The sequence below is a fragment of the Lissotriton vulgaris genome, chromosome 11, assembly GCF_964263255.1.
Source record: "Lissotriton vulgaris chromosome 11, aLisVul1.2, whole genome shotgun sequence".
Classification (NCBI taxonomy): Eukaryota; Metazoa; Chordata; class Amphibia; order Caudata; family Salamandridae; genus Lissotriton; species Lissotriton vulgaris.
The window spans coordinates 329,747,944-329,820,032 of NC_141699.1; positions in this window are offsets into that span (position 1 = coordinate 329,747,944).

The window sequence follows — 72,089 nt, forward strand, 5'->3', positions numbered from 1 at the left end:
TCTCCAGGCCCTGAGCACCCGAGTCTCCGAGGAACAGGAACTCCTGGGCCCTCTGCTCCATTTCCTTTCCCAGCCAACCATCAGTCAATCTTTGGAATACAGATGCTCCATTATGTTTTATAGTGCTGGACAAGCAATGCTGCAGCAGTCGTGCTCAATGACACTTTTCCTGAAAGTGAAAATATGGTGAATACATCTACAACTACTAGAAAGTACTGACCAAAGTCAAGAGGACCATGGAAATCTGTTGATAAAAATGATCATACGCACAGACGTCCAATGTCAGAAGTTTTTCTGGGCGTGATGGTTAGCATGTGTCCTGCACATAATGATCGTTCTATAGATGTTGAGTGTCATTGCATTAAGTGTTGAAAATCGATATTTTCTTGCAACTGTCTCTTAGATATTACGACTCCACAGTAGCTTTTGAGTGTAATGTTAATCATTCTTTCTGAATGATTCCTCTGGCCTCCAACAACTGTAATATTTCTTACCTGACATGTGTAGATAAGATTCTACAACTGTATACATCAAATGTATTTTGACCCAAAGGTTTATGATTTCTGCCATAAATTGAAGCATTTGCCATAAACATAAAATGTATTCCTAAAGTGCATGTTCACCCTTGGAATTTTTGACTCAGTATAGCAAATGTTAATTGTTACCTAACTCATTGATACCCAGGACCCTCTGGTATTCAAAACTGTGATGATGGGCTCAAACACCAGTTCATGTATTCGCCCACTGAGCCATTAGATATAGCTCTGATGAGGTTCATATACCTAGGACCACAGCCAAGCTTTCTTTTTCCGGTTGGCATATGAAATAATTTTACTTACTGTGCCTTGACCCAGGCTTGTGCTGTGCCAGCATGATTCACATGCCTACAGGCATGACATCTAATGTGAACACTGTGCCTGATTTTTATGAAATGCAACCAAGCATTCCGGGGTCCAGATAAATGGCTGACCCTACTTGGTAAGTACACGTACGGGCGAACACCTGATGAAAATGTCTTTAATGTTGCTGAAACAGTGACGTGCCATTCCTGGAAAGACCTCAGACTATCATATCTGCTGATCTGAGGCTACTGTTCCCGGGTGAACCCTAACCAACTTTACATAATTCCATGTGGTGGTGTGAGTAAAGAATCCCACAGTGTCTCTCTCTGCCCAAACCTAAGATGTTGGGACTCTTCTTCCCTGGACAGAACCATGGGCACACTCCTGAGGTGTGTCCAGTATCGTTAGCCACCCCTCCTGGAAAACCGGTCCTGTAACAAGTTATTTTCCTCTGGAAGAGCTGCCAGCCTGTGTACCTGCACAAATTTAAGGGCAGGCTGCAGTGTGCTTCACATTTGCCTATGAGAGGCGGTAGCCCCTTTGAAGATGGGTCATCTGTGGCCACAACCCTCTGGCCATCTGTGGCCACAACCCTCTAGCCATCTTGCTGGAGAAAGTCACACATCCTCCCATCAACAGTCCTTTTGTTCCCAATTCCTAAGAGTGCTTCACACCTCTTGGCATGAGGGCAGTAGGCTGTCTCGGGGTACAACTGTTATAGTTAATCCGAAATAGCTACTAGAAATTTAGGGCAAGAAAATGATGACTTTCTGCAGTCGCCTTTGCATTAAAGGTTACTTCAAATCCAACACCAACAATACGTTAAGTTTAATTTAATAGTTAATTTGATACCTTGAGGTACTGTTCCAGGCAGGTCGCTCCCCATGCCACACAGCACCACCTGTGTGTCCGTGCCCTCGAACCCGCTTCTGCTGGAAGTTCGAGGTCCTCCTCTACCCGCAGGCTACGACCTGCGCCTCATCCCAAATCAAGGAAATCAAGTGGGACGCCAACATGAAACTTATAACTCTTGACATCGAATCGTTATATACATGCATTGACCATGAGGTGGAGCTCAAGGCAATCACATTGTTTTTAGAATGCAAACCAGAAGAATGTTATGAGCACAACAAGGTCATACTAAAATGCATTGAATGGTGTCTAAATAACAATTTTTTCATGTTTGGCTCACAGATGTATAAACAACTGCGTGGAGTGGCAATGGGGTCCTGCTTCTCCCCCAGTTATGCCTGTTTAAAGGTAGGCTGGTGGGAGGAGCAGATCCTCAAACAGGTACACTATGAGCAATACAAAACACATGTCAGGCATTGGCTCAGGTTCATCGATGATGTTTTTATTGTATGGTATGGTAATGAAGAAAGTGCTAATGTTTTTATCAACAATCTCAATGATAATATGGCCAATTTGAAATTTACTGAACACATTAGTGACAAGGAGGTGGATTTCTTAGATGTGAAAGATGTGTAGAGGCAGGGAAAATGAACACCATGTTACACAGAAAAGCCACAGCAGGCACTTCAACGCTTCATGCGTCAAGTGCCCACCTCCAACACCTAATCAAAAGCATACCAGATGGTGAACTACTGAGAATAAAGCGAATATGTAGCACCACAGACCAACAGGAGGTATGCACACGGGAGGCACTTGAAAGATTCCGAGAGAGAGGTTACAGCACATCTACCCTCAACCAAGCCCTGACCAAAGTCACTATGATGCCAAGAGAAACACTTTTAGAACCCACCTATACCACTGCAGATGACATCGATGAAACCAACACACCTAGGCTCATCCTTACTTTTAACAATCAGCATCGCCAAATTCGATCTATTATCAATCGCAATAGGCCGATAGTGCTGACGGATGTAGTCACGGCCCCTGACCTACCCAGCATCCCAACCATCAAATTCCGTAGAGGGATGTCAATGAGATCTCAAATTGTGCGCAGCAACCCAGAAACCTTAAAACGTAAAAAAACTACCTGGCTACAACCCAGACAAGGTTTCTATAAATGCTCATCTTGCAGGGCTTGTAAATTTGGCATTTCCACCACCAAATACAAAACCCCCTTCAGCCGTAAAGAGATCAAAATCACTGAGTACGCTGTATATGTTCTGACATGCACCTGTGGCCTCAGATATGTGGGCAGTACCAAACTACAGGTGCATGTCAGAATCCTGCAACATCTCAGGGCAATAGTTAACAACGATACAGCGTACCCGGTTGCCAGACACTTTAAAGCAGTGATGGCAATGATCTCAAATATCTCCAGTATTTTGTGATTGCAGCCATCCCAGAAAGCCCTAGAGGAGGCAATAGGGAAAAGGCTTTACGACAACTAGAGTCCAAAATCATTCTGGAAATGGACAGCAAGCAGCCAAAAGGGCTGAATAACACAGAGGACCTCCACAACTTCTTATAAAGCCATTATCAAGTACAACACATGAATTTAAATTCTGCAGACTTGATTCCACAGTCATTGTAACAAATATCTTCTTCCCTGCCCCCTTTTTCTGTATTTTATTATATACATATTGACTTTTTAATATATATATCTTGTAACCAAAAAATATAAAAGCCTTCACGTTTATAGAATATTTGCACATTTGCACAATCACTCCTTTTTTGCACTACTTAGGCACTTTTTTGAACGGGCTTTACTTGATGCGCATTTGATCAACCAATTATTTGCACACAGCGATATTTTGGACATATTGAATTTTTTCAGCATCACAAAACAACTGCATAAAAAAAGTATGCGGACTGCGTTTTCGCCAGTGATAAAGGATACCTTGTTATCTGAAATGCGTCTGACGAGGCTTTAATAAATCAAGACCTGCCAAACCACGCAATTTGGTGTCCGTTTCCCTTCCTCTAAAGCATCGCCGGCTGGTGTGCGAGAGACGATTAGGGGAACACTATTTGGAGATATATACATAAATATATATTTATATATATATATGATTATCTGCAGAAATTGGCCCGTGGTTAGGGGTGACCCCGTGATTAGTAGAACGCTGGCAAACTATCCGGCTATAACGTACAGCCGAGCCAGGTCAATGAGTGACATGCTTGTGAAAAGTAGCCCAGAGGTGGTAAGCAGGGACAATTGGTTACAGCAAAGCAAGGGATTCATCAAGTGCGCAATATGCAAAGCATGCACCATGAGGAAGGACAGGACAACGTACATGACCCCATTTAGTGATGTGCCAACCCGCATCACTAAAAAGATAACATGCAAATCTGATTTCGTCGTGTATGTGCTGGAGTGTGCGTTTGGCCTGCGGTACGTGGGCAGCACAAAGCTGCAGGTCCACAAACGCATACTCCAGCACATGCAGGGGGTCAGTAATAGGGATGAGTCACACCCAGTGGTGAGACACATCAATTCATGCCACAATGGTGATTTGGGTTGTCTCAGCTACCATGCCATTGACATGGTACCGCCGCTCCGCAAAGGAGGTGACAGAGAGGCTTGCTTGAGGCTGCTGGAAACCGAATACATCCTCGAGCTTAACACCAAGACGCCGAATGGGCTTAACGCCACAGAGGACCTGCACACATGCTTGTGAAAAAGAGATACTAGACGTAGCATATCTGCAAGATCAATGCCAAATGGCAATAATATGATAAAATATGAGGGAGTTATCATAACATGAGATTGATTTTTAAGTTAGTTATGAATTTTAATCGTAACTTATTCACAGGGTGAAGTCACAAATATAAGGGTACTTTTCACTTTGTGGTAAAGTTTAAACTCCTAGAAATTTGCACAAGGGGCTGACCAGACTATGAGGACAGTATAGACGCAGTTATCCCATTATAACCAGCCCACTTGGGCAATAGTCAGAAAATTGCTTATTTTGCACAAATTACATTCTCAATTTTGCACATACTTAGCATATTTGTACAAATAAATAAAAAATGTATATTTATATTCATTTTTAAAAAATAATATCGAACCAGGATTTTACATTTAATGTATTATAAATCTGTATTGGTTTTATTAGATATTTATTTATTTATTGAAATTGCGAAATTTGCACATGACTGAAGCAAAGTGCTGAGGACTTCAATCACAGCACATGAAAAAGATGTTTGTAATCTTGGGGTTACAAGGGGGTGTAGTAATAAAGTGAGAAGGATGTAATGTATATATTACAGTAATATTGCTGGTAATAATCATGAAGAAAACATCACCTTGCCGAATTGTTCAAATATTGGGGATTAGGCAGAAGTCTGTTGTTTATCTCTATATGCCAGTGGTCATATGTTCCTTGTTTTGCACTTTAAAATCACGGGGATTGGTTGACCATGTCATGTGATCAAGGGCTCCAGGGCCCAAATGCGTCATGGCGGTCAGAGGGATGCACGAAATAAAATTCAGCAAATTTACCTGCATGGGTCCGGTTCGTTCTTTGTATCCTGTGGCAGCGGATATCGTTACGAAGTTCTTGGAATATATATATACAACAAAGAGGTCGGCACGAAGCATCAATGGCCGCTTGCAGCGGCGGGCCCGGACAAGATCGCCACTCCCAAAGTATTCCACCACACTCGTTCACCTTTTCGTAAAGAACGATGTCCAGGCCAGCAATTTAGTTAAAAAACTGGTGTTTATTCACAGCCCACTCAACGCGTTTCGGGAACAACTTCCCTTGCTCACGAGTAAATGTGTCTGTTTACAATCCAGTATTTAAAGGTATGTCTTGTGATCGTGGTTACAACAAACATAATAAACAGACTACCAGTTCATTGCTCATCTGGAGCTGTGAAGACAGATTCATCATTCTTGTCAGCAATATGTGGCATATTATAGCGTGTCTCTACTTTGATACACCTATATCAACAATTCATTTAAATAACTTAATAAATCATATAACCTTAATGCGGTATTATTAACAAAATCCAGTTCTCTACGCAAAAAGCGGGACTATGGTTGTATGATAGATAATCATTGTATTTTTTATCTTTTATCACAGGTACCGATATCATTAATTTTGGGAGATTGTGAGACACAGCACAGTCAAGACAGAAAGTATGTGGCACGGTGTATCAAGTGGCATTTTATTAAATGAGCGGTGATTCTATAATCGAAGTATGATTTGGGGCTAAATCACAAACAACAAAGTGACTGGCAAGAGACATTTTGCGAGAACTAAGTTACATGATGCATGACTGAAAAGGACACACCGGAGGGAATTAGCCCACTTGGGCTCAATTGGACGAAACATATTTAGCACTGTATATGCAGAATGGTTATATGTATAATTCTGTGAAGGAACCTGTGCATGCGATCCAATGTACTATCCTAATTTTAAAAGAACTATGGAGTGTCTCAAACATGCCGGTATGAGATATAATAGCGGCACAACTGTCAAGAAAACCAGGCGCCTTGAACTTACTAGAACAGCCAACTGGCTGAGTACCATGGTAGCGCAAGCACAGAAACTGGACGCAAGGTCATAGCTTTACCGTAAGGATGAGAGTTCGAGGCTCTAGTCCCGCTTTTTGCATAGAGAACTGGATTTTGTTAATAATACCGCATTAAGGTTATATGATTTATTAAGTATATTAAATGAATTGTTGATATAAGAGTATCAAAGTAGAGACACGCTATAATATTCCACATATTGCTGACAAGAATTGCTGGCCTGGACATCGTTCTTTACGAAAAGGTGAACGAGCGTGGTGGAATATATATATATATATATTACCTACTGGCGGTCGCCAGTAGGTAGTTATAGTTAGGATCTACTTTCCATAGGAAATCCGCAACATTCTATTGGGAATAACTTTGGCGCCGGTGGAGCAATCTTTGCGAATTTCTCAAAGTTCGTGGCCCGCTCCGCTCCGCTCCTTCCCTGAAAATGTGGGGGGGATTCGTCAAGCGGGGGCCAAGATAAAAGGGGGGTCCCAAAACTTGTTTTACCCATGTTAATTTCTATAGGGCGGTTGGCCTCACTTTTAGCCCGAACGGCTGAATGGATTTTCACAAAACTTGGCAAAATTGTAGGGACTGGTAGCCCGATGTGCCTTTGCTATGTCTCAAGATATGTGCTCCAGTGGTTTTTACGAAAATTAACTTTGAAAAAATATATATTGGGCTACATTGGGCTATATATATGTTAGAGCCCAAATGTAGCCCAATGTAGCCCAAAGATGGCCACCAGAGACAAAAAAAAACAAATGTAGCCCAAATATCAGCCAGATGTAGCCCAACTATAGCCCAATGACAGAATGTCCCAGAGTGTTCTAAAGAACAACTAGAGCACTAACAGTCTTACTTATGACAACAGTATGGCACACCTGAAGTCATCTTGATTGGAATAAAGTGTTAACACTTAAACCATTTAATTTGCAAAGGAATAAAATGAGGGGGTTCATTTTGCCATAGAAATAATGATTAGTGCTGAAGAAAGAAAAATGAGGGCACATTTTGAGTGACTTCTCAAATCCTCTTATATTTCATTAAAAGAATTCTGATATGCAGTCTCCCAAGATGGCCACCAGAGACAAAAGAGCCCAAATGTAGCCCAAATATCAGCCAGATGTAGCCCAACTATAGCCCAATGACAGAATGTCCCAGAGTGTTCTAACGAACAACTAGAACGCTAACAGTCTTACATATGACAAAAGTATGGCACACCTAAAGTCATCTTGATTGGAATAAAGTGGTAACACTTAATACATTTAATTTGAAAAGGAACAAAAGGAGGGGTTTCATTTTGCCATAGAATTTCCTATGTAAAGTAGATCCTAACTATAACTACCTACTGGCGACCGCCAGTAGGTAATATACACATAGATATATATATATGCGTATTATATATGCATACTTATATATATATATTGAAATAAAACAATTTTTTTCCACATATTTATATATATATATATATATATATATATATATATATATATATATATATATATTCACTGAAAAAAACATAGGTTTCACACCAGTTATAGTTATCTGGAAATTTTACTCGCATAAAACCATTGAAATTCCCAATGTTATAGTTAGTTGGACTCACTATAACTTGCGCGTGCAATGCACTGCTGATGACGTCACATATTACATCACTCATGACATGGTCAGTGACATCACTCATGACATCACTGATGACACCATCCAGTGAATGTGTGTGTTTCTGAAAAATAAATATTAGTGAGTAATGTTTAAATATTTAAATATATGTATTAGTGTTTCACTTTGTGTATAAGTGGCTGCATGGGTTGGTGAGTAACTACATGTGTATGTATATGAGTTATTAGATTTTTTTAGTATCAGTATGAGTGTCTGTATTGTTTAGTGTGGGCATTACTTACAACATTGATGCATGAGTGACTGACTCTCTTTTTGTATGTATTTTGAAGACTGCATATGTGCAGGACTGTATGGTTGAATAGTGTGTATATGTGTATGTTAGTGAGTGAATGCCTGCCTCACTAGTGTCTGTATGAGTAACTACATATGTTTTAATCTAGTATATGTGAGTATTGATGTATATAAGTGAGTATATGTGAGAGTGAGAGATTGAAAGAGTTCCTGTTTAAATAAGTATGTGTTTCTATAAGTGATTGTTTAAGAGAGTAAGTATGTGTAAGTTTCCTTCGAAGTAATGTGCTAGTGTGTGTATAGCTGTATATGCAGATAAATGGATGTTCAATAGATTATTTGCATGTGTGAGTATGTGTGTGAGTAACTTATGGATGACTGTCGGTGTGTAACAGGATGTATAGGTGTATCACTACATATGATGAGTGAGTATATGTATGAGAGATTCTATAGAACTGTTGGTGAATGAGTGAATGTGTATATAGATGGTGGAACTACTGAATTGGTTGTTGTAACTGGTATGGGTATCTCAATTGTTTTGAAAATGTTAGTTTCTATTTTTGAATATGTGTTTCAAGAGTCACATTACAGTGAAAGGAGGTCTGTCACTCTGTCACAAAGATGGTGTCATCAGTGATGTCATGAGTGATGTCACTGACCATGTCATGAGTGATGTAATATGTGACGTCATCAGCAGTTCATTGCAGGCGCACAAGTTATAGTGAGTCCAACTAACTATAACGTGGGAATTTCAATGGTTTTATGTCAGTAAAATTTCCAACTAACTATAACTGGTGTGAAACCTATGGTTTTTTCAGTGAATTTAATAGGTTTTTTAAATGCTAATTCTTAACTATAACTGGTCTGAAACCTCTGGTTTTTTCAATGAATATATATATATGCACACACATATGGAAAGTACTTTTGCAAAGTATATGACTTCACCACACATGCATTTGCATTGAAATGGCATACGTGATAAAGTCATTTGCGGGGTAAAAGTTTGCGCAATGATGGGCACCCGCGTTGTAAAAAATGCGGAGTGAGGGTATGCGGGATTTTAGTTTGCGGGATCTCGTCATGTATTCATCCACGACAGCTTCAGCAACCAGGCCCACCCAACAGACACAGACTCCTCAGACTCACCGCCCCCCGCCACATCGACCCCCTGCTTTCCTGGACCCACGTCAACAACAAAGACACCATCAAAACCATGAACACCATCCACTCCGATTCACTATCCGACCCCTGCCCGGACCACACCTTCACCAAAGCAAGCTCCACCATCGCACCCCATCTCTGCAAGATCATCAACAGCTTCTTTGAGACGGCCACCTTCCCGGAGAACTGGAAGCACGCCAAGATCAGCGCCCTACTCAAGTAACCAAAAGTAGACCCCAAGGACCTCAAGAACTTCCGGCCCATCTCCCTCCTCCCGTTCCCAGCGAAAGTCATCGAGAAGATTGTCAACAGGCAACTTACCTCCTTCCTCGATAAGAACAACATCCTGGACCCGTCCCAATCCAGATTCTGCCGCAACCACAGCACCAAAACAGCCCTCATCACTGCCACAGACATCAGGGCCATGATGGACAACGGAGAAACCGCTGCCCTCATCCTCCTGGACATCTCGGCCGCCTTCGACACTGTCTGCCACCACACCCTCCGCACATGCCTCCACAACGCAGGTATCCATGACAAGCGCCGAGACGCCTGCGGGTATTTGTCGCGCTGTCGAAATGTCAAAAATAAATAAATAAATAAATAAATAAAGGCACTGGACTGGACCACCTCCTTCCTCACCCGCAGAACAAAGAGTGTCTGCCTCCCCCATTCTGCTCTAAAGGCACCAGGATAATCTGTGGCGTACCCCAAGGATCGTCCCTCAGCCCGACACTCATCAACATCTACATGGCACCGCTCGCCAACATCGCTGAATCGCACAACCTTCACATCGTCTCATACACCGATGACACCCAGCTGATCCCCTCGCTCACCTAGGCCTCCACCACCGCCAAATCCAAGCTCCATGAAGGAATAAAGGCCATCGCCGAATGGATGACGAACAGCCGCCTGAAACTGAACTCGGACAAGAGGGTGGTCCTAATCATCGGATTACCCCCTCCTCCTGGGACGACTCATTGGGGCCAGCCACACTGGGAGCAGCACCGCTACCCACTAACCACGCACACAACCTGGGAGTCATCCTGGACTCCGCATTTTCAATGCCCCAGCAAGTGAACGCCGTCTCCTCCTCCTGCTTCAACACCCTCCGCATGCTCTGCAAGATCTACAGATGGATCCCCACTGGTATCAGAAGGACAGTCACCCAGGCCCTTGTAAGCAGCAGACTGGACTACGGCAACGCTCTCTATGCAGGAAACTCAGCCAAACTCCAGAAATGACTACAACGCATACAGAACGCCTCTGCACGCCTCATCCTCGACATCCCTCGCCACAGCCACATCACAGCCCACCTGAAAGACCTGCACTGGCTCCCTGTCAACAAGAGGATCACCTTAAATCTCCTCACGCACGCTCACAAAGCTCTCCACAAGACCGGACCAGCGTACCTCAACGAATGACTCACCTTCTACACCCCAAACCGCCAGCTTCGCTCCGCTGACTTCGCCCTTGCCACCATCCCCCGCATCTGTCAGCGACCGCCGGCGGCAGATCGTTCACCCGACTCGGCGCTAAAACCTGGAACACCCTCCACATCCGCCTACGACAGACTCAGGACCTGCTGGCCTTCAGGAGACTCCTCAAGACCTGGCTGTTCGAGCAGTAGCAGCACCCCCCCCCCCCCCCCCCCCCCAGCGCCTTGAGACCCTCTCTGGTAAGTAGTGCACTATACAAATGTACTGACTGATTGATTGATATATATTCAGTGGTCCCAAATCGAACTTAGCTATGGAAACCACATGTTAGCCAATAGGACTACGAGCCTTTGTATGGTGAAAATAGAAATTCCAAGTTTTCACTGACAGGAAATGTAGGGGCTTGTTTATTAGCTTTGTAATGCAGGGCAGCGCAACAAGTCACCTTGCTTTACTGCACTACATGACAGGGAAAGGGCAGCAATATGAAGTGTTTAATTGAATACAGCACATTTCTGTCCTTTCCCATGCTCTGGCGTACAAACATATGAACTCTTGCACTGTGGTGCAAGGACGCCTGCGTTGCATGCAGGATTATTTATGTGCGGGAAGGGGCACCATCCTGCACAAAAAAATCCTGGGAGGCATATTCCTCTTTCTATGTGTGCTGCTGAATGCAGCACACATACAAAGAGGAAGAAACATGAGAAATAGAGCTATTTTACCTCCCCTGGGAAGGTGTAAGATTGTGACACATCCCCAAAGTTTACAGGTTTTGTAAACACCAACGCCTTCCCAGGGCAGAATAATGCAATGCAATGCAGTGATTTGCGTTGCGTTACTCCTCATTTTTTAAGCCACAAAGAGTCACGCAAAATGGCTTTGCCTGACTTCAAAATCTGACTTAGAGGTTTGTGTCATGCATGTACCAAGTTGCATGGTGCAAATGTGATGCAACCCTCTCATAAAAAAAAATTGTAAATCTTTTTATTAACAGTCATCGACTTCAAATAAAATATGGCGCATTACAATAATGTAGATATTTCAAATCAAACACATACAAAGTTAACAGTGTCACAGCATGTTGCACACTGTGGTGCCAATCAAGGTGAAGGCACATCTTCCGGGTCTGTGTGCAGTGGTGGGATACAGATATTACCTTTGTAGCGGTTCCAGGGTCCCCATATCCGGGTCCATTTCTTGGGGCTTCCCCGGGCCACATAGACTGTCTTTTCACGGAACATGCTCCAGTCCATGTTGATCTTCCAATCTTTTAGCGCTGGAGGGGCGACTGCCCCCCAAGCCTGAGCTATGTTCCTTTTAGAGAGCATAAAGCCAAGAGTGGCCCATTGTGTTTGGCTTACATTCAAGTCAGTAGGTTCCCATATGTTGAGCAAACACCTATGCTCCTCTGGGAGCAGGGGGATTCCCAGAACATTCCCCACCACCCTATGGATCGCGCTCCTGTAGGTCTGGACAAGTGAGCACTCCCAGATGATGTGAAGGAATGTGCCCATCTGGCCACACCCCCTATGACAGTCTCCCGTGGGTGCCCTTCCCATCGACACTAGTCTAGGTCCCATCATGTATATTCTGTGTATTTTTAGTTGAACCAGTCTAGCGGGGATAGCTACCACCCTGGGAGAGGACACAGCCTCCTGCCTGTCCTCGTCGTCCAGCTCAATACCGTCCGCTGTCCATTTTTGTCGGAGCTGTTTGAGAGGGTCCTCCATGTTGTGTATTAATTTATTATAAATAGGAGAGATGGATTTCTCCAGGAGATACCCATCTAATATCCTACTTTCCAATGGGGAGGACTCGGTGGGGAAGAGCCCTTGGGAAAGGCAGAGCGCAGGGCATGCCAAATTTGTCTGTAGCTAAAGTGTTCTGAGCCAGCTAGGTCATGTTGCTCCTCCAGAGAAGCGAATGTTTTTATGTCCCCCTTTTCCCACATGTCCTGGACGCGGGAAATACCTATCATGTCCCACTTGTCGAAACCCTTTGTCTGCCATAGGTGTCCCAGCTTGGCGGAGTCCCACAGGGGGGCGGCCAATGTCAATCTAAACTCCCAACCAAGCGATCTAATGGCAGTGTGCCAGACTGATATCGAGTGGCCAGCGGGGCCAGATAGTGGAGGTCGCGCAGTTTTGGAATATAGTGTTCTGTTATAGTTCCCGCCCTGGAGCAGCCACCTGTCCATTCGATAGCCGGGATCGTCAGGGGACCCATAAGTGCCATGATTAATAACGGCCAGGTGGACGGCCCAATAATATTTCTTAATATCCGGGAGGGCGATACCTCCATCGTACCACTTCAGTGTCAACTTGCTGAGGGCAATGAGTGGATGTCAGTACCACAGCAGCTCCCTCTGAAGTCGTTTAATCTCTTTAAAGTAAGCGGGGGTACTACACCCAGTGAGTTTTGAATGGCGTAAAGGAAGCGGGGTGGGACATCATATTGAAAAGTGCAGCCCTCCCCAAGAGGGACAAAGGGAGAGTTCTCCAGCCGGCTATATCTCGCTGCAGTCGGTGTAGAGGGGGGAGAAGATTATTGTTATATCGAAGCGCGGGGTCCAGGGATACAAATATTCCCAGGTACTTGAACCCTGATGTACTAATTTGGGTTGGGCAATTGGAGGGTAGGTTAGGCAACCCCCATAAAGTGGATACAGGTGGGATTTGATCCAGTTAATTGTGAATCCAGAGTATTTACTAAACACTGCCAATATATCCAGTAATACGATGAGAGATTTCTGGGGGTTGGTGAGGTATAGTAGGATGTCGTCAGCGTATAGGGATATACGATCCTCCCAATACGCTGACCAGCGGAATCCTTGGATCGACAGATCCTGTCGGATCCAGGCTGCAAGCGGTTCCAATGCCAGGGCAAATAAGAGGGGGGAAAGAGGACAACCCTGATGGGTTCCTCAGACAAAAGAGAACTTATCCGACTGCTTGTTGTTAACAACGACCTTGGCCAGAGGCGCCGCGTATAGGAGGCGAACCCAGCCGACGAACTCCTCCCTGAACCCCATCTTCTGGAGCACGGCGAAGAGATAGGGCCACTCAAGCATATTGAATGCCATGGTGGCATCTAGGGAGACCAAGACTGCTGGTTCGCGATTTGTATCTGCTCTACCTAACACCCAGTGTACACAGCGAAGATTTAATGCTGTGTTCTGACGTGGGATAAAGCCAGATTGATCAGGGTGTACAAGGGTTGATATGACTTTTACCAGGCGATTGGCAAGAACTTTCGCGAGGATTTTCGGCTCAGCATTAGGAAGAGAAATGGGTTGATATGAAGTACAGTCTGTCTTTGATTTCCCCTCTTCGTGAATAACTACATTATTAGCTATGCGTTGTGTTGTATGGCGTTTTAGGATCCGAGTTAATTTTCCCGATTCATGCCCTCATATAGGTACAATTCACACTGCCCTAATATAGGCATAGAAATCATTCCCTTATTTAGACATAGCCCATGCAGACCAAATACAGGCATGGCTACTTCCACCTGTATCAAAACGTCACATCGATTTCTTGGAAAATTGGCTTAAGCAGTCAGGGACCTTCCCTTGCTTTAATATTGATTTGTCCAAGAACTCATTTACTTTACAAAGAACTACTATTCCCTTGGGGTTCTTTCCTGACGTTATTATGCCCGACTTTACGTCAAGCTAGACACCTTCAAGGTATAAATATGCCTTCACTTGCTCTAGCAAGACACCGTGGTTCGCAGCAGTTCGACTATCTACTTGCCCGACGCAGCTCGCTACATCAAGTGCCGAAGGAAGGCGACCCTCCAGCCGACGCACTGATCGAGAGGCTGCATTTCTCTAGCAAGAATCCAGCTCCAGTGTTTCCAAGCTCCCCTTGCGGGGTGTTGGGAAATCGAGCCCCGAGACTGAGATACCAGACCTCCTTCATTCTAAACTAAAGGTATGGAGCTGATTAGAACCTAGAGAAACCTTGGATAGATTCTTGGCAAAGAAAACTAAACCTATGCTACACCACACTTACTCCTTCCCGCTCGTAGGCTTAGGTTAGGTACATTGGGGTAGGTGTATTTTAAAAGCAACTGTTGAGTACTTTTAGCCCTTGTTATTTATGTATGTATTTATATATGGTTTAGAAACCATACAATGCTCTTACAGTATTATTTTATAATATTGTTCTCGCTGTACGCATTATACTTTGCAGTCTGCATTATGATTGTAGCAGGTCACTTTACTTGCATGAGAAAGAAGACTGTTCAATAAAACTTTTTATTGAAAACGCCGGTCTCTCTATTTCTTTGCACCTCTGTAGAAACGAAGCATGCACGACTGACTGAGTGAAATACTTATCTATTGTTTCTGCAACTCTAGAGATACTTTTCTTATTCTTGGGAAACAAAGTTGTCATGTTTATGCGGTTGTCAGAAACTAATCCTTTCTTGTGAATTCGAAAAAGTTTCTAGTGACCTCTGAGCTATGTGGCATTCACTATTAAGTTTAATATATTCGATAGAGACCTAGTCGACCTCAGTCCTACGTCTAATCTATAGGATATATTATTCCAATGCGCAGAGCCTATTGGGAATATAGGAACTACACTACATGGCGCCCAACGTTTGGTAAGGCATTAATTTAACGCTAGATACTAAAGTAACTCAGTCGTGCTTTTCTCAGAGACCCCTTTTTCCCGTAAAATACTCGAATAGACGCCTGGAGACGGTAAAAGGATAAAATATCCGCCTTAACTGAGTAGGACGAAAATCCTATGCATTAGTTTTTGTTTTTTTCAACGTTGAAGGATACAGTGTTCCAAAATATTGTGCACCTTATCTTTCTTTCCTTGAAACTTGCTCTGCAACTTTCATTAAACAATGACCGAAGACGACAACAATGCAACCGGTGGAGCTGCAGCCCTACCCGGATTAGACTTTACAGGTTTCCAACAAGATGACTTGGATGCTATAATCATCCCAGAAAATTTAAGGAAAACCATCACTATAAAACTTATAACAAGTGGCCTATCATCAAGAGGTGGTAGGGTAATTGTTGTGCTAGAAGCACACACATGTCGGCAGACAGAGGTCTTCTATTCATGGATTATTTTCCCTGAAGCAAATTTAGTAACAAGTGTTTCACTTCTAGGTAAAGGAACATCCAACGGAATACGTTCCTTTGGAGGATATTGAGATTCCACTAACTTACCAAGAGCATGCACTCTGGTTTAAAGGCGCCCTACACCATCAAATTCACATTACCATGTTCGGTCCTCTAGGTAGACCAGGAGCAACATGGCCGGTACTAGCCAGCTATACACCACATCCTGACATTGAAGAAATGTCAGGTGAGAAACTATTAGTTCAACTAAAACAACAAATAAAAATACACAGACAATTGGTTCAATATGTCATGCGGACACTAACAGTCCAACCTCCTATAAGAATTCCACAACACACACCTTTCCAGGGGAACACAAATAAAATCACACCACAGACTATACAATCAGTCATTGGCAAATTACCTGCAAAAATGAAACAAATTCCATTCTAGATAGCTCAAAAAATTACCCAAATCAAGGTAGTATTTCTCATGAGAAACACAGGATTTTAACAATCTGTTTACCAATTGGGATCGCACCACACCTGGAGGACTGCGACACTTGGGGTACAGTCTTTCTGCAACCTACACCAAAACACATGGTGTTCCATCTATGGCGGTAATACCAGACGTCCTGAAACAGATTTAAATTGAATACGGGGCAGAGCCTGCTTTAAATCTAGGTATGAAATTACTGAAAGATTTCAAACAGGTCTCAACAATAATATTAGCTAATATTAAAGGTGAAGCAGCATCCGTGGCGATCCGCCAAAAGTTAAGTGAATTTGATGTAACAGGGCAACCTCAAGAACTAGCCAGAATAATTGAAAAATCCTATGAAGAACTAGGTAGAGACAGTTTGGGTGGAAAACCAGTAAAACCACAGCTGACTGAAAGTCCTGAGAGGGTCTTTATTAAAGACACTCTCATTGTTCCTAAAAAGAAGTGGGAGAACACTAAACAGACTTCTAAAGAGAAGCGTTCTCAATCCCGAGGAGGTCTCCTCAGAAGGAGCCCTCTGAAAGGAGGTATAACCTCAGGAATAGGGATAATTTGAGAAAACCTGATAGATATCAAGATAATGATACACGTTCCTCTCGTACCTTTCAGACTTCATCACAGAAATTGGAAAGAAGAGGACGATCAGAACAAAAGGAAGAACGAGTGAAGTCCAAAGACGATCAACACGTTCCAAAAAATAAGAAAACTCAATTCATCAAAAAAAAGGAGCAGGTCTAAAAATCCGACATGCCGAGGATCTTGAGGACACAACTCAAGAACGGGGAGTGGGCTCAGACAATGTTAGAGAGTGCAGCAGAAGTAACCGTAACTCGCAAGATATTGAAGGAACATCTGGAAACAGTGGACTTGAATGAGTACATCCAAGTTGAAATGACTGATACCAGGGTTAGTGTCTGGTACAAGTTATATGAATTAACACTCCGGATGGAGGGGGACATTACTAGAAAAATAAGAGCGCTCTTTGGGAGAAGCTCTCTAAGGGTTATGATATTTTTCTAGCTGAACAAGACTGGCCACCTGAATTAGTCAGGGAGTGCCCACATGGCGAAGACATCATTATGCCTGCCTTCTCCAACCATATTCCGATTCATAAAAAATACACATCTGCCAGAAAATGGGCAGTCGCCCAGGCACCTGCATCATATAAAAATAATGTGGGATGGGATGAGGATTCTCCTCAACATAAAATGAAGTTAAAACCTCAACCAACTGCACAAAGCCAGTACCCAGAAGCTAAAAAACAGGTCAGGAAGATCTTAGATCAACATGAATACCAAATGGTGATTGAAACATGCACCTCTTCAATGAACAATCCTTTGTTTCCTGTATTCAAACCAGACAATACATATTGTCTAGCTTTGGATTACACACATCTAAACTCGTGTTGCAAAACATTTGCAGTACAAAATGCACACATTGCAGCACTAATGAATAACATTGTGCGTAAAAAGTCTAAAACAACATGAGATATTTCTAATGGTTTCTTCTGTCAAAATATTGCACCAGAAAGCAGATATTTGACCGCTTTCTCAATCAGGGGGACACAGCGTCAGTTCTGTCGTCTTCCCCCAGGGATTCAAGAATAGTCCAGGGTTATTTTCAGCCAGAGGAACAGAGTTACTACAAACGTATGATGATGAAGCATTACCGTAGGTCGCTGACATCTACTTAACAGACAATGACTTGGAAAGGCACTTGAACAGGGTGAACACCATAATACTTGGCTTCGCCTCTGAAGGGTTAAGATTCAATTTTAGAAAATCACGAATTGCCCACCTCAACGTCCTGTTTCTAGGATATGAATTATCAAGTGAAGGCAAAAGCCTGGCAGCAAACTTTCTAGAGAAATGTGCGCTGCTCCAACCTCCAAAAACGCTGAAAAACTTACAGTCAATTCTAGATTTCCTAAAGTTCGGAAGAACTTACATTCTAAATTACGCAGAAAGGGTTAAACCTCTCTACGAATTAATCAAACCGGATTTCAAGCAAATAATTGGACTCAAAAACACAGAAATGTTGCGTTCGGTGCAAACAGACATGTTAGCAACCACACATTTACAAACACTCGTAAATATACGCAACTTGGTAATCCGAATCATTCCAGGAAGATCCGGATTCACGTACTTAACCTTTAATGAAGGGGAAAAAGTACCAATTGCTTATAAATCACACTTGTACAGACAAGCAGAAATGAAATTCACTTCTACAGAAAAAATTCTGACAGCAGTTCAAACTGCAGTAGCAAAAGAGAGAGCCCTCGCATAGGGAAAACAAATAATGGTCGTACCTGCTTTAGAAGCAGTAACAAAAGCGAGCATTCCAAATGCAAAAGCTTTACATCCAAGATGGATACAATGGGTTAATTCTCTTGCTGCCACAGACGTTGAATACGTTTTTGACCCCGATTTTAAAACACAAGAATTTCTACAATACAAACAAGAATGTCCTCTGCCTATTGAGATTCTGCCTCTAGAACAGTACGGATGTATAATTTATACAGACGGATCAGCATAACCCGCAATTGGGGGTAAACAAGCTTATAGTGCTGCATGTGCGATCGTTAAAGGTCGCTGGCACGATGGTAAATTCCGACCTATGGTCAAAAAAACACAATCTCTTGGAGATTGAGCAGCTCAGCGAGCTGAACTACAGGCTTTCAAAATGGCGCTAGAAAATACAGATTGCGAATTCCCCACACTTATAGTGTGGGGAATTATATTATTGGGTTCAATCTTATAACGAATACTTGCAGAACTGGATTGAAAAACGTTTCAAAGATGGAAAGGTGGCACAATCAAGCATAAATTGCTTTGGGAACAAGTAGTTCAGTTACAAAAAGAACTACAAAAAGCTCACGTGATCCATACACTGAGTCATCAACGTGATGGCGTTCACGTTGCAGGGAATTCATTGGCTGATGAAGCCGCGAAGGCAGCTGTGCAAATGGCTTCCGTAGCTGCAATCACTCGTTCAAAAACAGAAATAGAGGGCAAAATAATGCTAGCTGTCAATGCGACAAGCAAAGGCAGCAGTGCAGCGTTACCTCTAAACTATCCACTCGAATATTCATACATAATTGATGCAAACTCTTTTGCTCGAATCCCTAGAGTAGGGGATAGAGTAATTCCAAACAGGAAACGTAGAGTAGCTTTGATACACGAAGCACATTTGGGAGAGGGTCTGATGCATCAAGGGGTCTCTAAATCTATACTAGAATTAAAAGAGACGTATTGGTGGCCAGGGATGAATTGTCACATTTACGAATTTGCAATGAATTGCCATGACTGCAACTGAGATCGCAGCATTGAACGCCGCCAGATACTTGACTACAGCATAGCCAGCCCAGTACAGACACCATTGTTAGACAGCTTTAGACTATCTACACGCAGGCGTCCCTATGGACAAATGCGGTCCCCCAATATTAAGACCAGATTCATTTGGATGTGGCCCCAGCGCTCGGCTGACGCCCGAACTGTTATAAAAGATTTGCGAGTCTTTATCGGCACATACGCAGTCAGCACGCTACATTCTGACCAGGGTCCTGGGTTTAGCTCAAAAGCTTAAAAGGAGACCATGGCCAATCAGGGCGTTGCATTGCAGAATTCTAGTCCATTCCTTCCTGAGGGAAATTTGGTTGTGGAGAAAAATAAAAGGGACATAAAGCACTCTATAACAGCTAGGATACTAGGTTCAGGTGACAGATGGGTCAAACATCTGATAAGTGTCCAACGTAGTCTTAACAATCTGCCAAGAAGTACTCTAGGGGGAATCACTCCATGTGAAATCCTTTTTGAAACTAGAATGATTGTCCAGGACCTTGATCATCACACTTCAGTGGTAGAACAAAAAACTTTTGATATCAAAGACCGTTTGGCTGTTTTGCAGGACTTAAATGAAACATGAAAAAGTCAAAGTAACGTATTCCTGAAGCCAATGGCCACTGAATAAAAACCACCCATCCCAGCAAGGCCTGCCTGGATTCCAAAGATTGGGGATCTATTCAGAGAAAAGATCGCGGACAAGAAGGAATTTGGGCCTTTATACAGACAACCAGTACCTGTTTTAGCAATTCACGGATCAAGAACAGTACTGCTGCCGCCGCTTGCTGGAAGAAAGGAGAACAGGTTTGTGTCCATCGACCTGGTAAAACCACATCATGTGGCCGATCATAAGTAGTAGGCCAAGTGGACTCCAAAGATGTAGCAGACGCTTGAATCTGGCTACAATCCAAGAGGATCAGACAGAGAGACTGATAACATTTGAAGATTCTGCAGCACAGAACAAAGGACTATGTAACAAAGCCATGGAACTTGTGCTTCTTGAGACCTAAATAACAGTTTGTCAAGAAACACCTGTCTACAATGATATAGCATCCGAGTATACTAATATGACAAGTGATCCAGTGATTCCAGCGATGTCATCAAATCTGAAAGCAATCCCTACAATTGACAGAACCGCCTCTGGCTACTTCATTAACTTTGATACGTTTTATGAGGATCCAAGTGAACCTGAAACACCGTCAGCTGAAAAGACTTTCAAAAAACAGATAACAGATCTCTTGCAACAACTGGAAAAAATATTTCTGGTTTCACCATGGGTTGAAGTATGGATTATCTTAGGTGTACTTTTCCTTCTACTTTGGTTGACTCTGGTATTTACCTTGGGAATGCTGATCAATGGGAAATATAGTACAAAAGACACAGTAAGAAAGAACATCAACTTACTCCTCAAACCACACTAATCATCCCATCGTGAACAAAGAGACTTGTCAGCAGAAAACATCACGGCTCAATCCTATACCAGGTGAAATAGCTTGGGACAGAACTGAATATGACATTCTTGGTCCGTCGGAGCTGTTGAAGATTCCACACCAATTCAAGGTCTCCTTGAGTGATTTTGTTTCACCCAGCACATTTTCTGATGATTGGGACTTTGAGACTGTTAATAATATGATATCAGACTTAGAAATGTCTGCAAAATTTACAAATCATGAATACTTAGAAAATTCATCAGATTATGAACAAATGTACTGTTATAATCACTATGGTCATCATTTCTTGCATAGATCCGCAAACCCTAGAAATGTTTTTACCTATATTCAATGGGAACATTGTCCAACACCACAGAAAGGTAGCTCAAAAACATTGTATGACAAATCTCCATACTTTCCAGGCTTTAATATTTCCAAACCAGAATCATTTTACTTTAAAAATGCTAATAGGACAGGAATGAAAAGTATGTTGACAAATACAAAGCAAATTTATTCTGCGGCCTTTTATGCTCAGCTGTCTACATTAGGTTTTGACTTTTGGAAAGACACCATTGAGACAAAAACTGTCAGGGCACAAAAGACTGTCAGGGGCAGGACTTAGAAGCTTTATTTAGAGCCTGCATTATCCCAGAACAGATAATGTTTTTAAATGACACTGTTCAATAGACTTCTTGTCTTGGATTAGCTAAGATAAAAGATTTAAACAAACCGTCAGTACCTACACCTGAAAGAAGTAACACTTCAGAGGGGGTGGTTGACGTAAAAACTATTTCGCTTAACAACATAACAGATCCTGGTTGGAAAAAATGGTTAATCTGGCCCACAGACACAAACAACTGTCAAGATAGATTCCTGAATAAAACACAAGGATTCACAGAGACATCCAGGGATAGTAACATCATTCAGTGTGGGAAAACTGTGCCTTGAGTGGCTACAAAAATCTACACTGAAGGAAGTAAAACAACACTTATCTTTACTTAAAGATGGCGTTGATTTAAGGGACTTCTTACCAAAACCTGCGAAGCCGCGTCATAAACGTTTTATATACGCCGGTATCTATGCCATGTATAATGAAGCATGGAAAACAAAGCAAGCAGAGACTGCAGAACGAATACGAGAAATTGATCATTTTAATTTAGAGAAATCTCTCTCTTTAGTTGACAATAGGTTAATGACTCTGTCATCCAGAATATATTCTTTGGACAGTGTAGTATCCTCTGCCATTGACATAATGGAACAGGACTTAGTCATGTTACAGCATGGTCTGTCACAATTGAGTTCTATAATGCTTTTGGGCTGGACGTTACAAAACCTTCGTTCTAGCTATGTGTCTTGGCATGTAATCAACACCACGTCATTGTTTTCTGAATTTAACCTTACAGATAAAAAAATCACTTTGGCACAGAGAGGGGCAGACTATACAGTGCTGAGCATTGAAATACTGGTAAGATTACCATTAACTGTTTCTGAGACGCCTGCGACAGAATGGATAATACATGGTACAATCACTTTGCCTGTGACGATTTTCCAGTTTCAGTATTGTTTAAAACATATACCAGCGGGCGTATATGAAAGGTTGGGTAAAGATTACATCAAGACATCCTGGAATTTACTTTATACACACAAATGTTGGAGTGGGGGAAAAGAAGTGTTTCTTAGTGGTACGAATTGTAAAAACACACTAAGTGGTTCACTCTTATGTCAGGGTATTAATTTATATTTCAAAAGAAGGGAGGCTAGCGGACACTATTTACCACTCAGGATGGTGGAAGGTCCAGTAGCAGCAGGGTGTCCGTACACAGTACTGGAGTTGCAAAAAAGGGGGGTTGCTGCACTGTTCCTATTGAGAGATAAGGTAGGAGGGAAGAGGGGCTCTTTAGCGGAGATCTTTTTTCCAACAGCCTTATGGTGAGGTGGGGGTGTGTGGGCAAGATGGTATACTACTGTGATGGGATAATTAAAATGTAGCAAAGGGTACCGGAATTGACTTTATTCTGGGGGTCCCTTGGCTGCAATTAAAAGGTGGGGCTAGCTCGCTAGGTGTCAACTAGTTAAGGTTATATGACCCTAGAGGAGACTAGTGGTGAATGTGGTCGACATGTTTCTCGCTGAGGGTAGATTACCCGCGATTCTTCAGGACCTATTTACAAAAAGTGAAATGAAAAGAAAACAACGACATGCTAGTATCATATGTGTTGTGTTTGTTACCTCAGTGGATTCTCCTATGCCTGTACATAGAGAAGGAACAAGGAAACAACAGTAATTACATTCAGTACAATTATGCAAGTCACAACATTTGCCAGGGGAAGTAAAAATACTGACATGCTGGTGGTACTAGGAGTGATTCTGCATAACCACCGCATGCCCTGTGTATTGAGCGTGCAATGTTCAGGGTGAAGAGCACACGCAATAACTATATCTGTGACAGGGACTGTGGTTGGTGAAGGTGAGGGCTAAAATCAATATTTAAAAAGTATTAGAGTTAAAAATGCAGCAGTCTTAAAGTGATTGCCTGCCTATAGTGTGTTGGAGAGATAGGCAGGTCTCATAAGCAGACACCATTTATAACAGTAGCTGGATGCAGTAAAAAACTCACACTGTGATTTGTAAAGTATTTCAAATGATACACTTATATGCTGCCCTACTCACCTAATGGTCATAAACTAATAGCCACATGAGGGTTCGGCAGGGCAGTACATCAGAGCTGAGCCCAAAGGTTAATGGCTGGTGTAGGGGAAGAAGTAGAAAAACGCGCCCCTTAGTTACTACCAGAAGGCACAATCGATATATAGGCTGATGGTCAAGGTGCCCGCCCTTTATTTCGCGCTAACGCACTCACCTCGAGTCCTCCGTGTCTGTGCTTTGTGACCTACCCATACCCGCCGAGCTCGAGTAGATGTCTGAGCTCGGCGGCGCGGGTTATTTAAACAGCACCGGAGGACCGGCGCGCCAAGTCTAGTACCCGCCCACCGCCATAAGTCACATGGGAGAGGCCGATTGCGTGGCAGCCATCTTAAGATGGTGCAGGTATGCGGAGTTGATAAGGCATTAATTCTTGTCCTCGTTTCTACACGCCGCTGATTGAGCTCGTTCGAACCTCGATTTCGGGGAACAATGTAAAGTCAAAATACGGCGGTGAAGCCCTGAACTTGGGGGACAGTGGGGGGTGTCATGAATCACCAATATCTGGCGTTGTGTAAAAAAGTCGGGCCGATTCGTGTGCATATATTTGGCGGCCATTGTCTGAGGGGCCCAGGGACTCGCCCATCTATACAACGAGCCCTAAATGATTGCATTGCCCTCCGCCATAAGTCATATGGGAGAGGCCGATTGCGTGGCGGCCATCTTAAGATGGTGCAGGTATGTGGAGTTGCTAAGGCATTAACTCTTGTCCTCGTTTCTACACGCCGCTGATTGAGCTCGTTCGAACCTCAATTTGGGGGACCAATGTAAAGTTAAAATACGGCGGTGAAGCCCTGAAATTGGGGGACAGTGGGGGGTGTTATGAATCACCAATATCTGGCGTTGTGTAAAGAAGTCGGGCCGATTCGTGTGCATATATGGCGGCCATTATGTGAGGGGCCCAGGGACTCGCCCATCTATACAACGAGCCCTAAATGATTGCATGGGATCCCTATTCATAATATGGTCTTACTGCTCGTGTGGTAGAGGACAAATGGCAGTGGGAGGGTCAAGGTTGTCAGTGGCGCTGAAAAAGGTGGGAGTGACTACGGGTAGGGTAGGCTTGTAATAAGTGCTTAAGTCAGATTCTCATCCCAGGAATGTGGCTGATGAGGGTAACTCATGGTACGGCTCCAAGTATTATAATGAGTGCCAGGGTATATCTTCATTGAGACCCTGTTTATCAGAGGACAATCGGTGTACCCATCTCTGTTCTTTGTTAAAGAGGGCTCTTGTAGGGCAGTTAGGGCTGGATTCCAGGACTACCCACTTAATGGAGTTTTCATCGTGGTCGGACTCCACATAATGTTTGCACATTTTAGTGTGGGTCTTTTTGCAGCGAAAATTGCTGCGATGTTCTATGATCAGTGTCTTTATGGGACGGGTAGTCATCCCTATATACTGCAGGCCACAAGGGCACATGAGCAAGTATATACAGTGTGATGTGTTGCAATTTGTATGTTGTCTAAGCTCCCATTTGAAGGTCTCAGAAAGTTGTATGGTCTTGAGTGTCAAGGTGTACTTACAGACCCCACACATACCGCACGGGTAATGGCCCGTCACAGGGGGTAGATGCCATAAGGTAAGTTGGGTTTGTTTCCTCACTTGCTTTGGCCTGGTGCTAATTAAGATGTCTTTCAGATTTTGTGACCTCTTAAAGGCGAACCTAGGTTCCTCTAGGGACATGTCTCCTGTGTTGAGTATGCCCCAGTGGTGTTTGATCGTGTTCCTGATTTTATTAGACAAGGGGGTAAATGTGGTTACACAAGTGATCGGTTGGTTCTCAACAGGGACTCTCTCATGCCTTTCAAGGAGTGCTTCACGGTTGTTATTTCTGGCCCGTTTCCTAGCTTTGAGAACATCACTCTTGGGGTATCCTCTGTCAAGTAGGTTCCTTGAGAGAATTGCGGATTCTTTCTTGTAATCAGACACAGCACTGCAATTGCGCCTAATTCGTAAGAATTGGCCAAAGGGCAGGTTGGTACGTAATGCCTTTGGATGGTGACTTTTGTAGTGTAGTAGGCTGTTGCGGTCTGTAGGTTTGCGATACATGGTGGTGTTTATAGATCCTGCTTCTAGTCTGATTGTTAGATCTAGGAACGCAATTTCATGGGGTGAGGAGGCCATTGTGAAGCGTAGGTGAGGGTTTAATGTGTTGACCCATACCAAAAAACCTTCGTGTGAGGTTGGTGGACCGCTCCACAGGATCAGGATGTCATCTATGAAGCGTTTCCACATTTTGATGTTATCCAAGAAGGGATTCGACTCATGGTGTATGTGTGTCCCTTCGAATTTGATAGAGTTGGGAAGATGCACAGCTTGTTTTGGTTAGGTTATTCTTAGTTATGTGTACGTTGATCTAGTTTGGTGGTGCTCAATGAGGAGGCGTCGAGTGCCCTGCGACGTCGAGAAAACTGTTAGATATGTGAGACCAGATGGGCTCTGGTGTCATCCCTGATTGGCACACACTTTTATTGCGTTCCCTTGGTCCAAGAAAACACTTTCATTCAATGTTCGTTATGATCATCATTTATTTCATGATTTACGTTGCAGTTTGTATTATTACATTTCACTTTTCTTCAAAATCATCTACATTCGAGATTCAGGCAATATCAAGGCGTGTCCAATGCATTTCGGGCATTAACATAACGTGCCCTTCATCAGGGAATTGACACTAGGAATAACAGTAAACATAAATGTCAAAATCTGTAGTCGTGTATCATTCTCATTACAATACAGTTCAAAATAAAAGGTGCAATAAGAGTCATGTGATTTCATTACATGTGTGTCATGCAGTTACAAAATTGGGCGGTGGTGTGGGAAAAGGAGGTGGGAGGTTATGATAGATGTCGTGAGGTTCAAAAAAGTGGAGGGTCCGACGTTCACTTACATGCCTGTAGTAACGTTCTGGTAGTTAATCTGCAAGAATGGAAGATCGGAGGAGGAGCTTCGCCGGCAACCAAGATGGCCGCGTGAGCTCGGAGCTCCGAAGACCTCCCGATCCTCCGCAATAATCCTGTGATCCATCCTGTCCCACGATTGTGGGAATCGATTGCTAAGCCGGTCCTGAGGCGGCACCCGCTTTCGGAATGAAAATCGGACATTCCTAGACTCAGTTAGCTCGACAGATCCCGGAGGCTCCGCCCGCGTCGCTGGCGACCGTAGTAGGGTACAGCGGTGTCCCCACATGGTACCTCCCTGCCTACGCTTCGTCTTCCCGATGGGTGCTTCTGATCCTTGAGCGCCTTGCGAAGCGGCCTCAACCTAGAACTTTGGATATATCGTCGTGTGCATTGTGCATACTACACTGGACCTTTTCGCCCCTGGTGTCCCCCCGTCCCGAGAGTGCCAACATGGCGGGCAAGGGTGGCTCGGACGCAGGCAAGTCTCAGCGGCTCAACAGGAAACCATCCCAGTCCCAGTCCACCATTCCGGAGCGATTCTCCCAGTCTAAGGGATCACCGGTACTGGCGGGTCGTACTAAGGACTCGAGAAGGGATGAATCACCGGACGACTCCGAGATAACGCTTCGGGACATTATGGGAGCGATAACGGGGGTGAAGACGGAGATGCACACTCTCCGCGAGGAACTGTCCAGCAAGGTTGACTCCCTGAAGATTGAGTTAAACCTCATCAGGACCGACCTCGGGAAAACTAATGACCGGGTGAAATCGCTGGATCTCAAGACTTCCAGCCTGGTCACTGATGTGTCCGATATACAGTTAGAGGTGCGCGACCTGAAAATGGCTAATGGTATGCTGGCGAGTCGACTGGACGAGTTCGAGGGTCGCGCACGGCGCCAAAACGTTTGCATCACCGGAGTACCGGAAAAGGCCGAGGAGGACTCGACTGAGCTCTTTGTGGAAGAACTGGTGGTTAAGAACTTGGCACCGGGGGGCCTGAGTAAGTTCTTTTCGGTGGAAAGGGCCCACAGGATCCCGGGTGGGCCGCCGAAATCGGGTGCCTCCCCTCGCCCCATCATCGCGAGGCTGTTCAACTACAGGGACAGAGACGCTATCCTGCAAGCATCGAGGACTGCGGGCCCTCTCCGCTTCCAGAACTCTGATGTGAACTTCTTCCCGGATTTCACCCAAGCTGTCCAGAAAAAGCGCCAGAGCTTTACGGGGGTGAAACGGAGACTGAGGGAAATGGGCCTGCGTTACTCCATGCTCTATCCTGCCAAGCTTCGCATCGAGCGTGACCACCGGACCTTCTTCTTTGACTTCCCGGATGAGGTGGGACACTGGCTTGATACCCTGCCCCAGGAGCGACATGAGCCGACCGACCAGACGGAGGAGACCACCGGAGGCGCGGAAGCACAGGGATAATTGTTTGGTTACTTGCTTTCCAAGAGCTGGGTTGCCGTGAGGGGCATCGGCCTTTGACATTGCTGCTGTTAGTTTGACTCGTTTTGTAATTAATATGGGGGATGACGGGGGGGATGGGATGTCTCCTTTCTCCTCTGTGGGCTTTTTGTAGGTTAGTTAAGGGGCGACAGGCACACTGCTAGTTGGGGTGGATTATAGTCTAATGCAGGGGTGCAGGGTGGTGGGTAGTTGGGGTGTGTTTTTTCGAACTCTTTCTTTGTTTCACTCTTTGTTCTGGCTGAGGTACTATTGGACTGGAATGTTATTGCTGTGGGCGCCATTGTGGGTGGGGGAAGGGGTGCGGATCGTCCCTGATGATGGGGGGTAAATCTCTTAATTTGTTGAGCTGGAATGTGAACGGGCTGGGGGACCGTATTAAGAGGGGTGTTGTGTTGCAGATGCTCAAGCGCTGCTCGCCTGATGTGGTTTTTCTACAAGAGACCCACTTAGTGGGTCACGCCTGTAAGGCTTTGAATAGACGTGGATACAAAATGGTGGCACATTCAGGGTTCTCCTCGGGCTCCAGAGGGGTGGGCATCATGGTGCGCACGTCCCTCCCGTTGGAGGTGGAGTCTGTACTTACTGATGAAAGGGGCAGATACGTGGCGATGGTGGGCAAGTGGGAGGGCCGCACGCTAGTTTTGGTTTCGGTTTATGTTCCCCCGGGGCTGCAGGAAACTACTTTCAGGGACCTGGGAGGCGCCATTTTAGGTCTCCCCGAGGGATTGTTGCTGGTGGGTGGCGATTTCAACTCTGTAGTCTTGGGGGACTTGGACCGCTTTCCATCCCGGGGTCTTCGCCCTTCCCAGTCTTGGCTGCCTGATTTTCTGAGTTCCATGGGGATGGTTGATTGCTGGAGATTGTTACATCCTACCCAGCGGCAGTACACTTTCCTCTCGGGTGCCCACGGTAGCCTTTCTAGAATAGACTGCGTCCTCACCCCGGCTGCCCAGGCGCAGTCTGTGTCCACCGCGCGTCTCTTAGCTAGGGGCATTTCGGATCATTCCCCGGTCTGGGTCTCTTTTGACTTCCAGATACCCGCGTCTTCGCGCGTGGCTCCCATTAACCCGTGGTACTTCCGCGATCCGAAGACCAGGGCCCTCCTGACTACAGCTATGGACCGGTACTTCGCCGAAAATACTGGCTCCGTTGACTCCGCAGTCTCCCTTTGGGAGGCCTTTAAAACTGTGCTTCGTGGCGAGGCCTTCTCCCTGATTGCGGAGGCTCGCCGCCGCCGGGATGAGGACGTGGTGCGGCTGGAATCCGGCCTCGCTGACCTGAGCGCCCAACTGGCGCTAGGCCCGTCTCCCGACTTACTTCACGCTCTCTCCCTCAAACAGTCCGAACTCCGGGCGACCGCCACTGACGCGGCGAAAGCCTTGAGCAGGGAACTGCAGGGCAGGATATATGACTCGGGTGATAAGGCGGGCAAGCTCTTGGCGTGGCTGGATAGACGGGAGCTAGCGTCCCGGGTGGTCCCAGAGCTGGTGGGAGAGGATGGCTTGTCCCTGACGGACCCGGCGGCTATAGTTGGGTCCTTCGCTGAATACTTCGAAGGGGTATATACCTCCGCGAATCCTCTCCCAGAGTCTGCCTCGACCTCCTTCTTGGAGGGCATCGACCTTCCCTGCCTCTCAGATCTCGATCGAGACGACATGGATCGGGACCTGTCTGTGGATGAGGTAGCCTTGGCGATCCGTTCGCTGCGCTCTGGCAAAGCACCGGGACCCAACGGTATCCCGGTCGAGCTTTACAAACTCAAGGCCGACGCGCTGGCTGCACCATTGCTAAATATGTTCCTTGAAGCCCGCGAGACGGGAGAACTCCCCCTCGACCAGCGACTCGCCACCATTGTGGTGATCCACAAGGAGGGAAAACCGCGTGATTTGTGCCGGTCCTATAGACCCATCTCGCTCCTGAACGCCGAACCCAAGATCCTGGCCAAACTGTTGGCCAACCGGCTGGTGGGAGTTATCACGGACTTGGTTCACCCGGACCAATCCGGCTTCATACCGCATCGGAACACGGCACTCAACTTGAGGAGGCTTCACGCGGTCATGGCACGTGCTCACTTGCTTCGTGAACCTGCAGTTCTCGCCTCTCTTGACGCCACTATGGCTTTCGACTCGCTGGAGTGGAACTACCTGTGGGCTGTCCTAGCCAAATTGGGGTTTGGGCCCACTTACATCGGATGGGTCCGGCTGCTGTATTCCGCACCGTTGGCTAATGTGACCGTCAATGGTCGGCTGTCAGCCTCCTTTGCGCTGCACAGAGGCACCAGGCAAGGTTGTCCGCTCTCGCCGCTCCTGTTCGCCCTGGCACTGGAACCCCTGGCAGCTTGGATCAGGACACACCCTGATGTCTCCGGGATTACGTGGTCACCTGGCTTTGAGGACCGAGTGTCGCTTTACGCGGACGACATCCTCTTGTATCTCACCTCTCCTTGCCGCTCGCTTATTGTGGTTTTCGACCTGCTGGGGACCTTCGGGACTCATTCCGGCTTGGTGATCAACTGGTCTAAATCCTCACTATACATGTTGTGTGGAGACACTCCGCGCCTCCCCCGTGGGTGCTCAATACAGATAGCCCAGCAGGGCTTTCGGTACCTGGGCATTTATGTGTCGCGAGACCCCCGAGCCCGATACTCACAACCTTCTACCGCCGCTGGCGCGTTTACGCAGAGACGTCGAGGGATGGAAGAGGCTACCGATCTCCCTAATAGGCAGGGCTGCGTTATTCAAAATGATGGCGCTACCTCGCTTCCTCTACTCTTTGCAGAACACCCAGGATCCGGTCCCGGCCAAATACTTTGGAGAGATCGAATCCCTGCAGCGAGCACTGTTGTGGGATGGTAGGCCACGAATCTCGTTGCTCAAGCTGACCATACCGTGCTACGACGGGGGTATCGCCCTGCCGGATATGCGACGCTACTACTGGGCGTCCCAGCTTGCGGCCATCAACCATGGCCTCTATGGCCCAGCGGCCAGCCCGGGCTACGCCATGGACCGGTGGCTCGTGAACGAAGGGAACTATTATAGAGCATTGTACTCCAGGTCCTTGGACCGGAAGCTGACGGGGCCCACCAAAACGATGGTGCATATATGGCGCTCGGTCACTGATACCCTGGGCTGGAAAGATAGGGTTACCATGGCCATCCCCTTATACGACTCAGACATACTGGGAAAGCTGTGGAAAACTAAGGGTTTCGACCGATGGGACACCATTGGGATATCTAAGGTCGGGGACATGCTGACAAGGGGGAGGATCAAGTCGTTTGACGTGCTACAGTCTGAGTTCCAGCTGGCGGCGACGGAATATTTCCGACACGCCCAGCTTAGTCATGCCCTCTCCCCTCACATATCGGAAGGAGATGCGATCCCTGAGTCGTCACCCCTGGAGGATCGGGTGCTGGACGGCCACATGCCGGACAGCGCTATCTCCCTGACGTACAAAAAGCTCATCAATGTGAGAGTGGATTTGCTTGAACGATTGAGAATGCACTGGGTGACTGATGGTATAGAGATGGACGACGAGGAGTGGCAATCAGCGGTCTCCTCCCCTAGAGAGGTGGCCATATCAGCACGACTCCGCCTTGTTCAGTTGAAAATACTACACAGGGTGTATGTCACCGGCCCTAGACTCATACATATGGGACTTTCCACGGACGGCCTGTGTCGGAGGGGTTGCGGTATGCTTGCTACTTTCCTGCACATCATATGGGAATGTCCTGGAGTTGCCCGGTATTGGACACAAGTGCATGAGGTGATGGAAGAAGTGACTGGAGTGGCCCTACCGGCTGAGGCCCGGCGATGCCTCCTCAATGTTTGGTGTCCGAATGATTACAGTGTAGCCCAGACCCGTTGGGTCACCCTGGGGAACATGGTGGCCAAGAGGGACATCGCCCAGAAATGGGGTGCGCTTGCTCCTCCCTCACTCAGTTTATGGGAAACCAATATGGACTGGTGCATGCTGCGTGAAAAGACGGTGTACGTGGCCAGGGGCAAGCCTAAAATGTGGAGGTCTGTGTGGGGAGCCTGGAACTCCTATAGAGGTGACATTTGCGACCCCCCAGTGGAGATTGACTCTGAAGTCCTGCCTTCCCCGTAGAGCCCCTTCCCGCAATTCCAGATAGGTTATCCTGGTGTGTTACCCCCCACGTGCCTTACTGTTGTCACTGTTATTGTGTGCTGTCTTGGGTGTGCTGCCCTCGACCCCCTCCCGCTACGCAGATCCACTACTTCTGTACTGTCCTCAGCCCATCTCTTTCTCTCTTTGACTCTCTTTCGTGCCTGGCGCACACCTCTTTCTCTTAGCCTTTTTGAGGCTTTCTTGTTCTTTGGTTTATTTATTACTAAGTTCAATGCTATTTAAAATTAAACCTGATTGCTTCTGCGTACAGTATTGTACACGATTTTACCTGCTTCCTCTATGCTGCCTGGCCTCCGGGATGTATGGCTGAATAGCGGTGTACTTTTTCTACAAATAAAGGTTTTCCCCCCCAAAAAAAAAAAAAAAAAAAAAAGAATGGAAGATCGTCTAAGAAATTTGTCGGGTTTGCAAAAAAATAGTTCGTGCGCTATGTTAAGTTCCAGTGCGGGCGTTGAAACTAACCTGAAGGGTATTCGAAATATGGCGTCTCGTCCGGTCTGCCTTTCTCCGATTTGCCGGTGAAGCTGATAGCTGCCGGCGTTCATTACTTCAAATAGCTCCCGCGGTCATGTGATTAGTCACGTGTGTACAAAAGAAAGGAAAGACTATCGTGTTTAAACCGGTGTGAGATCATAACAGACGGTTTATGAGTGTAATACATGGTTAGAATCATGGTTGGAAACTTGTTTCTCCTAAAGTGTGGTGAGATGGTTGAATAAAATTGACGCATATAAAAAAATTCGCGCATGTATAAAAAAAAATTCGCGCATGTATAAAAAAACATGCTGGTACAAAAATCAAAATACGAGAAGTACGGGGGATCGAACTGGAGGTAAGGGGGTGTGGTTAAGTGTTGGTAGTAGGTTGAGCTAACATCGATACAAAGCGATGTGGTGACAGTTTGGGTTTGTGTAGTGTCAAAGTGTAGGGAACATGCACATTCACAAAACAGTCGATTTACAGAGCAATATTATTACAGGTAACAGGAAAATTCTATTCTTTCGTTCAGGCCAGCTGGTTTCTGGGTTGATAATTTATGGATCCAATAATTTTCTCGTCTTAACAACAGTTTGTTATTGTTTACCCCTTCATGTTTAGAAACAGTCTCTAGGACGATGAACTTGACTTGAGAAACGTTGTGTTGTGATTCTACAAAATGGGCCGAAAGAGCTGATTTCATGTTCTTTAGTCTGATGTTTGACTTATGCTCAGTCAGGCGCACTTTTATGCGTCTCTCGGTTTTCCCAACATAAATCTTTCCACACGGGCATTTGATCCCGTATATTAGGTTGCTGGAATCGCAAGTAGCATTGACATGTAATTTTATTGAGTAGCCCTGTGTTGGGTGGTTGATGGTATGTCCTTTAATTATGCTGTTGCAATTGCCACAGTTCAGGCAAGGTTTTGTACCATGGTATGTGGTGTGATCATTTGGTTTGCTTTGCAGGATTTCACCAAGGTTCTTAGCTCTAGTGTAGGCAAACAGCGGAGGTTGGTTGAATGCTCTGTTGAAGTCCGGTTCTATATTCAATATAGTCCAATGTTTCATTATTATTTGTTTGAAATTTTTACTGTTAGTGGAATATTTTGAAACCACTACTATCCGAGTTTGTTCAGCTTTAACTGTTGGTGTCAAAAGTTTGGTTCTTTCCATGTTCACAATTCTCTTTTTTGTTTCATCCACTAGGTTCTTAGGGTAACCTCTTTTCAAGAATTTGTTCGACATCTCGTTTATTCTTAAGTTAAGGGTGGTTTGGTCTGAAGTGATTCGTTTGCCATTTGTGAGTATGGTAGGTTTCTGATTAAGTTTGGTTCGTGGAAGCTGGAATGCAATAGCATGTTGTTCCTGTCGGTCGGTTTGACATAGAGGTCTGTGTCAAATCCGTTTGGTGTTATGGTTACTTTAACATCCAAAAAATTTACTGATGTGTCAGAGATATCCCAAGTTAATTGGATCCTTTGGTCAATGTTGTTGAATTTGTTTAGTTGGTGTCTTAGTTTGTCCTCCGAGTCCGTCCATATGATGAAGAAGTCATCAATATATCTTGATATCATTTTCAAGTGGTCTGTCCAGTTCGTGTCATTTAGAATGTGTTGGGTCTCATACCAGTGCATGAAAGTGTTCGCGTATACCGGTGCGGCCGAATTGCCCATAGCCATTCCTGTTAATTGTTGGTACCACTTGTCTTTAACTCTGAAGTAACTATGGTATAACGTGAATTGCATAAGTTCCATTAGAAACAATTGAAAGTCTTGGTCTATGTCCGTGTTTAGGATAGCTGATTCTATTGCTTCAATGCCCATGCTGTGTGGTATGCTTGTGTATAGGCTACAAACATCTGCCGTGCATAGCAATATTTTGTCGTTGGGGTTGAGTTGAATTTGTTGTAGTTTTAACAGAAATTGTGAGGTGTCCTTTATGTATGTTTGAGTTGATGGTACTGATGGTTGGAGATACTTGTCAATTAATTGACCAATTGGTTGGTGTATGCTTCCTCTGGTAGAGACTATTGGTCTCATGGGAGGGTTTCTCAGATTTTTATGAATTTTAGGTACCATTCTTAGTATGGGGCTTTTGGGGTCACTAATTATAAGAAAGTTCTTCGTTCTTTCCGTAATGGTTCCCTGTTGATGTGCCTGGTCAATGATGGTTTTTAACGTTTTGGTGTATTCCATGGTGGGGTTTGAATCCAATTCGTTATATGTTGACCTATCCATGATGTGTTCAGTGACTTTTTCGTTGTACATTGACATGTTCATAATGACAATCGCCCCTCCTTTGTCGGCCTTGGTGAAGATTATTTGGTCATCGGTCGCTATTCTTCTGATAGTATCTAGGTCCTTCTGTGTGATGTTTCTGTTTTTGGGTTTTGTGAATTTGAGTTTGTTGAGGTCTTGTTTAACAAGACTTTCGAAAAGATCCAGAGTCTTGTGGCTTGAAGGTGCTTGAAATGAACTTTGTGGACGTAGTCCAAGTAATTGATCTTTGTCTTGTGGTGGGCGTTCGGGTAAAATGTTGTCAAAGAAATGCCTCAGTTTGAGTTTACGCATTAATTTAAAGAAGCTCACTTCTTCTTCCAGGAGGTCTGTCTGGGTGGTCGGCACAAATGAAGTTCCTTTCTCCAACAGTTTAAGTTCATATGTGCTGAAGTGTTGATCACTTATGTTGATAACTAGACTATCCTTGGTTAATTCTTCTTCGGTTTTTTTTCCATCATCTTGGTGATGGCTGTTGTGCTCCGGGTGGTGGGCGGGTCCCTTTCTTTCTCCTTTTCTTTTTCTTTTTCCTTGCCCTCTCCTGGGTCTCCTTTTTGCGCTTGGCCCTGGTCTAAAAAAGGGCTGCTATCTTGTGGTTGGCTGGTGGTGGCTTCCTCAGTTAGAGTTAGTTCTTGTGGTGCTCTTGTGGATTGGCTTTTACGGGGTCTTGTAGTGGATTCACTATCTGTCGAAGAAGTGTCTGTATTGGAGTTATAGGGGCGGTTTCTGCGTTTCTGTGCATATACATCGGCCCATGTATACACTTCCCCCAATTTGTAATCCAAGGTGTCCCGCTTGAACTTACGGATTTTCCGTTCATTGATCTCCTTGGTATGTCGATCGACCTGTGTTTTAATGTCTTCTAGGATCGTGTTCAGTTCTTCTTCGGTCATCATTTTTGATAATTCCGTAGCCGTTTCCTGAATTTCAGCAGAGATTTCCTCCAAAATGGTGGATAGTTCTTGGATAATTAAAAGGATTAAGTCCAGTGAGCATTTATTTAGTATCTCGTACCACCGTTCCTGGAACTTTTTGGAGTGTTTACATAGGGATGGTTTGAGTGCAATTCTTAACCCACGAGGTATACGGAGATTCCTGTGGTACTTGATGAGAGTACTGGCGTGTAATAGTTGATTTGTTTTTCTTTTAGATAAGTATAGTAGTTGTTTTATGTTTTGCTCCTTTGATCGGCTGGTTGTTTCATGTGCTAGCTCCTCCCTGATTAGAGAGTAGATTTGGTCCACGTCTTTTTCCTCATACGCGAAGGTGGAGGCTCTGGCCTCAGTACTTTTAGATATTTCCTCATAGTTGGACATACTTTGGTTTTCATTTCTGATGATTGTTGGGGTGCGTGCTATCAGTCCCGTGGGCGCTGTGAGGAACAATGTGATAGAGTTGGGAAGATGCACAGCTTGTTTTGGTTAGGTTATTCTTAGTTATGTGTACGTTGATCTAGTTTGGTGGTGCTCAATGAGGAGGCGTCGAGTGCCCTGCGACGTCGAGAAAACTGTTAGATATGTGAGACCAGATGGGCTCTGGTGTCATCCCTGATTGGCACACACTTTTATTGCGTTCCCTTGGTCCAAGAAAACACTTTCATTCAATGTTCGTTATGATCATCATTTATTTCATGATTTACGTTGCAGTTTGTATTATTACATTTCACTTTTCTTCAAAATCATCTACATTCGAGATTCAGGCAATATCAAGGCGTGTCCAATGCATTTCGGGCATTAACATAACGTGCCCTTCATCAGGGAATTGACACTAGGAATAACAGTAAACATAAATGTCAAAATCTGTAGTCGTGTATCATTCTCATTACAATACAGTTCAAAATAAAAGGTGCAATAAGAGTCATGTGATTTCATTACATGTGTGTCATGCAGTTACAAAATTGGGCGGTGGTGTGGGAAAAGGAGGTGGGAGGTTATGATAGATGTCGTGAGGTTCAAAAAAGTGGAGGTAAGGGAAACCAGCTGGCCTGAACGAAAGAATAGAATTTTCCTGTTACCTGTAATAATATTGCTCTGTAAATCGACTGTTTTGTGAATGTGCATGTTCCCTACACCTTGACACTACACAAACCCAAACTGTCACCACATCGCTTTGTATCGATGTTAGCTCAACCTACTACCAACACTTAACCACACCCCCTTACCTCCAGTTCGATCCCCCGTACTTCTCGTATTTTGATTTTTGTACCAGCATGTTTTTTTATACATGCGCGAATTTTTTTATATGCGTCAATTTTATTCAACCATCTCACCACACTTTAGGAGAAACAAGTTTCCAACCATGATTCTAACCATGTATTACACTCATAAACCGTCTGTTATGATCTCACACCGGTTTAAACACGATAGTCTTTCCTTTCTTTTGTACACACGTGACTAATCACATGACCGCGGGAGCTATTTGAAGTAATGAACGCCGGCAGCTATCAGCTTCACCGGCAAATCGGAGAAAGGCAGACCGGACGAGACGCCATATTTCGAATACCCTTCAGGTTAGTTTCAACGCCCGCACTGGAACTTAACATAGCGCACAAACTATTTTTTTGCAAACCCGACAAATTTCTTAGACGATCTTCCATTCTTGCAGATTAACTACCAGAACGTTACTACAGGCATGTAAGTGAACGTCGGACCCTCCACTTTTTTGAACCTCACGACATCTATCATAACCTCCCACCTCCTTTTCCCACACCACCGCCCAATTTTGTAACTGCATGACACACATGTAATGAAATCACATGACTCTTATTGCACCTTTTATTTTGAACTGTATTGTAATGAGAATGATACACGACTACAGATTTTGACATTTATGTTTACTGTTATTCCTAGTGTCAATTCCCTGATGAAGGGCACGTTATGTTAATGCCCGAAATGCATTGGACACGCCTTGATATTGCCTGAATCTCGAATGTAGATGATTTTGAAGAAAAGTGAAATGTAATAATACAAACTGCAACGTAAATCATGAAATAAATGATGATCATAACGAACATTGAATGAAAGTGTTTTCTTGGACCAAGGGAACGCAATAAAAGTGTGTGCCAATCAGGAATGACACCAGAGCCCATCTGGTCTCACATATCTAACAGTTTTCTCGACGTCGCAGGGCACTCGACGCCTCCTCATTGAGCACCACCAAACTAGATCAACGTACACATAACTAAGAATAACCTAACCAAAACAAGCTGTGCATCTTCCCAACTCTATCAAATTCGAAGGGACACACATACACCATGAGTCGAATCCCTTCTTGGATAACATCAAAATGTGGAAACGCTTCATAGATGACATCCTGATCCTGTGGAGCGGTCCACCAACCTCACACGAAGGTTTTTTGGTATGGGTCAACACATTAAACCCTCACCTACGCTTTACAATGGCCTCCTCACCCCATGAAATTGCGTTCCTAGATCTAACAATCAGACTAGAAGCAGGATCTATAAACACCACCATGTATCGCAAACCTACAGACCGCAACAGCCTACTACACTACAAAAGTCACCATCCAAAGGCATTACGTACCAACCTGCCCTTTGGCCAATTCTTACGAATTAGGCGCAATTGCAGTGCTGTGTCTGATTACAAGAAAGAATCCGCAATTCTCTCAAGGAACCTACTTGACAGAGGATACCCCAAGAGTGATGTTCTCAAAGCTAGGAAACGGGCCAGAAATAACAACCGTGAAGCACTCCTTGAAAGGCATGAGAGAGTCCCTGTTGAGAACCAACCGATCACTTGTGTAACCACATTTACCCCCTTGTCTAATAAAATCAGGAACACGATCAAACACCACTGGGGCATACTCAACACAGGAGACATGTCCCTAGAGGAACCTAGGTTCGCCTTTAAGAGGTCACAAAATCTGAAAGACATCTTAATTAGCACCAGGCCAAAGCAAGTGAGGAAACAAACCCAACTTACCTTATGGCATCTACCCCCTGTGACGGGCCATTACCCGTGCGGTATGTGTGGGGTCTGTAAGTACACCTTGACACTCAAGACCATACAACTTTCTGAGACCTTCAAATGGGAGCTTAGACAACATACAAATTGCAACACATCACACTGTATATACTTGCTCATGTGCCCTTGTGGCCTGCAGTATATAGGGATGACTACCCGTCCCATAAAGACACGGATCATAGAACATCGCAGCAATTTTCGCTGCAAAAAGACCCACACTAAAATGTGCAAACATTATGTGGAGTCCGACCACGATGAAAACTCCATTAAGTGGGTAGTCCTGGAATCCAGCCCTAACTGCCCTACAAGAGCCCTCTTTAACAAAGAACAGAGATGGGTACACCGATTGTCCTCTGATAAACAGGGTCTCAATGAAGATATACCCTGGCACTCATTATAATACTTGGAGCCGTACCATGAGTTACCCTCATCAGCCACATTCCTGGGATGAGAATCTGACTTAAGCACTTATTACAAGCCTACCCTACCCGTAGTCACTCCCACCTTTTTCAGCGCCATTGACAACCTTGACCCTCCCACTGCCATTTGTCCTCTACCACACGAGCAGTAAGACCATATTATGAATAGGGATCCCATGCAATCATTTAGGGCTCGTTGTATAGATGGGCGAGTCCCTGGGCCCCTCACATAATGGCCGCCATATATGCACACGAATCGGCCCGACTTCTTTACACAACGCCAGATATTGGTGATTCATGACACCCCCCACTGTCCCCCAATTTCAGGGCTTCACCGCCGTATTTTAACTTTACATTGGTCCCCCAAATTGAGGTTCGAACGAGCTCAATCAGCGGCGTGTAGAAACGAGGACAAGAGTTAATGCCTTAGCAACTCCACATACCTGCACCATCTTAAGATGGCCGCCACGCAATCGGCCTCTCCCATATGACTTATGGCGGAGGGCAATGCAATCATTTAGGGCTCGTTGTATAGATGGGCGAGTCCCTGGGCCCCTCAGACAATGGCCGCCAAATATATGCACACGAATCGGCCCGACTTTTTTACACAACGCCAGATATTGGTGATTCATGACACCCCCCACTGTCCCCCAAGTTCAGGGCTTCACCGCCGTATTTTGACTTTACATTGTTCCCCGAAATCGAGGTTCGAACGAGCTCAATCAGCGGCGTGTAGAAACGAGGACAAGAATTAATGCCTTATCAACTCCGCATACCTGCACCATCTTAAGATGGCCGCCACGCAATCGGCCTCTCCCATGTGACTTATGGCGGTGGGCGGGTACTAGACTTGGCGCGCCGGTCCTCCGGTGCTGTTTAAATAACCCGCGCCGCCGAGCTCAGACATCTACTCGAGCTCGGCGGGTATGGGTAGGTCACAAAGCACAGACACGGAGGACTCGAGGTGAGTGCGTTAGCGCGAAATAAAGGGCGGGCACCTTGACCATCAGCCTATATATCGATTGAGCCTTCTGGTAGTAACTAAGGGGCGCGTTTTTCTACTTCTTCCCCTACACCAGCCATTAACCTTTGGGCTCAGCTCTGATGTACTGCCCTGCCGAACCCTCATGTGGCTATTAGTTTATGTCAAAAAAAGGTTTCTGTTTCCAGATACCTGAGAGCCTTGCTAGAGGAAAAAGACAGCCACTGCTCAATGTGGTTGGCTGTTGGGATAGTGTCTAATGTGTAACAAAGGAAAAATTGTTCCTTTTTTAGGTGTCCCCTCACTCACCGGGGTTGCCCCACGGTGACATGCTTCATCATTGGGGCCATCCCAGTCCTCTACGGGCTGGGGCGTGCTACGACTTGCGGAGTTACGTAGGAGCACTTAAATGGACTATGTGTGGTGCATGTGTATTTGTGGGGAGTGGACTATGTGATGAGTTAAAAATACCTGCCCAGTAGGTTACTAATAAACTTTATTCTGGCCTCTAGGTGGTAGTATTAAAAACGGGGTAGGGAGATAGGCTGTCCTTAACTTAATGTGTCCAGATGTACCTATCAACTCCTAAGTCGACATGTTTCGTGCATACCCCAAGCACTTCTTCGGGACTACACAGGGACCAGCCCTGTGTTCGCCACTCCTTACTCTGTCACTGAGATATTTACAAAAAAGGTTTTAAACTGCAGCAAACTCTGTTAAGTGCATGCATATATACCTACGTATTTTGTTCCAAAAACACGTGGTTCCTGAAAGATAGAAAACAACTTTAAAATTCAAGGGGTGGTTGGCCCCATTAGTTATCACACACAGTTTTTTACAGAAGTGATGTATTCTGTGAATTAGGAAGCGAACTCATTGGCCGTGCTTTTTTCCATGCACAAAAACGTGATTGATTTTGTGCATTTTCGAACGTGGTTTTTAACATAACACCTATCGCAGTGTCACACCCATACATTCAACAGTCATACACACTCATACATACTTTCTTATGAGACCTAACTGGGCCCCATGGAGTCGGAGGGGTATCGGTATCCTCGCAACTCTGATGAGAAAGAAATGGAGTTGTTAAGTCACCCAGTACTGTTCGTTTTCTAGGCATTGTCTCCGTTTCAAAATCGGCATTCCTTCACGCCCTATTCTACTTACTTGTGCTCTGGTTACATCCTGTATTCAGGCACCTACTCTGTTCTCCCTCCGGTCCGGATGTTAACGGACTGGAGGTTCCGTGTTGTTTAAATGCTGATGCCATTCGCGGTATCCCAGCGCTGTCGAGGGAACGCCCTTTGCGCACACTAGAGCGTGTGTTTCCCTACCCGTGCCCCGTCTACGTGGCGGCCATCTTAGGGGTGTCGATCTTCGCTAATAGTCGGAATCAGGTTTTAATGTGACTATTAAAGCATTACTACACCTCTAAATCAATTTAGGGTGGTATACCAAGTTAGTTTATGACCATTAGGTGAGTAGGGCAGCATATAAGTGTATCATTTGAAATACTTTAAAAATCACAGTGTGAGTTTTTTACTGCATCCAGCTACTGTTATAAATGGTGTCTGCTTATGAGACCTGCCTATCTCTCCAACACACTATAGGCAGGCAATCACTTTAAGACTGCTGCATTTTTAACTCTAATACTTTTTAAATATTGATTTTAGCCCTCACCTTCACCAACCACAGTCCCTGTCACAGATATAGTTATTGCGTGTGCTCTTCACCCTGAACATTGCACGCTCAATACACAGGGCATGCGGTGGTTATGCAGAATCACTCCTAGTACCACCAGCATGTCAGTATTTTTACTTCCCCTGGCAAATGTTTTGACTTGCATATCTGTACTGAATGTAATTACTGTTGTTTCCTTGTTCCTTCTCTATGTACAGGCATAGGAGAATCCACTGAGGTAACAAACACAACACATATGATACTAGCATGTCGTTGTTTTCTTTTCATTTCACTTTTTGTAAATAGGTCCTGAAGAATCGCGGGTAATCTACCCTCAGCGAGAAACATGTCGACCACATTCACCACTAGTCTCCTCTAGGGTCATATAACCTTAACTAGTTGACACCTAGCGAGCTAGCCCCACCTTTTAATTGCAGCCAAGGGACCCCCAGAATAAAGTCAATTCCGGTACCCTTTGCTACATTTTAATTATCCCATCACAGGAGTATACCATCTTGCCCACACACCCCCACCTCACCATAAGGCTGTTGGAAAAAAGATCTCCGCTAAAGAGCCCCTCTTTGAGGTGAGCCCGTCGGGGGTTGCACCGCCTCCCCGACGAGGAGCAACCGCCAATGATGAAGCATGACACCCTTCTGGGTGTGTGAGGCAATTACATCCAACATAATGGATGCCCCAGGGTATCAGTGGAACACCCTTGGTCACGCCAGATAAATCCTTCCCTCCTACCTTATCTCTCAATAGGGTATTAATTTACACAGGGCCTGCGATGGTTCCTCGTACAACTTATCCTGCCACCTTCAAGGTTCTCCAGCTGCATTGATAGATCCAATTTTTAAGCAACTTTCGAATGGAAGTTACATTATGTTGAAGGATCACAGCTGTTGTGGCATGTTGCCAGGAACCCCCTATCTCATTACTGTGTCAGCCAGGGTTACTTGCTGTATGCAAGTATTGTTTCCTAAAACTAAGTCAGACGGGGAGTCACCATTATGGCCTTCCCTGAACATCTCTTCTATTCGAATTGATACTTTAAGCAGACTGAAAGCCATTCTTGTACAAAAAACTGTGCCACTGACCTCGGCCAAAGAGACATATGATCTGCAGGTTGCAAGGACTTCTGCAGAGATACATGCCCTTTAATCAACAAACTGCCGTATACATTTCTCAGAAATTTTAGGTCGTATTTTAAACATGTCTGATATGAGTGGTATTGTACATTTATTTAAGCCAATTTTTTCAGGACTGTTGGCACCCTTTGAAGCAGTCCTAGGCATATTTCCAAACTTCGTGCACTCTGTGTTTGGTGGCCTGTCTCTCATTTTGGGTCTCGTAGCAGGAATACTATTTGTACTCATACTGCTCGGTATGGCAAGCCAAGTCACCATCGACACCCAGATCATCTTGGAGAACACCCTCCTGGCAATGAAGTGTTGTGAGCGCATGATACAAATTTTGGGCTTGGCTCGTTTAAGAGATCTAAATACCACGTGGTTTCTATCATTCTGACCAATCTGGCAAGATTGCATCTTACCTGTTCTATGATGCCTGCTATGTTGAGAAGAACACGTGCTAGACATCTGTCTGACACTCCCATCAGTCCTGCCAACGGAAGTTGATACTTTGCTTGAACCAGTAACAGCTCATGCACTGTGTTGTCCCCAGTGGCTACCAATCCTGATGACGACATTCATTGAGATCTCACAGACGCAAACGGCCGACGGTGAGATACGTGGGGCAACAGGCATACAGGTACCATCTACTTCGAACATTGCTAATGCGGCTGATGCTGACGGCGATGCTTCTCATCTATGTGCAATTGATTTGCTTAACGAAGTAGTCCAACTTTCACTTACAGTAATAGACAAATTCTTTACCAGCTTAGAGGATTTGATGTTTTCTCCAAACAATGACACTGACTTTTGAAGCTAGCACACAGTGTTCTCTGAATTCGACCTTCACTTTTCAAAAACAAACTTCTAACTTTGGAACTCATTTTTCTATGATTTGACTTTTTTTCCAAAATTGAACTTTTTTTGGCACAAAGTAATCTGCTTAAAGTATAACTATTCCTAGAGAACAAGAATTCTTTGAATACTTACCAGAGACAATATTTGACCTTGTCCACAACCAAAAATGTTTATATATTCTGTCATGGAATGGACTCGACATTTTCTTCTGTATTTAAGAGCCATTTCATAAATGTATTTTCATGAATCATTTGGATAGCATTTTTTAAATGGCATCTATATGCTTTGAATGAAACATTGCTTTTAAATGCGTATAGCACAAATGCTCTTTTTCATGTACAAACCATTTCAAATGCATTTTTATGTATTTTGGGTGGGGTTTAAACACATCATGTTTAGATATGTTTTATGTGTTTTAGAACTTAGTAATGTTGTACAAGTGGAGTGGGTGTTGTATGGCATTTTAGGATCCAAGTGAATTTTCCCGATTCATGCCCTTATATAGGTACAATTCACACTGCCCTAATATATTCATAGAATTCAATCCCCTATTTAGACATAGCCCATGCAAACCAAATACAGGCATGGCTACTTCCACCCGTATCAAAAAGTCACAACGATTTCTTGGAAAATCGGCTTAAGCAGTCAGGGACTTTCCCTTGCTTGAATATTGATTTGTCCAAGAACTTGTGTACTTTACAAAGAACTACTATTCCCTTGGGGTTCTTTCCTGACGTTATTATGCCCGACTTTACGTCAAACTAGACAACTTCAAGGTATAAATATGCCATCACTTGCTCTAGCAAGACACAGTGGTTCGGAGCAGTTCGACTATCTACTTGCCCGACGCAGCTCGCTACATCAAGTGCCGAAGGAAGGCGACCCTCCAGCTGACGCACTGATCGAGAGGCTGCATTTCTCTCGGCGAGAATCCAGCTCTAGTGTTTCCAAGCTCCCCTTTGGGGTGTTGGGAAATCGAGTCCTGAGACTGAGATACCAGAACTCCTTCATTTTAAACTAAAGGTATGGAGCTGATTAGAACCTAGAAAAACCTTGGATAGATTCTTGGCAAAGAAAACTAAACCTACGCTATACCACACTTACGCCTTCCCGCGTACTAGGGCTTAGGCTAGGTACATTGAGGTAGGCATATTTTAGAGGCACCAGTTGAGTACTTTTAGCCCTTTTTATTTATGTATGTATTTATATATGGTTTGGAAACCATACAATGCTCTTACAGTATTATTTTATAATATTGTTCTCGCTGGACGCATTATACTTTGCAGTCTGCATTACGATTGTAGCAGTTCACTTTACTTGCATGAGAAAGAAGACTGTTCAATACAACCTTTTATTGAAAAAGCCTGTCTCTCTATTTCTCTGCACCTCTGTAGAAAAGAAGCATGCACGAGTGACTGAGTGAAATACTTATCTATTGTTTCCGCGACTCTAGAGATACTTTTCTTATTCTTGGGAAACAAAGTTGTCATGTTTATGCGGTTGTCAGAAACGAATCCCTTCTTGTGAATTCGAGAAAGTTTCTAGTGACCTCTGAGCTAGCTGGCATTCACTATAAAGTTTAATATATATTCGATAGAGACCTAGTCGACCTCAGTCCTACGTATAATCTATAGGATATATTATTCCAATGCGCAGAGCCTATTGGGAATATAGGAACTACACTACAGTTGGTCTAATGGGTGTTCTCCCAACTCCCTGCTTTCCTCGAACATGGCTTTGAGGTAAGCTGATAGTTTGTACGGGCAGAATTTATATAATTCCATGGTCATCCCATTAGGGCCAGAGGCCTTACCAAATTGAAGCGACCTGATGGCCAGGGCGATTTCGTCTGTGATCAGAGGACTGTCCAGTAGCTGCTTGTCTATCGAGGTGAGGGTGGGCATACCAATGTCTCTTAATAGTTCCACAAAGTCCTCCTCAGTATGAAGCGTCCCCGCCCAGTAAACCGGTTCAAAGTGAGCAGCGAATTGAGAGGCTATGTCTTGGGGATGTACAATATCGACTCAAAGGGTGCCATGAAGGACCGGAACCAACCTATTAGCCCATTCTCGCTTTTCCAGCCAAGCTATCAATTTTCCTGCCTTGTCACCCAAGTCATAGATTCTCCCAAGCTTTTCCTGACCCAAATTTCAAGCTGTCTCCGTGATCAGGGCTTTGTATTCAGATTGCTTAAGCCGCAGTAGATGGAGCGCCTCTGGAGAGTCGCGATCCACCAACTCCCCTTCAAGTCGTAGGATATCAGCTTCTATGTCTGATACTGCCTTCTGGTGCTCTTGTTTGTGACCCGATATCAAATATAGGGCTTCTCCTCTGATTACTGTTTTAAAGGCCTCCCATAGTATTAGGCGAGAGGTCACAGTACCAACGTTTTCCGTAAAGTAGCTATCTGTTGTGACTAGGAGGTCTTTGCGTAGTTTGGGGTTACGAAGGTGCCAAGGGTTGATGGTGTGATGCGACCCACCCGCGAATGATCCAGGAGGAAGTGAACTCAAAATGGTGAGTGGTCATAGATGCCTCTAGCTAAGTGATGAACCTCCCTAATGTGTGATGTTTGGGATCTGGGAACCAGAATGTAATTAAGGCGAGAAAAACTGTGGCGGGCCCCAGAGCGGAATGTGTATTGCTTTGTTTTGAGGTTGAACGTGCGCCAGGTATCTATCAGTCCGATGGCCTCGAGAAGGTCCGGCAAGCCATGCGAGGAGGACCCCAGCTCGATTGGGGAATGTCAATCAAGGTCCCCGAGCACACCGTATTAAAGTCACCCCCCTGCACCAGTAGTCCCTCCGGTAGCAAGAGAAGAGTAGTACGGAGGTCTTGGAAAGTTGTCGATTGGAGACCAGGTGGGATATAAATAGAGAGAAGTGTGAGGATCCGGCCCTCCCAGGAGCCAGACACCCCCACATAACGACTCCTGTCATCGGACCAGGTGGAATCTACACTAAGGGGGAATGCTTTCCGAACCATAATGCCCACCCCTCTTGAGCCAGTCGTACACCCTGCATGTGCCACTATTTTGTAACCGTACCGGTCCATTGCTCTACAGGAGTGGCCCAAGAGGTGAGTTTCTTGAAGAAGCACGACATCTGGGCCCTGCTTCCTAATCTATTTTAAGACTACACTCCACTTGATTTTATCCCTTAACCCATTGACATTCCAGCTCAACATTTTAATGCTTTTCCTCCAGTGCGTGTGCATTAGAGTCGTAGTCAGTCTTTTGCGCCTTTGCCGTACCTGTAATTGTGCATCGATGTGAACAAAGAACAATAACAACCCCCCCCCCCCACGGACCACCTGCAAACAACCCCCCTCCCTGCTACCATGCCCTCTGGACTTAAAACTGCCCATACCGACTAGCAGAGTGCCTGTCGCCAAATTCCTAAGACTACGAAAACAACTAAAAGTAGAAAAGAGAAGGAAGGTCAGCACTCCGTCCCCCATCCCCCCAACACATTTAGACATCAATTGTTCCTTGTTAGACCATCTTTAAGGATTCTCCAACTGGAGATGGAACCTGTCAGGATCATGTCCAGATGCAAGGCCCCAGGGTCCTGCTACCTGACCAAGATTGCATGAAAAAACTGGGACGTCCAGAGTCTCCCAGCCCCGGTCCTGTGAGTCTAGGTCGCCATCTCGGTCACCGCCTCCAAAGCCAGTACCAATCCGACTGTCCAGCCAGTCCGACACCACTTCCGGATTGTCGAAGAACCATGCCCATCCCCCAGATTCCACCCGGAGGCGAGCCGGGAACATCATGGCATACTTGATCCCCTTCTCCCTTAGTTTTTTCGTGACTGCCATGAACGTGCGGCGCTGTCTCTGCACCAGCTTGGTAAAGTCCGGAAAGAAGCTTCAACTGGCATTCTCATAGCAAAGTGAGGGTGCAGGTCTTGTATGCTGCAGGATCGCGTCCCTGTCCCTGACGTTTAGGACGCGAGCGATTAGTGGGCGCTGCGGCGCACCTGGTTTAGGTCGGCCTCCCGGAATTCGGTGCACACGTTCGAAAGTCAAGAACTTTCCCAGTCCCTTAGGTTTGAGGTGATTCAAGATAAGATCCTCTACAAACAGGTCTGGTGCAGGCTCCTCAGATTTTTCAGGCACTCCAAGAATGCATATGTTATTGCGCCGGGAACGGCCTTTGTAGTCGTCCAGTTTGCGTTCTGCCGCCTCCCAGGAGTATTTGAGATCTCACACTTCTCACTGGAGCAGGGGCACATCCTCTGTAAGGCTAGCTGTCTTGATGTCCAGGGTTTTAACTTTCTCATTTATTTTTGTGAGATCCCCCTTATGAGGTTGACATCATTGGAGATTGTGTCTACGGATGATTTGATCCTGCTGATAGCTGCCATGACATATAGTAGCGTAAGTTACGGGGTGGCGTTCTCCAGATCCTCCATTGCTTTAGCAGTGTGGTGCGGGTCAGAGGGCAAACCCTTCAGAAGGGTGTAACGATCTAACTTGTTGGACTGGACTTGTTTTGAGGTCCGGGGACCCCAAGCCGGGCCATTGTCCGCGTCTTGTCTTCCTGCCATTGCGCCTCCAGACCTTGAGAGTCCACAGGTCGCGCCGCCGCCATGCTCACCACCACTGAGATGGAGGGGAGACAAGGGAAGGGGTAGGGCAGCTGAGTTCTGTCTTGCATCTTATCCAGGCCCCGGGGGCAGATGAGTAGGGCTCCGAAGGCGAGCAGCACACAATAGGACACCGACCGTCTGAAGATCAAAGACCACGTTCCTCCCTCCAAGGGATGCTTTCACACTTCAGCTGCTGCGCCATGGCCCTGATCAAATCGCACTCTGAAGGAAGCTGGCAGAGCAGGTTGGCAAGCAGTGGTTAGTGGCAGGGAGGCCGGGGCGGCAACGTGCGCTCCTTAACACTAATCCAGTACTCACTGTGGCACCGATGGGTCGGCGTGCGAGCGTCTGGTAAGGCGGTTGAGATGGTCCCCAGGAATTCTGTAGGGCCCCTCTGTGCAGTCTGCGTCCTGTTGAGCTAAGAACCACGAGGGGCTCCAATGATCAAAGTCCTGGCAGGTGCGGGCCCCAGGCTAAGTCTGAGCCGCGAGGCGCGTCTCCCCTCTCCCCCATTGCACCCCCCAGGGCAACAGCCCATTTCAGCAGGGACAGCAGAGCAGTCCATGGAACAGAGGCCGCCCTGGATCGGCAGCCTCACTCCTGCCCACCAGAATCTATCCACCTCCAAACAGTCCCCCAGAGGTCTCGGCAGATGCTGGCCTCCAGACAATTCCAGCCACGAGGTGTGCCCCTCCTCAACACCGGGCATCCCTGCAAGTTGTAGAGTCAGGCAGCCGGGAAGGCGAAGTAGGCTGTGAAGCAAGGGACGCCCTGGATCAGCAAACTCCGCTTCCAGCCCCTGCAATACGGTCCGGGTCTACACCCCCAAGCCTTGAGGGGGAGCCTCTGAGCGCCAGTGCTTACACCGGAGGCAGCCCCCCTCGGGTGTCTCCGATACTGCGGGTCCACCAGGCTCTCTCTCACCCGCAGCACTTCCAGCGGGCAGCCAGGCTACTGTGTGCCCCGGCTCGGAGAGCGTGCTCAGGCCCAGGACCACAGGACCCGCAACTTGAGCTCCTGGAGTTTTAGGAGGTTCAGTATTGCATCGGGCGGCACCTCTTGGCCGCCACTATCGTCCGGTATGTCTCTGGAGCAGGATCAGGGACAGGATGATGGTGTCGGGGGAACGTTGCAGCGGAGCCGATGTCTCAGCCGGCCCTCTTGGTCCAACGCTAGACCACTCCCCCCACCGCTGTAGATTTTAAATTCAAAGTGTCCTTTTTTTCGAATCCAGCAACTTGTCTTGTGCCTTAGGGCTGGCTTACAAAGATTAAAACTGGAGGTTTGAACTTCGGAAAACGTTCACAGTTGAGTGAAGCACATAAACCTTGTCTACAGTTTCTGGTTGTACCCAGAAAAGAACATACCTGGGAAATGATTATGGGACAGAGAAATGATTATGGGATAGTGCAACTTATGAATAGCTTCAACTCATTCAGAAGGGTGGCATTCAGCAGAAATTTCATGACCAAGGAAGACAAAATTTCAGTTTCTCTCTTGAAACCTTTTGTCCCTTTAAGCCATTTTGTTGAGAAGATGGATGGAGTCCTCCTTGCAGTGATCTAGGATAACAATTGCTAATAAAAACAGCGAGTTGAATTAGATCCCTGGAAAATGACCAATGTGTCCAAGTCGTTCTTTAAAGCTTATGAAAACTTTGATGGAAGCTGCATAATTCCTTGAAGTCTTTCCCACAAAAAATGACAACCTAGGATTGAAAATGCAAAAAGGTAATGGCTCTCTTTGTGAATAGGGATAGAAAAGAAGGTAGAACAGAGGTGTATCATGGTTAGCCACTGGGCATTTGCAGGAATGCAGCAAAGGAGGATGGCAATCTTGGTGATCACGTGGGAATAATACTTGTATTATTAATTGCCCTAAGTTCTTGAGCACATCCGAACTTATTGGCTTTACCCGCTTTGCATATCTGCAAAACCAGGGTTTTACACTGGCTTACAAATGGCACTAAAACCCTTGCTTATTCAGATCGGGTATTACAGAGCAGATTCCTACCTATGCTTCAGGTTTCAGGAGGTACCGAGGTATACTGGGTAGCTTATTCTGGCAGTGGATCTTGATATACACTTATCCTAACGATGACATGAACCACTATATGTGAGAAGTGTAATTTTTATGGTCACCCCCAACGTTTTGGACTAATGTTGCTAATTTTTTGACTCTGAGAGGGCAATGTGGCCTGCTAACTTGACTTAGTGCCAGTGTCCTGACTTTAAAATGTGTATGTTTGATTGGCTTATACTCATTTGGTATAAACTTACTTGGAAGTCATCAGTATTTGTTACCCAAGAAATATAATTTAGAAGGTTAGCCCAGGGATTGCAGCACTAGTTGTGCCACCCCAGGCATTACAAAACTAAAACATGCCTCCCAGTCTGCCACTGCAGACTGGAAGGGCACGTGTAAGCTGCTTAGATATTGCCGTTTAAAGCAATGGCACAGTCTTATCGTCCCATTTTAATATATATGTTACCCCTAGGGCAGACCTATCAAGCCCTAAAACAGGGTGGCTTATATTAGAAAGTGGAACATGTACTTTTACATGTTTCAACAGCTAAACACCTCCGACTGTCATTTTTACTGTGGAAAAGGTTAGCAACCACTTTGGCGAGTGCAGAGTTGCAGGCTGACATCTCAACCCACTTAACTCCTTAAGATCCATGCTTCCCTTTTCTCTTTCCTCAGTCTGTTCCTCCTGATCATCAGGGTTGTTAGCAAACCTCTGGAAAAGGCTTTATACGTTTCCCACACGATTTGTTTACTTGCTGACCCGATATTAACCCTAAAAAACTCTTCAGACTGGGTCACTAAGTCCTGTCTGACCCCTTCTTCTAGTAGCAACGTCCGGTCCAATGTCCATCTCCTTTGATGTTTTTACTGTTTCAAATTGACCACCATTTCCACCATTGAATGGTCTGACAGGATTGCCGGAACATATAATATGGAGTCGACTGCGGATGAGAGATTATTATCTAGCAGGAAAAAATCTATCCGAGAATGATGCCCATATCTTCTGCTGTAGAAAGAGTAATCTCTTCCCCCCGGGTTTTTAAGTCTCCAAATATCTATCAGGTTAAAATCCCTCATAATGTTCTTCAGTTCCTGACTTGTTTTTTTGGGGGGGGAAAATCTCACTCTTGATGTTCTATCTAGATCTCTATCGAATATTAGGTTGAAGTCTCCCCCTAAAATTATCGGGCCTGCTGTCTCTATTAAGTTGGTTTTAAGTTTCACCATAGCCCCCGGAGCATCTAAATTCGGGCCATAGTAAACCGCACAAACAAAAGGGGTACTTCCTGCAATCAGGGAAGCTATCAACCATCTGCCTGAGTTATCTGTTTCATGTTTAATCAGCCTGATCCCTATGCCTGCTCTAATAACTATGGCCACCCCCCGCGTATTACCACTTTGTCCCGAGGAGACAACGTCCTGGACCCATCTACATCTCCCAAAGATTTGATTACATTCTTCCCTTTCTATATGCGTCTCCTCGAGTAGACAGATATGTGCCCCTGATCTAAACAAAAAATCAATAATCCTTCTTGCTTTCTTCCTATCCCTTAACCCATTAATGTTCCAGCTTATTAGTTTTATACTACATATCGTATTGGCCATAATTCTCAATTATCACTCTAAGCATTCTGAGCCGGTTCCCTACCTGTGTGTGATTTAATTTCAAACATATATGAGGATTCATTTTTTCTCTTTCCCCCCCTGCTCCCCTCCCTCCTCCCCCCCTCCCCTGAGGAACCCCCCCCTTTACTCCTACGGCGATCCTGTCGCCAGTCAGGAGCTCACCAGACCCCTGGATGGAGACCCTTGTGGTTTATTTAACTTTGTGAACATGACAAAAGCTGAGTAAATTAATTTATTAGTTGACCAGAAAAGTTCAAAAAAAAAGAAAAGGATAATCTTACTAATATTACTACCCTACTATGATCGCCCGACCGTCTGATCATCTAACCGTCTAACCGACTGGTTATATTCAGGTTCAATTCATTCCCCCTTTTTTTTTTCTTTTTTCCCTTTTTCTTCAAATTATGTTTTTCCTTTATGTATGTTTTTTTTTCTTTTTTCCTTCCTTTTATCACTTTTTTTTCCATTTTTTCTTTTTTTTCCCTTTCCTCACTCTCGATAAACTACTTACACCCATTAACCCCTACACACCCCATTGATCACCTAATACATGTGTTGCTTAAATTCTGAGCTAATTTTCTAGCTGATTAAACTCTCTACCCCACCGGGTTTTCCTTGGTCTTTCTACATGTTACTTAATACCAATTTAGAATCTCTTACTAAGACGTATTCTCTCGCATCAAGGTGAGAAAGGAGTCAACATCATGTGCTGAAGTAAAATTGTGAGTCTTGTTTTTCCAAACCACTCACAGAAAAGCAGGGAACTTCATCTGGACCTGCGCCCCTAAACTCCTCAGCTCAGGCATTCGGCTCCCCAACTCCCACTGCCTCTGTGCTGTTACCTTCCCCACATCAGAACGGATCAAATAGTTAGATGAACCGAATTGCAGGGATTTTTCCTTCAAAGCTTTACTCAGAATTAATTCCTTGACCGAGAAGGACAGAAAATTCACCAAGATCTTTCGTGGATCTGACCTCCCCGAACGCTGCCTAAAGGGATCTCTGTGGGCTCTCTGTATCTCGCCCTCAAGGTCTATTTCTGGATTATCCTTAAGGACACCCTCTCTGAGAATTTTGCAAATGAGGGCCTTGACATCCCCATTTTCCATCCCTTCCGGTATTTTCAAGAATTTCAAATTATTCCTTCTTGAGTGAATTTCAAGTCTTTCCACATCCCTCTGTAGATCCCTATTTTGCACTCTTAGTGTCTCAATGTCCCTGTCATGTCTTTGGGAAGCCCCTTTTAACAGACTTACTTCTTCCTCAAGCACCTCTGTGCGTTTACTAACATCCACCAATTTTTGTTCTAAACTGGCACATTGGTCGTGAATAATCTTTTGGTTTGCCTCGGATGTATCAAATTTCTGATCAAGTTTTGTTAGAAGGTCCTCTCTGAGACTTAAAAGAAGGGCCCCTACATGAGACAAGCCTGCATCGGGAGTTGTTCCCTGCGATCTTACAGGAGGCAAGGGGCTAGCATGAGCTGCTTGCGACGGTATCTGTCCTATGGGTATTCCCTCTATTCCCTCTATTCTATCTTCATCTACTTGTGCTAGTTCTTCCTCCAGCCTCTCCTGACTTATGGGATCCTCTAACTCTGCCAACACCGTATAACTGTTTTTGAGACGCACTGCGAACGAAACACTTGGTATATTGGGAGAAGTATGATCAGGTAGACTGCAGACACTCGGTGTGACTGTTCCTTCCGGATCATCTAACGGAGGGTGACTGGGTGGGCCAGGGGAGCCAGAGGGGCTGGGGGAAGGGACACTCCCCCCCCCGTTGTAGTGTCAACCACCTTCTCCATAATTTTAAAGTATGCCTTTAAGGAAGGGGTGGGCTTTGGGACTGTCCCGCGCACCTTCAGGGGCTTCTGCTTTTGTTTGTTCACTTCCCCCGCAATATTGCTCCTCCTGCCCCTCCTTCTTCCTATCGGGGAGATTGGGATGGTCCCTGTCCTAGCAGTGCTAGGGACCTCAACTCCTGTCTTCTGCAGCGCGAGTCTCGACCTCAGCTGATACCTATTCCTGGCTGGTAGGATGGGGGGTACATTAGGAGGCTCCTTATTCCTTCCCCTTTCCTTATTTAAAGTCTTATTCTTATGCTCCTCCCCAACCAGGGTCTCCGAGAGAACAACTATCTCTTCTTCTTGCCGAGGATTTGTGTGTAAATTCACTGAGGCTGGGCTTGCTCCTGAGTCCATACCCTTGTCCCGTAACAAACTCTGCAACTCACATAATCCCCCTCCACTGCTCAGTCTTAGCACAACAATACCCCCCAGATGCTCAAACGCTTGATCACCCTTCTTCTCCCCCTCCTTAGATGATGCGTGATAGAAAAATGTTTAATTAATGGCGAGCTGAGGCTTACTCTTGCCAGCAGCCGCCTAGCATGCCCCCAAGCACAGGCCCACTCACCCGGTCCCCGCACTGTACCGCCGGAATACCTCCTCTCCTTCGACGGGGCAACACCTGCTCCTATCACTTCACCAGCTGTGGGTCCGAGCACGGGTACGGGAAGGAGCCTGAACACGCTCATATCATACTGCCGAGAGCTAACTCCTGACTGCGACTACTAAAGTTGATACTGTAAAGTATCAGACTATTCATAACAATAAGCCTGACTTGATACTCAAGTCGAAATTAATTAAACTATTACTGTGTGCAACTTTTAAGAAGTTGCTACTTTGTTACCCAAAGTCTCCTGTGCCCCTTCATGGTTGAACATAGGGTCTTTCCCCAAGCCAGCTTTCTGCCCTCCTGAGGAGAAGTGAAAACAACTCACAGGAAAGGACACAATAGAAACCTGCATGGGGGACTGGTTTACCTCTCTGTTGCAGGAAGCCACATAGGTGTTGGACCAAAAGGGGAAGCCGACTTAAAAGGGCCGAAGACTAACACTTGAGAGAGGAGCTGCTCTATTGTTTAGGTAGACAGGTTGGCACTAGGGACAGAGAATGGAAGCCAGTTGTCAAACCGCTTTTTCAGGGGTGTATAGCCCCCCTGGTAGCCACACCTCTTGGTTGTGCTAGGCAGCTCTGCATGCTGAGAGAGTGGTTCTGTCATGTTGGGAGTGGGCAGAACAGAGAATTCTGGGGCTTCACAGGAAGCAGTCATCAAGAGGGAGGAAACCTAGTATCCCACTGGCTAGTGACCCCGACCTTCCACGAGGGCATTTTCCTAGCATTAAAAGGGCACCCCTGGAGCCCAGAAATCAGATCTCATTGGACTGGAGAAGATGATGAAGAAGGTCTTATCTGCTGCACCAAGGGTCTGGCAAAGAGACACCGCATTGATTTGGACTGCACCTGCTGCAACTGGTAGCTAGCACAGGAAAGGGGCTGTGCCTGCTGTGTCCTGAGCCCAGCCGAAGCCAGAGACTCCAAGTGTCAGATGGCTGACTTACTGTTTGCAGCACAGGACTGCAACAGCTGAAGAATTCTTCTGGGGTGAGTTGGTAGCCCAGATCATTGGATCACCGCTTCTCACCTCCGTGCAGCACAGAGACCAGAACTCAACACTCAAGCGTTGCCCCCAAGTGTGCTGGACCCGGGAGTGTCATCAGAGTGCAGCTTGGTTGCCCAGAAGGCAAGTTACAGCCTAAAGAAGGGAACTACTGAAACCACTGTACGGGTGACTAGACTTCTGTAAGCTCGAGAGGACTAAGAGGGACGTCCACCCCTGTGGCAAGGATCACCTCACCAAGCCTGTGGACCGACAAGTAGCCCAAGGAAGACCCCCTTCGATCACACAGCATCTTCAACATCCTTGAGCATCTTCTGCATCCTGTGACCCTTGCATAAGGATAACTTTATAGAAGTCAATGGTAAGGAGCCACTGACATTGAAACTGGACTGGAGACTGCTTCTTTCATCAAAGTAACGGTGTCAGTGGAGCTTGCTGGTCCGCTGATTGGCTCCCTGCTGGAGTTGGGGATCTAAAGTAACTCCAGTAACCACATTGATACTTACCTACGTTTTTCTTGAAAGTTTTCTAGGTGTCAAATATGTTGAGTTTGCCAATGCTTCTTCCCGGTTAAGTAAAAAGTGCTGACTTATTATACCTTGTAAATTCTGAATCTCTGGAACCCACTGGTGGATATTTTTAATATTGATGTCAATATTGTATCAAATATGCTCTATATTTTTATAAATTGGTGTCGGAATTCTTGAGTCTCATTTATTTCTCCTTCATCTTTTTGGTTCTGTTTAAATGCTTTACACTTGTTCCTTTGTGTAAGCCTGACCGCTCAGAGCCATAGCTACCCAGGGTTGAACTAAAGGTTTAACAAATGTAATCTACTGGTCCTAAAGGGGTTGGTAAATGTATTACACAGTGAGGTTTCACAACCACACCACAGCAACACCATCATAAAATCTTATAAAATGGCCATCAAAGAATAGAAACAACATCATCATTATAAAATTCATTGCAAAAATGTACATAATATGGTAATCAATTAAACATGAATAACTCATCCATCTGAAACAGTACATCAATTAATCAAGACTTGATCTCTTGGATGCCAAATCAGGTCGCAAGAATGACAGAATAGTCAAATTAACACCATTTAATTTTCACATTGTTGGGGTATATTCAAGTACACCTGATCAGACTTACAGAACAGATTATTGTTATGCTTACATAGTATTTCTCGTCCTAACAAACTGGTGGGAGAGTTTGGGCTTAGTAAAAAGGAATGTTTGGTCATTAAGGAATCCCAGGGAGAATAAAGACGGTATTGGAAATGTGATGTGAAACTCTTTGATTAGAAATGACGACTGCATCTATGAACAAGCCCTAGAGAGGTAGTGAGGAAAACTTGTTTTTTTTAAGATGGAGTGACTAGCATCAGTGCCAATGAGGCAAGTGGTGCATCTACATTTAAAAGTCAATTTACATAAGGGCATTTGTGATCTACTGGCAATAGTCTATTCATGACTCAGTAAGGACCTCTCAGGATGTCCTAAAATTCAGACTGGAAATTTTGAGTAATCTCAGGATACTCTAGCTGTTTGGTCCACGGTGTTAGGACAATCCCGCTTCCAATATCCTAGCTGGCCATAGGCAAAACAAGATCCTCCTGCCCCCAGGGCTTCCCCTCTGCCTCTACCTGATTCCTTGGTGTGCTGTTCCACTGCCCTGTCCTCTGTTCCCCGGCCCTCTTTGCTTCCTGCTTGGATGGATTCCCCTTGGCCATGCCTTCACTGTTTGCTGCATATTCTGCAACTTCAAATAAGTCAGTATTGATTCAACACGCTCTTCCTGTCTTGGAAAGCTATGCATAGGTTTGCAACAGTTACTAATTCTGCCAACTTCATATTTTGCAATCCAGTGCTTATGGTCAAAAGATGAATTTTCACATTCAATAACTATCCCAGCACAAAAACTCCACCTACAGGTTCCTCAACCATCTCTGATGGACAGGTAATACTGGAGTATCCAACCTATCCTAAAGTCTGGCTGGGTAATCTGTGGGCAATTCACCCTTATTCTGCTTTCAGTTTGAGATTTTAGTCCAATTGCTTTTCACTAGAAAATGATCCACAACTGGACTCTCACTTCATTCTACCCAACCAATCACTACAGCTGACTCGCATCCACCCAGTTTGGTCTGTTCGCTTCAAACACACTTTGCAACCTCTACTGGAACTAGGTGGATTATATCTACTGTTGGGGAACTTGCTTCTTAATAATGATTAGGTCAGGGAAAATGGATCATAATCCTACTCGGCGGAACAGGAAGGGCCTTCATCAACGACATCACTAGAATGGGGATTATTAATTATTATTATTATTAAAAAATATTTATAAAGCGCACGGACACCAGACAGTTTCATGGTGCTAAGAACAGTGGAGAGAAAAAGGGGGTGCGGAGTTACGCATAGGCCTGCCGAAACAGATAAGTTTTGAGTGAACACCTGAAGAAAGTGTAGCTAGGAGATAGTCTGAGTTCACTCAGGAGTGAATTCCATAACCTGGGGGCCAAGAACGCAAAGCGAAGGCCACCATGTTTTTTCCGCTTGAATGCTGGGATGGTAAGCAGGTTATGGTGGGAAGAAAGAAAAACCAAAGGGGATGATGGACGGAGCGTGGGAAGAACGTAGATCACGGGAAGGGGTGTACCGGTGAATTCTAGAGGCTACGAAGGCAGGGCCTTGGTCGTATAAAGCCTTAAACGTGGTGCAGGCAAGTTTAAAGATGCAACGTTTGGCGACCGGGAGCCAGTGAAGGTTCTTCAATAACAGGGAAACGTGTTGGTGTTTTGGTTGGCGAAAGACTAGCCTAGCTGCTTGATTTTGCACAAGTTGCAAACGGTGAAGCTGGTAAGCAGGGATGCCAACGTAAAGAGCATTGGCGTAATCAATGCTGGACGTAATCAGGGCCATGATGACAAGTGTGAGAGCCTCCGTAGACAGAAACCTACTGATTTTACGAATCCTGCGAAGATGGAAGAAACAGGCAGAAGTGACAGCACTAATCTGAGGTTTCATAGAGAGGTCTTTGCAAATGATAACGCCAAGACTCTTCACGGAATCTGCAGGGAGGGGAGAGGCGCCCAAAGAGGAAGGCCAGAAGCTAGCATCCCAGGGGTTAGCGGGTCCCCCGGTTAACACAAGCTCCGTTTTATCAGGATTTAACTTCAGCTGGCTATGATACATCCACTCGCTGATGGAGAGCATCATATATTAAAAGTTGGTGCGGGATGTGGTGGTGGAAAACCAGCTGAAGGTCGTCCGCATAGTTAAAGATGGTGACCGGGCTATTGCGAAGGGAAACAATCAGAGGTTGCATGTAAAGATTAAACAAAAGGGGCGATAGGGCAGAGCCCTGAAGGACTCCACATGTCAGGCTGAAATGTGATGCCTTGAAGGTGGACAGATGGACCGCCTGGGTGCGCTGATGTAGGAAAGATCTAATCCACTCAAGTGCCCGACCCTGAACACCGGCATTGTTGACACGGTCGACCAGCAGGTCGTGATCGACTGTGTCAAAAGCCGCAGACAGATCTAATAGCACAAGCGCCTGGAAAGTGTTGTTATCAGCTCCCTTCCTGAGCTCATCCATCACCGCCAAGATAACTGATTCGGTGGAATGGGCGGGCCTAAAGCCCGCCTGCTGCGAGTCAAGAAACTGTGAGTTCTCAATGAATAGACTAAGACAGTTGGTAACATGGGTCTCTAAGATCTTGCCTAAGTAGGGAAGCAGGGAGATAGGACGAAAATTAGCCAAGATCAAAGGATCAGCATTTGGTTTTTTCAGGATAGGGACCACTGCCGCATGTTTAAAGGAGTCGGGAACGATTCCTGTTGCCAATGATTCATTGAGAAGTGTGAGCGGAGGATCAGGGCAGGCAAGGAAGGCTTCTTTAAGAATCTGCGGGGGACAGCAGTCATTAGGCGAGCCCGAGCTCACTTTATTTAGTAGGGCCACGAAATCAGTCTTAGTGATAGGGGGAAGTCATCTAATAAAGATGAGTTCAGGCAAGGTAAAGCCGGAACAGAGGGGGAAGAGGGGGTAGGGATATTGTTTTTTATAGTGATAATTTTATCAATAAAATAAAAGTTAAGTGAATCGCAAAGTGATTGCGTGGGGACAGCTTGAGACGTTACCCTATCAGGTTGTGTGAGCTCGTTCACAATGGAGAAAATATCCTTTGCCTTGGACGCAGAGTTTAAGATTTTTTGGGAAAAATATGCCGTTTTGGCCTGAAGAATGGAGTTTTTATATAGTTTTAACAAAGCAACATATGCAGATTTTTCTTCGGGAGAATAAGTACATCGCCAACGGCGCTCAGCTTGGCGGAGGGTCAGTTTATCCTTTTTTAGTTGTTCAGTGAACGAACGTTGGGCGTCATGGGGACGTTTGGACTTTATATTTTTCAAAGGTGCAACCTTATCACTGGCTGATTTAAGCCAGGATTCGAGGCAAGAGGCCTTGATGGTGATAGAGGCCTGGTCGCTAAGGACCAGGTTGCTGGGGGCGGAGGCAGCCAGTAGAGAATGAAAATCTTCTATATTAGCCCCTTTCCAATTCCGGACTGCAATGTTAGTGGCAGGAATCAGGGGAACGGAGGAAACATGAGCCAGGGTGAAAGAAATAAAAAAGTGATCGGACCAGGGACAGGGGGAAATGAGAGGAAGGGTAATGTCAATATTAGAAGTCCAAACTTGGTCCAGGATATGACCCTTAATATGTGTGGCTACATGAACGTGCTGGAAGCAGTTCAAACCCAGCAGAAGATCAGAGAATTCTACCGAAAGATTACTTTCGCGGTTGTCCAAGGGCCAATAAATAAAGTCCCCAATGATGATAATCCTGGCGTGATTAATTACCAGCTGAGAGATTAGATCCCCGAAAAGCTGGGGGAAAAGGGGCATAGGGTCAGGAAGACGAAAGAAGAGTGCACAGACAAAGGAGGATCTTGTGGAAGAGAATTTCAAAATAAGTCTATTGACTTTAGGGAGAGCGACCGTTTCTAGGATCGTGAATTTGTACTGATGGCGAATAATAGCTGCAACCCCTCCACCCGCTTTACCTTGGGGCCTGTTAGTTTGCATTATGTAATAGCCAAAGGGGATAGCAGCAAGAATGTCAGGGTTAGAGTCATCCGTCAACCAGGTTTCTGACAAAAGGAGGATATCAATATTGTTGGCGTCCAACAGCTGAAAAATCTCAAGTTGGTGCTTTACCATCGAACGGGTGTTCAGGTAGGTAACAACAAGAGTGTCAATCTCCGGAGATGAGAGGACCGGAGGCAGCTGAGGGGACGCCTTAGACTGATAGGGAACACAAGCGGCGTCAAGATCAAGAAAGACACCACGAGGAGATAAAATACCGCAGTCCCTGGCTGCCTTCTTAGCACGGAGGTTCAGGGGCCCAATGGATTGTAACTTAAGCAGGTCAGAGGAAGTATAGTTGAGCAAACGGGCATTATCACTGGCCCCTGGACCCGGCTGGACGCGGACGGGCGAAGACGGACTTGCCTGAGGCGCGCCTTTGGCGCGCCATCGGCGCGCCCACTGCGCCCATCCGCTGCGCTTCTGCCTATTCTCAATCTTAAGTAGGCCAAGTGAGGAGAACAACTAGCCCGCTAACCTGCGTGACTAGTGGAGGAGGCAGGAAGTTGTGTCTGGTAGTTTCGCTCGTGAGAAGACCCTCTGCTCAATCGGCACACAGCCGCTGCGGAACGGGGTCAAGAGCGTGAAGAATGCCAGGTAAGTTATAAGTATTAAAATCAGAGACTGAGCACAATATTTTTTTTAAAACACAGAGAAAAGTTTTACAAAGTAACACTAATGAGGCAAAGCGCTGTGCGCACATCAAGCAGCCTAAATCGCCGCCGAAAGGGAAAGCAACCCCTAGCAAATCACCCCACCGTCAGTCTTAAGCTTTCTCTTGTAATAGTGGGGCTGCACTCTCTGGGTCACTTCACCCAGCGGGAACAGATGACACTCATGCTTTACATTGATCCATAGTAGTGGAATCTGCATCTTATCTAGTCACTCGCATCCCTCTACATGGTACTTTGCTGTCAGTCATATTGGGGCGCTCAGTAGTGCATTACCTTCATGTGCAGAGCCTCATTTCCAGGTTTATCTGTGGCTGCACCTCCAGCCTCCTTGGCAGGCCAAGAGAACAAAACCAGTGGTTCTTCCTCCCTCAAGTGTTTGCTCTCTTTCTCCTTTACTTGTGGGTTCAGTGATCTGGGGATAAGGAGGAGGTAAAGCGTACGCCCTAACTCTGTCCCTTAAGTGACTGATTTGATACTCCACCTTCTCCTGGGTGGGTATTTTTCATACCGCAGACTTAAGATTCTTGATTGTCTTTATGGGCCTCCTCATGCCATTGCAAGAAGAGTGGTCACAGCTCTGCATTTATTTTGTTTTTTTCTTTTGTAAATTCCCTATTCTTTCCATATCACATGTGCCATGTTAAGAGAAGGGCATCTTTCCAGTCTCATTAGTCAGTCCAGCCATCTCTTTTAATACTTGCATGCACCTTTACTGTAATTGTTATACATAGAGTGGCAGAGTCCCTTTTGATGGCAGCTCACTATGTATAGATTTTCTTTTTTTTTTCTTTTTTTTTTTTGTAAGACTTTATTTGTAATTGCCAAGAAATACATCGTTGTTCAGTTTGACCCGGTGGTTCATCGTTAATCAAACAGAGAGTTCTCCTTCATGGTTACACAGCTATTCAGCCGACAACCTTCCGGTCCGGCAGCGTTTGTCGATATTTTATGTCAGGCTTTCGCATAATATTTATACAATATGAGTAGTCTTACATTTTTATTTTTATAGAACAAAACTTTAGACTCATTAAGTTCAGGTATTTATAAGTGTCAAAGGCAATGTACTTCAGGCACCCCATGCTGGCTGCGAGTCCCACTCATCCCCCCGTAACCCTCTCCTGCCCTATATCCTGGCAGAACTTAGATGTATGCGTATCCCAGTCCCTTTCTCAATTCCTCTCAACCATCCTCTGGTGTATCAGCCCTCCATCCCTTCTTCGTCCCCTGAGCTATCTACGTCGTCCTCAGGTAAAGGTTCGCACAGATCTCCCCTATAGCTGTTCCATGCTTGCCATATCTTATTCCACTTGCGAGGGTTAGCTCTCATTTTATATACTGCTCGCTCGACCACCATAAGTCTGTCCATCCCCCTGCACCACTGCGTTAGTGTCGGTGACTCTGCCACCCCCCACTTCTGCGCTATATCTCGCTTGGCCACCATGACCCCAATCGTAACCCACTGCTGCCCTGGACGTGTCAGATCACTTCCTTCCCAAACATTCAGTAAGCACACCCGGGGATCTGGTGCAAGTGACGTCTCTAAGGTTTGGGAAATGGTGCGCATGATTTGTCTCCAATATGCAGCGATAATCGGGCAATCCCAAAGTGTGTGAAGAAGTGTCCCCTCCTCGCCACAACCTCTGAGGCAGTTCGGGTGTTCCGCTCTGTGCATTTTATGTAGGGTGGTTCTGGTGTAGTAAACTCTGTGCAGTATTTTGAATTGTATCAATCTAAATCGCGCTGAAATGCCTGCTTCTCGTGGTGATGCCAATGCGGCATTCCAGTCAGTCTCGTCCATGTCACCCAATTCAGTCTCCCATTTCTCCTTCAATTTAAGCAGGGGGTCTGGAAGATTATTCAGTAGCTTCCGATATGTGAGTGATGTGGCACCTGTCTGCATAAAGTCGGTGAGTAGGCGGTCTTCTAGCGGCGAAGATTCGGGGACTGTCGACCCCGGCTCGATCACCGTCATCAAAGCATGCCTTATTTGTATGTATCTGTAGGTTTCATTAGAGCCCAACTCATACTGCTGCTGCAGTTGTGAGAAAGGGATCATCCCGTTGCTGGTCCACAGGTCCCCCACTGTTGTGATTCCAATATTATCCCATTGGGTAAATCCCTTACTGAATCTCAGGCAACCAAGTCGCTTAGCGTCCCATAGTGGTGTAAGTTTAGTAATAACCCCGTTCCATTTGAGTCGTGCCTGCGCCTTATGCCAGAGCTGCACCGTGTGTCTGGTTGGGCCAATCAGCTTCGCCATGAGGCCCTGGTTATATAGCGGGGCTAGGAGGCTCTGTGGACCTAATTGTGCTCTGTCCGCTCGATATGCCGGGTCGTTTGGCGGGGCATGGATCCACTGATTTATCACCTTAAGCTGTGATGCCCAGTAATATAATTGTATGTTTGGCAGGGCTATTACCCCGTCATACCATCCTCGATTAAGTTTTGCGTGTGCCACCTGGCTGGGCGCTCTCCCCATAGCAGGCCTGTCATCGCCGCAGTCACTTTTCGGAATTAGGAAGGCGGCACCACATCCGGGGTGTTTTCCAATATATACAGGAGATGAGGTAGCGCCATCATTTTAAACAATGCCGCTCTTCCCAACAGCATTAGAGGGAGGGCTTTCCAGTGTCTTACGTCTGCCTTTAAGCGAACAAGTGGTGGTAGCAGGTTTAGTGTATAGAATACCTCCGCGTCTCGAGTGATGTGAATGCCCAGATATTTAAACGATGTATTTGCAATCGTTAACGGACAGTCATTAGGTAGGGTCGGGGCAGGACCCCATAAGACGTAGATGACCGATTTCGACCAGTTAATCGTGTACCCAGAGGTTATGCCATGTGTATCGCATAGCGCCAGCAATCTCGGGATACCGGCCTCCGGGTCAGACAGATAGATTAGCATGTCATCTGCATACAGGGAAACCTTATCCTCCCAATTATCTCCCCACTGTACTCCTTTCAATAATGGCGTCGTCCTAAGGACTGTGGCTAATGGTTCTATGACCAACACGAATAGTAGGGGTGAGAGTGGGCATCCCTGTCGTGTCCCTCTGGCCAGAGGGATGTCTCGAGAAATGTGGCCATTGGCAGCTACGTGTGCAACTGGTTCCGTGTATAGTAGTCTTACCCAGGAGATGAACCTGGGGCCAAAGCCCATATGGGCTAGGACCGCGAAGAGGTAGTGCCACTCCACCATATCGAACGCCATCCTGACGTCCAAGGAAAGTATGGCCGCCGGGTCTGTTAGCGTGTGTGCCCTAGCGAGAGCTCCGTGCACGCGCCTAAGGTTCAAAGCCGTGCTCCTATGTGGCATGAAGCCTGACTGGTCTGGATGAATCAGGTGTGAGAGGTGGGGTAACAGTCGATTGGCCCACAATTTCGCCAAGATTTTTGCTTCTGCATTAAGAAGCAAAATCGGACGGTACGAGGTGCATTCTGTGGGTGATTTATCCGGTTTCGGAATGGCCACTATGGTCGCCATTCGTTGATCCAGAGGTAACGTGCCTCTCTCCCGACTCTCCACAAACATGTCTAGTAAGGGCTTGCACAGCACATCTGTCATAGCTTGAAACCATTCGATCGGGATCCCATTGGGGCCCAGTGCCTTACCCGTATGTAGCACGTTAATCGCCGTCCGTATCTCTTCCACCGACAGGTCAGTTTCCAGGTCGTCTACGGCCTCTTGCGGCAGGGTCTCAGTCTGCACATTAGTAAGCGCTGCTATCGCCGCTTCCGCTGTGACCTCCGCTTTCGGGGTAAATACCCCTTGGAAGTGGTCAGCTAGGATGTCTATAATTTCAGTGGGGCGTGAATGTATCAGCCCCTCCGCGTCTCTCAGTTGCAGTATAGCCCTGCTACCTTCCTTCTTTTTATCCAGCCATGCCAAGAGCTTACTAGCCTTGTCCCCTATATCATATATTCTGTGTGTTGTCGCCTCTATATTCTCTACTGTCCATCGTCGAAGGTGATCGTCATGTAATTGTTGACAGATATGAAGCGCATGAAGCGCCTCCTCTGTCGGGTCCGCCATATGTTCCGCATTAGCCCTTTCCAACTGTAGTTCCAAATCTATCAGTTCCTGTTGTTGCGCGCGTTTATGTCCTGCTATCGTTGCTATCGCCTGTCCCCGTAACACTGTTTTGTAGGCCTCCCATAAGGTCGTGGGGGATGACACCGAGTCTGCATTTTCTGAAAAGTAATACTTGGTCGTTGTTTTCAGGGCCTTACGGATGTGTGGAACTCTGAGATACCCTGGGTAAATTGGATATACTCTTTTGCGTGTACTTTCAGAACATGACAAGTTGAGCGTCAGTGGGGAGTGGTCTGATATACCCCAGGGTCTAATCATCATGTCACTAATTATGAGGCGGCCCTCTCCCAGCGTGAGGAAGTAGTCAATACGGGATAGGCTATTGTGGGTCGCCGAGCAGTAGGTGTATTGTTGGCCTTCGGGGTGGAGATGTCGCCATATGTCCCGTAGACCCTGTGCCTCCATAAATTCACTAAAGCGAGATGGGCCGGGCGCCTGGGTTCTGACCAGGAATCTATTCTGTGTATTGTGTGGTACAGCGTTAAAATCTCCCCCCACTATTAGATCACCCTCTGGGAGTTCTAACAAGAATCTACCCAGGTCCGGAAGTGCGGTTGCGTGCAACGCCGGTGGAATATATACAGACACTACGTTAAGGGGCGTCCCTTCCCATTGACCACATGCTGCTGCAAAGCGGCCATGGTCATCAGTTTTAACGGTCTGTAGTATGAACCGGGATGACTTCTTCATTAAAATACCTGTCCCCGGGACCCTGAAGTGAAGTCAGACTGGACTATCATACGGTAGCCACGTCTATCTAGTGCCTTAGTAGTGTCACCTATTAGATGTGTTTCTTGCAGGAGGACCAGATCATGATTTATCCTTCTAACACTTTGCAGGACTAACCCTCTCTTTATCTTGCCCCCCAGACCCCTCAAATTCCAGGACATCAAAGGAAGTGGGCCAACCGGACCTGAGTGGGGACCCCCCCCTAAATTATCAGTCTGCGCAGCCTGCACCATCGCTTAAATGCAGAGATGGAGACGAACTCCACAGGAGACGCCATCAGTAACCACGGCCCGTGACTAACCATATGGCTGCAGGTGTTAGGCTGTAGTGGTGGGTCTATTCGTGCCTTGGACTGAGGCCATCGTGACCGGCGCGTGTTAACCAGCACATAGTGCCATGTAGTGTACCTCGCATGTTCCTTAAGAGTCAAACAGTTTAAACAATCAACCTGTAACATACTCCCTTCCCCCCCTGCGCCCCCCCACCCTGCCACCCTGCTACACGGACCTTGAACTGCCCGCCACCCCAACTTAGCAGAGTGCCTAACCCATCCCTCATATAAACACAAAGTTACTTGCTCGTTGGGGGAGAAGAACACTCCGAAGTCGGCGACCCCTCATACTCTCCTTGGAGGTCTTCAGCCCAGTGTCCATGGCAGCCTACCCGGCATCTCCAGCACTATTAAATGTTCTCTGTCCATCGGACTGTTATTCTTCCGCCTCCACGTCCTTGTGAACACTGTCTCTCGTTGGTGAGCGACTCGCTGGCTCGGGTCCCGTTGTCTGGACGTCCGTCCGTCCATCCGTACGTTGGTCTCTCGCGTTCCTGCCCGAACGGCGGGATTGAGAAAACGGTCTCCAGCCGTCCAGCCAGTCTCGGGCTACTTCCGGATTATCAAAAAACCAAGTCTTGTTTTCGGCCACCACTCGCAGTCTAGCTGGAAACAGCATGGAGTATGGAATTTCTCTCTGTCTCAATTCTTTTTTAATTTCCAAAAATGTCTTCCGCTTACGAGCCACCTCCGCTGTGTAGTCCGGGAAGAAGGCCAGAGTGGAGTTCTGTATCCTCACCGGAGGAGATACTCTTGCTGCTTGTAGGATGGCATCCCAATCTCGGAAGTTAAATAGTCTCGCTAAGATAGGTCTCGGGGATGCCCCCTGTTTTGGCCTTCCTCCTGGCACTCTGTGTGCCCTCTCAACGGAGAAGAAGGTCGACAGCCCCTTAGGTTGGAGTTTCGATTTAATCAGGTCTTCCACAAAGAGGTCAGTTGCCCTGGCACCTTCAGATTCCGGAACTCCGAGGATTCTTATGTTGTTTCTTCGGGAACGCCCTTCCTGGTCGTCCAGCTTTTCTTTCAGCGCCTTGTTCTCTGCCGTGATTTTCTCCATCGCTGTTTGTAGCTCTGACACATCTTCCACCAGGGACTTTGTGACCAGTTCCAGCGACCCCACTTTTTCAGCCATTTTGTGGAGATCCGCTCGTATTAGAGTTATTTCTGTGGAGATGGAGCCCACCGTGGTCTGTACCTGCGTCAGCGCCCTCATCACATCGTCCAATGTTGCTTTTTCCACCCCTGCGCCATCTGCCGTCCTCGTGGCGTTCGATCTTCCCTCCGCCGGGGGTGAGGCATTTTTGTCGCAGGCGTATCGTTCGATACGAGTTTGTGTTGTGCCACTTTTGAAGCCCTTACCTGCCATAACTGCTGCTGTTCCTCTATTGGTCGTCAGCACCGGATGGTACTTACAAGGAGCTGTCGGGGGGAGGGGGTATTAGTGTGCGTTCTCTGTCCAGCTGTTATTGCAGCCTGTACCCCGCGTTCTTGTGTCCAGCCAGCCGGAGGTCAGGTGGGGCGGGCTCCGCACTTGGGCTTCTGAGTTCCTTTATGGGCAGCGCGGTGTATGTGTTTACGATGGGTATCCGGTCCTTCACCAATGTTCGTGCAGCATTAGTCCCAATTAAGGCCGCGTGACTGAGGGTGCCTGAGTTCCTGTGGATGGCGCTTTCCCACGGTGTCCTCCTACGGATTGCACCCTGCGGTAAATTTGGGATGTGTCGTTATCGGTGCGGGACAGTTGTAAATCTCGGCGCTATGGCAGGTACTGCCTCCTGACCTTGTCGATCTGTCTGATGTGTCACTTGTGCGCCTGACTGGCCAAACTCGAGAAGGTCCCTCGTGAGCCAGCCATTCAATGACCAACAAAGAAATCGGGTCCTATCTCCGTCAGGCTTATCTCCGTTTCCCAAGCCTCTCCATATGTGCACTGTAATTTCACTTTCAGTTTAGTCCTGTTGCCAGTCAGGCACAACACGGGGCGAGGGGGGGGGAGATCACAGTTTATTTTATGTTCTCTGAAAGTAGTGTTAATCCGGGGATTCTTACCGCCCCCGCTGCCTCCGGTATGGTGTATTGTTCCCCCGCGCTGGCACCCGGCCGCGTTGCCGCCGAGTGCGAATTATCGGCGGCGGCTTCCTTTGTTGCTCCGCGGCCGGTGGTCCGTTACCCGCTGGGGCTCCCCTCTGTCACGAGCAGGGTCGCCCGGGATACGCTGATGGGACGCCTCGATCCTCACCCTCCGGTCGCCGGTCACATCTGGTCCCACGCAGCCGGCCCGATGGCACTTCCGGTCGGGTACTTCGATGAGTGGAGTCCCCTGCTTCTGGCCGGCTTCCGGGGCGTCAGGATGGTCGAACGTAACTCCACCTTCCAATGTCCGATTCGCATCAGAGTTTTCGCCACCAAAGCCGCCCGGTCCTGGGCCTTCAATTCCTCCCTCGGAGTCCTGCAATAGCCACGGATTAGGGTACTGATGGTAGGAGAGGCCGCTTCTTCCTCGGAGCTAGCCCTCTAAGCTGCCGCCATGTTCGGCTGCTAGCCACTCCCCCCCTATGTATAGATTTTCGGACCCCATTAATATTTTCTGTCATCCACTCACACATGGGAAACCAGGAAAATTGTATTTTGGCTTTTTGCAAACAGCGGGGGGGTGGAAAGGAAACGAGAAACAGGTTAAAGTTTCCCTCGGTTATGTTTCTTACAGATGTTGTGGAGAAGGAAAGGGATCATACACTTGCACCCAAAGATCTCTTTGCTGTCAGGTTACCTGTGATCGGGTGTCCAGAGGTGCTAGTGCAGCAACCAAGGCGGCTAGATCAATGGGTCTAATTCTCTACCACATTCATCTTTCAACGGTGCCTTCTTCGTATCCTGGTGTTCCTGCCTATCATTCCCATTTCCCTGGTGCTTCTAATGCCTGCTTGTTCTGAGTCTTGGATTTACACACACACACATTCCATTCTTTGGACTTCTCCCATTCCTACCTGCTCAACCAGTCTAATATCCAGTCAACTCCTACTCAGGCAACACTTGTTTGTGACCTTTTAACAGATTATTGACAAATGCAAAAATACAGGCCATGCAAACAAGCAAGCAAAATACAGTAAGCACAGTTAGACTTGACCTAAATTTGGTTAATATGCTTATGCTCGCCAGACAAATCACCAGATCTAGTGCTGTTCTCCACCAAAGTCCCCCTGGAGAAATGTCTCCCCTACCTGTGGCATATGGGATTGTTGTGTGGATTTCTGTCCATCACTTCCTGTTCATGGAGCGTAGATGGTTTTCTGAGTGAAATGCACCATCTGTTAAACAAAATACAACACTTCAGAAAGCCAAAAATCTAAAATGTGTTTACTGTGAAAATAGCCAGTATGCAAGCAAAACAATGTTCAGCAATTGTTGCTTCAACAGACCAAAGCGTATGACCATATTCCAGTTGGAACATTTAAAGGTAAAACTCGTACACAGTGTTATGCTGTTTTCTTTCTCACAAGCTGATAGAAACATTAGCATGTATTTAAAACTGTTATTTCGGACGAGCAAACGGTAGGATCTACACATGAGAACAAATGTGAGAAACAAGAATACAAATAAGCACTGACTCTGCAACTTTCCATAATTGAGATTTTGAGGTGCCAATCCTCAAAACAAGGCTACGATATCTACACAGTGCAGAAAATGTGCACTTATACAGCACTGAATAAAATTCTTCTAGGCTTCAGGTAATGAAAGGTAATGTGCATGTCAAGTTAATATAAAAACGAAATTGCAGGTCAGTTATGAAAGATATCAGTACATGTTGAGGCATACATGTTCATTGGTGTGTTCACAATAAAGTACTGACCTTAAGTCATGGAAATTAATGATTCTCATTTCTTACCATGTAATGATTTATAACTAGAGCAAGAACACTCCTTTTTGGTGAGCCAGAATAGATAAACATTAACTAATGAAATCCTCTGATCAGTTTGAGTCTGCAGACTCTTTACTTGGACACAGGTGGCTTTCAGCTATGGCCCATCTAAACATTTTTTGTGTTGAAAATGTTTATTAGCATTTCACATATAATTTTGACTAGTGAAAAAGGGCTTTTATTGTATAGCACATTTAGGATATTAGGATATGTCAGTGGTGAACCTGATGTTTACAAAGGATATTAAGAGTGAAATGAGTTAATGCCATCAGATACAGCGCACCCCAGTTATATCCCCCTGGTTTGTACAGTTTGAATCATTAACTGGTGCATAGCTCCACACAAAGCTTAGGGTTGACGGTGAGAGCGAACACCCGACTCCCAGTACAGCTCGTCAGATGCCCTGCAAGGCTACATGACTCACTTCACACCTCTCTCTACGTTGACATTACTACTTATTGAAATTTTGAAGGTGTCATGTACTGAGACAATACTTTACACCATGATCAAATGTATACTTAATCAGAATACGTTCTACGTTCTACCAGATTTGTACTTTCAAAATAGAAATGGCAATAAAAATTATTTTACAAAAAAAAGAGAGAACTGAGTAAAAAATAAAAAAAAAAAAAGCAGCAGGTGCAAATTCAGTGACTTGAAATCTCTGGTTCCCGGCCAACATGTCCCAACCTAAAAGCTCAGAAAATATCAGCAATGGCAGAACTTCCTGTTTCAAGCCCAGGAGCAAAAAACCCTAATCATACAAATATCTTTTAATATATATCAACACCTGGGGCCTGATTCACAAAGGTAAATATACACCTGGATATTTACTTGTGTATATTTGTTCCTACACCTAGGTGAACACCAAGGTTCTGCTATTCACCATTCCTACATCTAGGTTCTGCTATTCACCGTTTTAGAGTGAAGATTTATATGTAGGTGTAGGCTTACATGTCTCCACCCCTTCCATTGAGGGGTGTGGAACTTCCTACTGCAAAAATTTGAGTGCAAAGGTACTCCTAGTTACTTTTCTCTAGTAGGTGGATATCTCGAAGACCGAGGTGGTGGTCCCCCTGTGTGAAAGTATTCCGAACATTGTTAGTCTATTATTATTTAAACATTTTAAAACATATATTTTAATATATAATATAAATGTAAATTAATTTAAAGTAGGTGGCAACCTGGAAATGACATACATTTAAACTGATAATCTTTAAGTTAATTAAACTAATTTAAATTCATATTTAAGCAATTGAAATACCTTCTACCATTTGTATTTAATAT